Below are 72,089 nucleotides of genomic sequence, written 5' to 3'. Positions count from 1 at the left end.
CCTGCAATTAAAAACAAATTTAAATGAGTAAACCTGTAACAATTCATCAGGTAAATGACCATAACAGCTGCCTATTGATGCAAAGAACCAAACTATTCCACTTATCTCCACTGGGCAGGAAATGTACCAACCTCTGCCCAGACTTGCTAACTTTGTCTACATGACTGAACCAACTGACTCTGCATGGCCTCCGATGTGGGATAACAACACGCTGACCTGTTATTCCAGACCTGAATTATTCCCTGCAGTCTAATCTATCCTGGTCACTTGCTGTCAATATTCTGCACTGGCTGCATCTTCTGGTGTTCCAATGGCCACACCTTGAGGAGTGCACGACACTGCAGCCAGACATCCCACATGGTCCATGGTTTGACTCTCCTGACATCCACAACAATTGGTTATGGAGCTGTCCAACAATTTCACTGGAAACTCACCGAATCACCCAAGTTCCATCACTCAGTCCGGTTTACCTGTGTGTCCTCCAGTGATTTATCTGACCTGTATGTGTTCAGCTGACCTGTGCTGTGTTTCTGGTGGTTCTGAACTGTTGATGTTTGGCCATTACTGTCTGAACCTCCAGCAGGTTTCCCTGCACCCAGTTGTGGGGCTGAGGACTGCAGATGCTGGTGGTCCTGATAAAGCATCTGACAATGTACTGACTGAGATACTCAATGCATTCCAACCACCCTGCAGAGAACTGAGTTCATCACTTTCATACAAGTTTATTTGACCACATACCAAAAATCGTAATGCTGACGATCCAGGCAATGACGAAACAATTGATGAGGACAACATCACAGACGGTTTTCAACTTCCTCCAAGTTGTGATCATCTGAGAACCTTTTCAAAAATAAAAAGAAATTTACAACATTTGATAACCACACAATCTGAATGATGTAACACATGCATCAATGGACAAATGTCCCGGTAACAGAGCTTGACTCAGGGTTGTTTCGATTGGTGATGATATTGCATGTCCTAAACATCAAGCAACCCAAACAACTCTGAAATGGATCAGATGTCAGAGCTTTGGATTGAAGGAGGTTCAGGAGTTCACTCACCACTGCAGCAAATGGGGAGCTCAGAGAGACACAAAACACAGTTTGTGGCTGCTACCAGGATTTGTTTTACATTTGATAACTTAGGTAAACCCTCAGCCAGTGACTGTGCATGTGGAAACAGATAGACTGCAGCTTCCCTCTGGACATGTCCAGCAGATAAGGCAACAGCCCACTGTCGATATTCTCTGCTGTATTCCCTCATGATCTCAGGGGCTGAGACTGAAATCAAGTTGCCAGTGTTAACAAAAACCAACCCCAGCTGTAACACTGAGGTTCCACTGTTTGACTGTGAATCCTGTTCTGATGCCGAGGACTGGAACAGCTGCTCACAGCATCAGGCAGTGGCTTATTCCAACATTGAAACTAAACAGCTCAAGGGTACAGGCTGAACTGTCCAAATGCTGGGATATTTAATACAGATAAGGGGAGAGGTTGTCCAGGACATCCAGTGGTGAGCAGTGCACACGATCCAAGGACACCTCTCTTGTAGTGGTTTTTGTTCATTTCCAATTGCACTCAAGCAAGGGGGGGGGGGGGGGTGGAAGAGCTGGTTTCTTATTTTGCACCCACCACCTAAATTCCCACCCTCTTCAGACCCCACATTACTGAAAAAGAATTTCTCTCAGTTTCCTCACAAATGCTCTTTCACATTCCCAACCTTATCGTCCACATCTCAGGACCTACAGAGTCATAGAAAAGTACAGCACAGAAACAGGCCCTTTGTCCCATCTAGTCTATGCCGAACCATTTAAACTGCCTACTCCCATCGACCTGCACCTGGACCAGAGCCCTTGTACCCCTACCATCCATGTACCTATCCAAACTTCCCCTAAACATTGAAATCGACCTCTCATACACCACTTGTGCTGGCAACTTTGATGCAGAATCTCACAACCCTCTGAATGAACAAGTTTTCTCTTCAATTTTCACCTTTCCAGTTTAAGATAGCACTACTGAAGGCATGAGACAGCTCACTGCTAGTTTGAAAGCAAAGGAATTTGATTAAAAATATTATTAATGACATTTTAAATAAATTGTGATAAACCACCACCACAAGCAATGAAGAAGTGAGTGAAAGCAAAGCAAATTTGTCGGATGTGCTCTGCTGGTGCGCTGCAAGATCAACTCACTTGGAGTTGGAGCCGTGCTGGTTGGAGTGAATGGTTCAGAGGGAGAAGACAGGACAGAGGAGTTTGATGTCTGTCCAACTAACCGGGTATGAGGATGGATCGCTCTGTGCACTGACCCAAATTGGAGAGGTCGAGAACGGCTTCTTCAGCAGCAAAATCCGGATCTGAACCGAATCGCGGGTGGTGTTTTCAAGGCTCCTAATATGATGTACAATCCACTGATTGGACCATCTAAAGGCCGGCCCATATAGACTGGAAAGGCAGGATGTTGAGAGTCGGACAAGGTCGGAAAGCTATATCTCAGCCCGTAGTGATTCACTACTAGCAGGGCCTGGGTTCTAGTGTGAGGTTCCAACAACTTCAACCACTGAGGTTCGGAGGTTCAAAGGTCTTTTTTGTGGGTTGATTTATTTTTTTACTTTCCTCTGGACATGTTCCTTGTAACTATCTGCACATTGGGTGCTAGACAGACTTTTTCAGATATATGGAGTTAGTGTTTGTGTTTCGTTGTTTCATGGCTGCCTGTTAGGAGATGAATCTCAAGGTTGTATAATGTATACATACTTTGATAATAAAATGTACTTTGAATTTAAACACTGGCTCAGATAGTCTGGGGGGTTTCTCTCTCCGTGATGCTAAGGCTGTGAGACTGCCCCCGGATGCTGTGCTTTGTGTCTGTGAACTTTGCAGCTGTTTACCCCGTTAAAATGATGAAGTGAATACCGAGGCTTTGGGCCTACTCCAGGCTGCTCCAGGGATTTGGATCTAAAGACTCAGTTTGGTTCGGAATGCTGTTGTTGTTGCTCGCTTCTATTGTTTATATGATTTGTTTTGGTGTTATGAGAGGAGTAGATAGGGTAGACAGTCAGTCTTTTACCCAGGGTGGAAATGTCGAAAACTAGAGGCCAAAACTGGAAGGTCAATGGGAAAAAGTTTAAAGGAGATGTGCAGGGCAAATTATTTTACAGAGTGCCAAGTGTCTGGAGTGGGCTTCCAGGGGTGGGGGAGGCATTTAAAAGGCATTCAGACAGGCAGAAGAATCTGCAGGGGATGGAGGGATATGGATCGTGTTCAGGCAGAAGAATCTGCAGGGGATGGAGGGATATGGATCGTGTTCAGGCAGAAGAATCTGCAGGGGATGGAGGGATATGGATCGTGTTCAGGCAGAAGAATCTGCAGGGGATGGAGGGATATGGATCGTGTTCAGACAGAAGAATCTGCAGGGGATGGAGGGATATGGATCGTGTTCAGGCAGAAGAATCTGCAGGGGATGGAGGGATATGGATCGTGTTCAGACAGAAGAATCTGCAGGGGATGGAGGGATATGGATCGTGTTCAGGCAGAAGAATCTGCAGGGGATGGAGGGATATGGATCGTGTTCAGACAGAAGAATCTGCAGGGGATGGAGGGATATGGATCGTGTTCAGGCAGAAGAATCTGCAGGGGATGGAGGGATATGGATCGTGTTCAGACAGAAGAATCTGCAGGGGATGGAGGGATATGGATCGTGTTCAGGCAGAAGAATCTGCAGGGGATGGAGGGATATGGATCGTGTTCAGGCAGAAGGGATGAGTTTGGTTTGGTATCATGTTCAGCACAGACACTCTGCCTCAGGGCCGGTTCCTGTGCTGTACTGTTCTATGTGAAAATCCTGAGGGTCTTGACAGAGTGTCAGTTGTTCAAAGTTCAAAGTCAATTTTATTATCAAAGTACATAAATATCACCATATACAACCCTGAGATTCACTTTCTTGTGTGCTGCCCTGTAAATCTCTAGAATAGTAATGATAACAGGATCAATGAAAGATCAACCAGAGTGCAGAAGACAACAACTGCACAAATGCAAATAAATAACAAGTACATGAGATAATGAGACAGAGTCCTTGAAAGTGAGATCATTGGTTGTTGGAACATTTCAAGGATAGGACAAGTGGAGTTGAGTGTAGTTATCCTCTTGTGTTCAAGAGCCTGATAGTTGAGGGGTAGTAACTGTTCTTGAACCTGGTGGTGCGAGTCCTGAGGCTCTTGTACCTTCTACCAGACGGCCACAGTGAGAAGAGAGCATGACCTGGTTGGTGGGAATCCCTGATGATGGGTGCTGCTTTCCTACGACAGCGTTTCATGTAGATGTGCTCAATGGTTCAGAGGGCTTTACCCGTGATGTACTGGGATGAATCTGTTATTTTGTGTCAAGTTTTCCATTCAAAGTCATTAGTATTTCCATACCAGGCTATGATGCAGCCAGTCAATATAGTCTCCACTACAAATCGATAGAAGTGTAGATGTTAGAAAGTTTGTCAAAGTTTTAGATGTCATGCCGAATCTCTGCCAACTGCTAAGGAAATGGTGCAGGCACTGTCATGCTTTCTTCAGAATTGCATTTACAGCTAGTTCCCGAGTTACGAACGTCCGACTTACGGACAACTCGTACTTACGAACCGAGGAAGGAGAACACCGTCCGCCATTGTAAGTCGTTGTCACTGTGTTGAGTGTTTAACTTGGTATTTGGGTTAAATTTTTCTTGGTAAGATTCACCCTGACCCCGCCCCAACCCCTCCCCTGCCTCCCGGTTTCGGTCAACTGGTCACGCAGTGAGATCAATGCCGGGCTCAAGAACCGAGGTTCAATCCAGTGACAGATCTCTCCCGTGCCGGGTTGATGTCGATCCAGTGACTCCCGTACCATCCGTGCCGGGTTGATGTTGAGCTCACAACTCAACCTTTAAAAGAAAACACTGCCACCTCCAGTTTAAATTCCCACGTGGAATATTGTGGAGGATCAAATACCCAAGCCCAGCACAGCCCCCACTTGTCCCATTTAGCCTGTCTCAGTGCGGTGGTCCTTAGGACCCAGCGGACCTCAGAAGCCGGCAGAGCTCGGGACCCGCCGCCCGCAGTGTTTCTGTTCCATTGACGGGAAGCGATCGCGATAGAAAATAAAGTGGAAATAATAAAGCGTTTGGAAAGAGGTGAAACGTCATTAGTCATTGGAAAAGCATTAGGCTACAGTCGGTCAATGATCGGAACAATTTTAAAGGATAACGGATAAAGTGAGAATAATGGAGCATGTGAAATGCCCTGCCCCGATGAAAGCTACAATTATTACTAAGCAACGCAGTGGTTTAATTATTGGAATACATATGTTTCTTAAGTGTTTTATATGCACAGAAAGGTAAAATATATACTATATACTAAGATAAACATTTGACTAACTGATGCCAAATAATACTGGTTGTACTTGTTCCGACTTACATACAAATCCAACTTAAAGACGGACTCAGGAACGGAACTCGTATGTAACCCGGGGACTGCCTGTACATGCTGGACCCGGGACAGGTCCTCTGAAATAGTAGCACCCAGGAATTTAAAACTGCTGACCCTCTCCACCTCTGATCCTCTGATGAGGACTGGCTCATGGACCTCTGGTTTCCTTCTCCTGAAGTCTGTAATCAACTCCTTGGTCTTTCTGACATTGAGTGAGAGGTTGTTGTTGTGACACCACTCAGACAGATTTTCAATCTCCCTCCTGTATGCTGATTCATCAACACTTTGATTTGGCCTGTGACAGTGGTGTTGTCAGCAAACCTGAATGTGGCATTGGAACTGTGCTCAGCCACACAGTCATAAGTGTAAAGCAAGTAGAGCAGGGTCTAAGCTCACAGCCCTGTGGTCACCTGTGCTGATGGAGATCGTGGAGGAGATGTTGTTGCCAATCCAAACTGACTGAGGTTTACAAGTGAGGAAATTCAGGATCCAATTGCACAGGGAGATATTGAGGCCAAGGTCTTGTAGCTTATTGATTAGATTTGAGGGGGATGATGGTATTGAATTCTGAGCTGTAGATAATAACGAGCATCCTGATGTTTGCATCTTTGCTGTCCAGATGTTCCAGGATTAAGTGAGGAGCCAATGAGATGGCATCTGCTGTAGACCTGTTGCTCCGGATGTAAATTGGAGTGGATCCAAGTCACCTCTTAGGCAGGAGCTGATATGTTTCATCATCAACCTGTCAAAACACGTCATCACTGTCGATGTACCTCAGTGCAACTGGGCGATAGTCATTGAAGCAGGTCACCACGCTCTTCCTGAACACCAATATGAATGAAGCCTGCTTGATGCAGGTGGTACCACACTCTGCCGAAGCAAGAGGTTGAAGATCTCAGTGAACACACCAGACAGTTGATCAGCATTTTAGTCCGTGGCCAGTTACCCAGTCCGGTCCAGATGTTTTCCTGGGATTCACCCTCCTGAAGACAACCCACACTTCAGATCATCGGATCATCGGGGGATGTGGGAGTTTGCGATGGTTCTTCCATGTTCTGATAGTCAATGTGAGCAGAGAAAACATTGAGCTCATCTGGAAGTGAAGCTCTGCTGTCTCCCATGTCACTTGATTTAACTTTATAAGAGGTGATAGCATTCAAACCCTGCCTCAGCTGTCGAGGATCCCATCGTTGATTCAAGTTTGGTTTGGAACTTCACGTCAGTGTCTTCAGATCTTCTACCTCCTCCTTGATCTTAGCAATGAGAAGAGGGCATATCCTGGGTGATGGGGGGCCTGAAGGGTCAATGCCGTCTTTTTGAGGCATCGCCTTTAAAAGATGTCCTGGATGCTGGGGAGGCTGGTGCCCATGATGGAGCTGACTGAGTTTACAACTTTCTGCAGCTTATTCCGATCCTGTACAGTGACCCTCACACCAGACGGTGATGCAACCAGTTAGAAAGCTCTTCACAGTGCATCTGTAGAAAGTTGTGAGTGTCTGTGGTGACATCCCAGTTGTCCTCAAGTTCCTCAGGAAATATAGCCGCTGTCGTGCCGCTGCCACTGTAATTGTATCAAGATGTTGGGCCAGGATAGATCCTCAGAGATGTTGACACCCAGCAACTTGAAACTGCTCCCCGTCAGGACGCTGTTTACTGTTTACCTGTGCTGCACACTACATGCACTCTGAATTATGTTTTATTAATGTATTTGTGGTAATATTTTGTTTTCTGTGCTGTGAGTGATCTGTGTTTTGTGGGTGCACCGTGGTCTGGAGGAATATTTGTTTCATTTGGTTGTATTATGTACAGTCAGATGACAATAAGCTTGAACGTGTCCAGTTTAACTGAGATAATTTTAACTCTTGTATAGTCAGTTCACTCTACAATAAATGTGACATTCTGATACCTTCTCTGATTACTTGCTGAAGCTGAAATTGTCCCAGTTGCTAATGATACCCAGTGAACCCAGCTCCCTCTGCATCTGCAGCCTCTCCCCATTTCAATAATACACTCCTTCGTTTTCCCCGACAAAATGAACAATTCCACATTCTGCCACCTTACACTCCATTTGTCAGATGATTTGCCCATTCTGATCGCTTTGGACCCTCCATATGTCCTCATCACAATTTACTTTCCTCCTTATGCTGGTGTCAAATTTAACCACCATATCATTGGTACCTTCATCTCCCTCAGCAAGAACATTACAGAAAATTATGAAAATCTCTGTTCCCAGAACCAAACACAGCGGCATCCACTTTTACATCCTGACAACCAGAAAAGACCCATTTATGCCGACTGTCTTCTTCCTGTTTCACATTCTCCACAATAACCTTTGATATGACACCATAGTAAATGTTCACTGGAAATCTACACACAGCAGATCCACCTTTACCCACAGCACATTATCACTGTAAAAAGAGACCAATAAATAGATCAAACATGATATCCCTCTCACAAAACCATGTTGATGTTTACTGATTCAGGGATGTTTGTTTGCCTAATGATTAAAATCTCATCTGTGCTCTCAGAACCTGCTGAATCTGTATACCTCACATTCCCTGACCCAGTTCTACAACAGTTTAGTCCAGATGCTTTTGAAATTTCCTCACTTCTCTAACTCTCTCCTCCTGTGAACTCCTGATCTTCATCTCTCCAGCACTGGTGTGTGTGCTTTGATTTACCACAAAGACCAAACTCTGAATTTCCCTGTCTGAAACTCTGCACTTGTGCTCCTCCTTTCAAACCGAACTCTATGTTCAGTCCAGGGTCACCGGCATCATTATTGTTCCCCCTGGCTTGCTGACATATTATTGTGCAATTTGCCTCTGAAGCTTCACAGAACTTTTCATAGAAACATAGAAAACCTACAGCACAATACAGGCCCTTCAGCCCACAAAGTTGTGTCGAACATGTCCCTACCTTAGAAATTACTAGGCTTACCTATAGCCCTTTATTTTACTAAGCTCCATGTACCTATCCAAAAGTCTCTTAAAATACCCTATCATATCCGCCTCCACCACCATTGCCAGCAGCCCATTCCACGCACTTACCACTCTCTGAGTAAAAAACTTACCCCTGACATCTCCTCTGTACCTACTCCCCAGCACCTTAAACCTGTGCCCTCTTGTGGCAACCATTTCAGCCCTGGGAAAAAGCCTCTGACTATCCACACAATCAATGCCTCTCATCATCTTATACACCTCGATCAGGTCACCTCTCATCCTCTGTTGCTCCAAGTAGAAAAGGCCGAGTTCACTCAAACTATTCTCATAAGGCATGCTCCCCAATCCAGGCAACATCCTTGTAAATCTCCTCTGCACCCTTTCTATGGCTTCTACATCCTTCCTGTAGTGAGGAGACTAGAACTGAGCACAGTACTCCAAGTGGGGTCTGACCAGGTTCCTATATAGCTACAACATTACTTCTCAGCTCCTAAATTCAATTCTACGATTGATGAAGGCCAATACACCGTATGGCTTCTTAACCACAGAGTTAGCCTGTGCAGCTGCTTTGAGCGTCCTATGGACTTGGACCCCAGGATCCCTCTGATCCTCCATACTGCCAAGAGTCTTACCATTAATACTATATTCTGACATCATATTTGACCTACCAAAATGAACCACTTCACACTTACCTGGGTTGAACTTCATCTGCCACTTCTCAGCCCAGTTTTGCATCCTATCAATGTCCTGCTATAACCTCTGACAGCCCTCCACACTATCCACAACACCTCCAACCTTTGTGTCATCAGCAAACTTACTAATCCCTACACTTCCTCATCCAGGTCATTTATAAAAAAATCACAAAGAGTAAGGGTCCCAGAACAGATCCCTGAGGCACTCCACTGGTCACCAGCCTCCATGCAGACTCTGACTCATCTACAACCACTCTTTGCCTTCTGTGGGCAAGCCAGTTCTGGATCTACAAAGCAATTTCCCCTTGGATCCCATGCTTCCTTACTTTCTCAATAAGCCTTGCATGGGGTACCCTATCAAATGCCTTGCTGAAGTCCATATACACTACATCTACTGCTCTTCCTTCATCAATGTGTTTAGTCACATCTTCAAAAAATTCCAATCAGGCTCGTAAGGTACAACCTTACGAATTAATACAATTCATTATATTAATGCCAGGAACTGGAGGTTTTGCTACTATTCTTGAACTATAATCTGTGTTGAAAGTTTATTTGTGAAGTGGACTTGGCCAGGAAGTTCCTGAATGAGGACATGAGGAAGGAATAACAATATTTTGAACTTTGATGTTTTATAAGCTGGAAAGGAACTTGGGGGTAAAAGCCACAGAGCTGAAAGCTGCTGTTGAATGAAAATGTTGTTGTAAGTATCCAAGTGACAGTCCTACCTCTTCCCAACCTTATCACTGTCAGGATCATGGGGGGAACCTTTCCCTCGATCATCAGCTCCAAACTGATTTTGTGTTATATTGAAGTTCAACACAATGTGAAACACAAATGAATTGAGTCAGCCCCTCTCAGGGCCCCTTCTGTTAAAGACCCCTCTGGAGTCAGTTTTCGGAGACAATTCCCAAATATTTCCAGGCATTCTGTGTCACTGCAAAACTTCAGATTATAACTGGAATGAACAGGACAACTTCACCTAAATGAATTCAGATAAGGTGTTGTTAATTCAGACGAGATTTAATTTGTTACCCTTTTCTTTTTGAAGATATGTCACATTTCACTTGCTTGCAAATTTATATCCAAGTGTGTATTAAACAATTACAGATACCTTGCAGGAACTCCCAGATCTCGATCACATACCGAAGTACATTGATATAAAATGAAGAAAGCTGCAATCCTACGATCAACACACAAATCACAACAAAGTCCAACGGTGAAAGGCCTGCAATTAAAAATAAATCAAATAAGCAAACATGTAACAAAGCTGCAGAGAAATGTCAATGAAAACTTCCAGTGGTTGCAACAACCAAACTCTTACACTGATGTCCCAGTGAGGGAAGATGCCAATTCCCACCCAGTGTGTCAACCTGTGACCCAGACCTGCACCAGCAGACCCTGTATAGATTAACAAGACACTGAACTGCAATGCCAGGCAAGAATGAATAATTCACTGTGCCCACTCTATTTTCCAAGTGGGTCTCCAGCCCAGTCTTTACATGTCACCTGCTGCCAATTTCTGCACTGGCTGCTCCTTCTGGTTCCAATGGCCAGACCTTAAGGAGTTCATTAAGGTCCGTAGTTTCTTCCTCCCAACATCCACAACAACTGATTATGGAGAAAACATAAATTTCACAGAAAGTTGCTGAAATTTCCATTCTAATTCTGACCAGTTTCCATAGTGTCTGCTGTTCATAACTGGAGCTCGATACCAATTCTTCACTGGCTACATTCAGTGTGATTGCAACTTAATTTCCCTCATTTCCTGATGTGGTCAACAGTCCATCGGGGAAGAAAACATCGAACACTCAGACCTGTCAGTCACTGTCACCAGCTCCATCACTCCAGATGTTTGTGTTGGAATGTCAGATGGTGAACAGAGGAAGGAAACAGGAGTGTTTCTGACAGCTGCTTTGACTCTGCATATCTATTCACTGATGTACGTAGATAGAAAAATTCAGACAAATTCTGTGAATGGGAGCCACAGTGAAAATCTACTTTAACTCTGCCCACAAACTTGGTGAATCTTTTCTGCACTCTTTCTAGACTAATCACATTCTGACAGGCTGCATCACTGTCTGGTGTGGGGGTGGGGGTCAGATACTGCACAGGACCAAAAGAAACCTCAGAGGGTTGTAAGTTTAGTCGGCTCCATCCTGGGTACAAACCTACAAAGTACCCAGGACATCTTTAAGAAGCAGTGTCTCAGAAAGGCAGCGTCCATTATTAAGGAACCCCAGCACCCAGGCCATGCCCTTTTCTCACTGTTACCATCAGGTAGGAGATACAGAAGCCTGAAGGCACACACTTAGTGATTCAGGAATTATTTTCTTGGACACTGGTGAGAACTTTGTTTCTCTTTAGGAAATAGCACCAGGTGATCCGTTACATTCTCCCAGGGAACATAAATGGTTCCTTGGTTTCATGTCTCATCCAAAGGCAGAGGTGTACTGGAGTGTTAAATTATCAGAGATTACGCAGACCAGGACTGCATTCCCTGCAGTTTACTCAGGTGTAATTGGAGTTTTCAAGATATTAATGGTAGGTGGAAGCTATTTCCACACGTTGGGACTGAGAAACGTTACCACAGAAATTCCCTTACAAAGCACCGTTTTGATTCAGTGTTTTACGGTTGGGATTTACTTTTTCCAGAGTGGAAATGCCCTCCACAGAAATTCAATAGTGTGCTGTGTACAATGGTCATCCTCACACCCTAATGGGGTTTCCACATCCGGAACACTGGTGATGTCATTTCCTGTGCAACATCCTCCTGTCGGGAAACTGCAGTGTCATTAGACTGGAACTTGGAGATGCTCCTGACTACCTGCCATGGTCTCCTCTCAGTGAGTAAATGTAGCCTCAGTAACACCGTCTGAAGTCCCCATCACTTGTTTAAATGGCCAAGACCAGACTTCTGAAAATGCAACACTTCCCTCGCACTGGTTTGGGGGATGTGGGTCCTGTAGTTACTCCCCTCAGCTTGTCCTGAGAGGGTGATATTGAGCATCCCACTGGAATCTCTCATGATGGGAACTGGGTAGAGACTCCAGGAAACTAACCCAGAGACAATAAACTACTGGTCTCTGTGTGCTGACACTGTGATATCATTGTATGAACACAATTAAACCTCAATCAAATCTGGCACATCAGCAGCCCCTCAGGATTAGGGTTGATCTGTTTCCACCTCAATACCATGGGTTCTGAAGTGAATATTATTATTATTATTTAAATATTATGTTTTAGCTGCATCATTCCAGAATAATAATTATTTTGCTCTCCTTAACATTTGTGTACAAGGAAACGACATTAAACAATTCTGAATTAAACAATTGTGAATGATAAGAGTATTGGTCACGTACCTCCAACCACAGACCAATACACTAACACAATGTACATGGCGATAAGTGACAAAGTATTACAGATCCACAGGATTAAAAAATAAAATCTGTATCCCAGACGTCCTGTGGAGAAATAAAAAAAAGCATGTGAAAGCCTTTAACAATCAATGCAGACGGATTATGACACTGGAGGCCATTCTGGACATCAATCAATGCTAGTTCCTCAGGAAGCAATCACAATCCCACCCTTGACCCCACTTTAAATGTTACTCTCTCACCCCAGTTGTTACCAATGGCAAACCCTCCATCTCATCTCCCCCAAATGTAAAATACATAACAGTAAATGTCCTTGGTGAAAAATGTTTTAAACTATCAGATCCAGCTGCACCTGATTCAGCATCATCTTTCTTCCTCCCCATCACTAAATTATCTGTTCAAAGATTAACCTGAAGTGCAAGAATAATCCCTGATTTGCTGGTCTCTGTAATTTTGCTCCAACAACATGTTCGATGCCCATCGATGGGTGTGACTGAGACTGTCCACCTGTCTCTGTGGTTCCTTCCCATCCCTTTGCCCCCTGGATCAATGTTCCCAAATGTTCCTGTTGCCCTGGTGTTGAAATTGCATCTCTCTCTCACTGGATTCTATCCCATCTCAGTTCTAATTTCAGTTTCTCTACAAAGCCACCGTGTGTCTGTGTCAGGCTTCGTGTCTGTGGACTCACTTTCATCAACTTCAGTTCTGAATGTTATCTGTTTAATTTTATTGTTTGCATTTTTTTCTACACATCGGGTGTTTGACAGTCTTCTTTTTAATGGGTTCTATTGTGTGTCTTTGTTTTGTGTCTGCCTGTAAGGAGACGGATCTCAATGTTGTATATCGTACACATACTTTGATAATAAATGTACTTTGAACTTTGATGTACCATCCCCATTCTAATCCTGCCCCTTCTTGTTCAATTGATCCTCTTCACTGCCAACTTCTCTTCCAGGGCAAATGTCAACTGATTTTGTTAATGGTTCCTTCTCCTCAGATACTGATCCTCCTGCTTTGAAATCTCCCATCGTCACCTCTCTGCATTTAAATAAAAGCAAAATCCTGCAGCTCAGCCATGGCAACATCACTGTCTGGTCATTCAAATCCATCCGGTTGCCTGGTGACTGGAGCTGAACACAATGTGTCCAAAACAATATAGTGACTGGAAAACCCCACGTGTTGAGAATCTGAAATACACTCAGTGGCCACTTTATTAGGTACACCTGTACACCTGCTCGTTAATGTGATTATCCAATCGGCCAATCATGTGGCAGCAACTCAATGCATAATAACATTCAAACATTGTCATGAGGTTCAATTGTTGTTCAGACCAAACACTAGAATGGGGCAGAAATGTGATCTAAGAGACTTTGACTGTGGAATGATTGTTGCTGACAGATGTGGTGGTTTGAGGATCTCAGAAACTGCTGATCTACTGAGATTGTCATGCACAACAGTCTCTAGAGTTCACAGAGAATGGTCCAAAAAGCAAAATAAAACATCCAGTGAGTGACAGTTCTGTGGCTGAAAATGTTTTGTCAGAGAATGGCCAGACTGTATCAAGCTGACAGGAAGGTGACAGTAATTCAAATACCCACGTGTTACAACAGTGGTGTGCAGCAGAACATCTTTGACAGACAACATATCGAACCTTGAAGTGGATGGGTTACAGCAGCAGAAGACTATGAACACCCACTCAGTGGCCACTTTATTAGGTACAGGAGGCAGCTGATAAAGTGGACACTGAGTGTATCAGAGAAAATGCTGGAGGTACACTGCAGTAGAAGCAGCATTTGTGCAGAGATTTGATGTTTTTAGTCACAGAGAAGAGTGAGAGAAATCCTGAGAAATACAAGAGAAAGAAAAACAACGGTGTATGATACACTGCAGTTGCTGGAAATTTGGAATAAAAATGAATTCCGGATTTCCATTTCTGCATCTGTGGAGAGTGGAAAAGAGAGTTTTGGTCACACACTCTGATCTTGTATCAGAAGTGGTCAGTTCTAACATAAACTGGAATGGCTGGTTATCTGAAATTGGTGAATTCATTATTGCAGCTCCTGGGACTCAATGTGGAATAAGGGATGCTGCTCCTCAATGGGCTTTGCTGGAACTGGGGAAGAGGTTAAAGATGGGAAATCAGAGAGAAAACTAAAGTGATCGGCAACTGGAAGCTCACTGTTACCCTCGGTGTTCTGCAAAGTGGTCACACAACCTGTAATGGTTTCTCCAATGTGCAGGAAACTGCTGTGAGGACACAGAATTGGAAGTACAAGTCACTCACTGCTTTACCTGGAGGGTTATATGTGTGCCAGAAATGGGGAAACGGAAGAGGTAATAAAGCAGGTGTTGCATCTTCTTTGGTTCTGGGAGACAGAGGTGTACCATGTGGAAAACTGCATTGGAAAGAGAGGTTCTTTCAAAATAAACTTTTGCAAACACCCAAGAGAAATTGCCACCAAGTCTGAAAGAAAGAGCCACATGTACTGTACGCTCACCAGCAGGTCTGAGAGACAACTGCTCAATCCCCTGACACTAGATGGGGAGTAGAACTCCTTTCACAACTCTGCACTCTGTGTGAATGAGGCCCCCATTTCCAAAGGCACGGCCACCATCAGGATGAAAGGGCATCTTTCCCTCAGTCCCACCTCTAAACAGACTTGGTGACACAGTGAGATGAGACAATACAATGCAGCAAACACGAGTGAATGAAGATGGCTCCTCTCATGCCCCCTTCTCCCAAATATCTTCTGCAGTTTGATCAGAGGTGACTCCAGGACTGTTTCAGGTATTCTGTGTCACAGCAAAGCACCTCAAAACTGGGAAAAAATGGGCAATTGCATCCCACAGGTCACAGGTCAGAGGGGAAGTGGGGGGATGGGTCAAAGGTGTAATCGACTACCCACATTTTCCCTTGATTATGTTAAAGTTCATTCAGGTTTACTGGGTGGTGTCTGAAAGTTCATGCAGGAGCAAATTAATCAATGACAGATACCTCCGAGGGTTTTCCACCTCCACTGGTCCGGTAACATGGCTGAACGAAGAGATGGTCCAGAAATCACATGTCCTGCAGTCAATACAGTGATCAGTATAACATCATTGAGGGAAAGCCCTGAAATTAAAATTAAATTCAAATCATTAAACATCTCACGGGCAGTGGATGACAAATGATGCAACGACCATAATGTTCCATCATTTCCTGCCAAGAAGGGAATGTTCCAGCCCCGGTTTAATCTCACCAATCTGTGACCCAGGCCGACACCAACTGACTCTACTCTGAGAATCATTAATCACAATGCATCGTTATACCCGTCAAGAATGGATTATTCAGATTCATTTATTTATCAGATGTACATCACAACATACAATGAAATGTAAAGGCAACACGAGTGAATCTGCGGATGCTGGAAATAAATAAAAAAACACGAAATGCTGGCAGAACTCAGCAGGCCAGACAGCATCTATGGGAGGAGGTAATAACAATGTTTCGGGCCAAAACCCTTCATCAGGAGTGAAGTAACATGGGATGGTCGAGGGGGGATAAGAAGTGGGGGGAGGGATGAAGTAGAGAGCTGGGAAGTGATAGGCTGGAGGGAAATGGGCTAGGGGGAAGGTGGAGAATTATGGGAAATAAAAGAAAAAGAAAGGTAGGGCTGGGGGGAGAGATTATAGTGAGGGGGGAAAAAGAGAGAGAAAGAGAACCAGACTAAAATAATAGATAGGGATGGGGGTAAGGGTGGGGGGCAGGGGTATCAACGGAGGTCAGTGAGGTGGATGTTCATGCTGGCAGGAAGGAGGCTAACTAAGCGGGAGATAAGGTATTGCTCCATCGACCTGCGTGTGGCCTCATCTTGACGGTAGAGGAGGCCATGGACAGACATGTCGGAGTGGGAGTGGTCTGTGGAATTGAAGTGTGTGGCCACAGGGAGATCCCGCCACTGCTGGAGGACTGAGCGCCGGTGTTCGGCGAAACGATCTCCCAGTCTGCGGCGGGTCTCCCCAATGTATAAATGGCCACATCGGGAGCACCGGACACAGTATATCACCCCAGTTGACTCGCAGGTGAAGTGGTGCCTCACCTGAAAGGACTGTCTGGGGCCTGGGATGGTGGTGAGGGAAGAAGTGTGGGGGCAGGTGTAGCACTTCTTCCGTTTGCAGGGATGAGTGCCCGGAGGGAGGTCGGTGGGGAGAGATGGGGGGGGGATGAATGGACAAGGGAGTCGCGTAGGGAGCGATCCCTGCAGAAAGCCGAGAGTGGGGGGGGGGGGGGGGGGGAGGGGAAGATGTGTCTGGTGGTGGGATCACATAGGAGGTGGCGGAAGTTACGGAGGATTATACATTGGATCTGTAGGGTGGTAGGTGAGGACCAGGGGGACTCGGTCCCTGGTGGGCTGGCAGGGGAATGGGGTGAGGGCAGAGGTGTGTGAATTACGGGAGATGCGATGGAGGGCAGAGTTGATAGTGGATGAAGGAAAGCCCCTTTCTTTAAAAAAGGAAGACATCTCCTTTGTCCTAGAATGAAAGGCCTCATCCTGAGAGCAGATGCGGTGGAGGCGGAGGAATTGAGAGAAGGGATAGCATTTTTGCAGGAGACAGGGTGGGAGGAGGAATAATCTAGGATCGCTCCCTACGCGACTCCCTTGTCCATTCATCACCCCCATCCCTCCCCATGGACCTCTGATGTCAGGGGCCGCTACACAAATGCACATGTGGGCAGTTTGTTCTCATTGATCGGTGAAGTGCATTATCTGCCGATTGATCCATCCCAAGAGTAGGAAGAATGAGAAGAGCATACAAACTCAAGGAGCCAATTCTAAAAGGGTTACACCAACAAGACATTTGTAGAAAGGGTTAAGAAAGTAGCTTAACAAAGATAGGATCTTTGCCTTCATGAATAGAGGCATAAAGTGGAAGAAGATCATTGTGAAACCTTCTAAAACCAGTCGTGATTGGGAATGAAGGTGATTGGGAGAAGAACAGAAAATATCTTGGGGATTCTCTTTACGCACAATAGTGGACAGGGTCTAGAATTCATCATCAGGAATAGTGAAGGGATATTCAACTGTAATTTCATATGAGGGCTGGATAATTATCTGAAAGAAAGAATTAACAGAGCTGTGGGGAGAGGACAGAACAATAGGATTCAGTTGTTCGCTCGGTGATAGAACCAATCCATTCTTAAAGGGGTGAATGGCTTCCTTCTCTCCGATAACTGTTCTGGGATTCTGTGAACCCAATTAATTCAGCTTTTGCCTCTCTCTGCTGCAACACTGATTTGCATCGACTGCATTCAATAGCCCACCAATATGGTCTAAATGTTAACTGCAAAATGTCATTCATAAATGAAGCTCACCTCGCAACATTAAGGTGTAGTTTGTCTGGATGGAGCTGACAGGATTGGTTGTGATGCAGGTGTACACTCCACAGTCTTCAGATGAAGCACTTGGGATAACAAGTGTTCTGTTTTCATCTGTTAGTTGGTGATGCTGGGAGATTTCCCCTCCATTCTTTTGCCACTGATACACATTCGAATCTCCAAAGACTTCACAGGTGAGCTCGACTGTGAAACCCAGTGATTCGATGTTGGTAAATATGGAAGCTTCTGACAGCTCATCTGAAGGAGAGAATATGAAACCATGATATTCCTATCTTGATGTAGAATGTAATCTTACCGTGTGACATTGCACCAGATATGTACAAAGGAATGAAAGCACAGTTGGTTCTACACAACAAATATATACACAACAATGGAAATAAAAGCCATTTAACCCTGCAACCCTGCTCTGTCATTGCACAAGGTCACAGCTAACCTGATGGTAGATATTCCCATCTCCCACGATAACAGTTCACCTCTCTGCTTATCCAGGATCTATCTACCTCTGTCTCAAAAATATTCAGAGTCCAAACAATCTTCTTCAGAGCTGTGGAAGCAAAAACTCAAAACTGTTTCATCTCTGCTTTAGATGTTCATTTGCAAGTTCATAGACGTGCCAGTCAGAGCAGGAATAGGATGATGGTACAGATGAATGAGTGGCTCAGGAAGTGATGTTTGAACCTTTTCCCTGTTCAGATAACAGTCCGCACTATTGTTCCTTTTACCAAAATGCATTATCTTATATTTCCCAACACTATATTCCATTTGCCACTTTTTTGCCCATTCTTCCAATTTGTCAAAGTCCTGGTGCAATCACATTGCTTCTTCAGCACTACCAACCCCTCCAACTATCTTCATATCATCTGCAAACTTTGTCACAAAGCCATCAATCCCATTATCTAAATCACTGACAAACAATGTGAAAAGTAGCAGTCCCAATACTGACACCCCCCCCCCCCCCAGGAACACCACTCATCACCGGCAGCCAACCAGAAAAGGCCCCTTTTTCCCTCACTCACTGCCTCCTGCCTGCCAGCCGTTCTGCTATCCATTGCTGAATCTTTCCTGTAGCACCATAGGATTTTATCGTGTTAAACAGCCTCATTTCTGGTACCTTATCAAATATCTTCTGAAAATCCAAGCAAATGACATCCACTGCCTCTCATTTGCCCACATTGCTTGTTACTTCCTCAAAGAACTCTAACAAAATTGTCAGGGAAAATTTCCCTTCACAGAAACCATGCTGACTTTGACTTATTTTAGTATTAGTCTCCAAAAACCTTGAAACCTCATCCTTAATAATAGACTCCAACACGTCCCCAACCACTGGGGTTAGGCAAACTGGACTACAATATCCTTTCTTTTGCCTCCTTCCTCCCTTCTTAAGGGGAACTGGCCAAAATTGACTGGAAAGGGACACTAGCACGAAGGACAGCAGAGCAGCAATGGCTGGAGTTTCTGTGAAAAATGAGGGAAGTGCAAGGCAGATACATTCCAAATCAGAATGGATGAAGGACACTACCGTAGCTGACAAGTGAAGTCAGAGGCAAAGTAAAAGCAAAAGAGAGGGCATACAAGGAAGCCAAAGCTAGTGGGAAGATAGAGGATTGGGAAGCTCTTAAAAACTTGCAGAAGGAAACTAAGAAGGTCATTAGGAAGGAAAAGATGAATTATGAAAGGAAGCTGGGGACTAATATCAATGAAGATACTAAAAGCTATTTTAAGTATATAGAAGGGTAAAGAGGAGTCGAGGCGAGATATAGGACCAATAGAAAATGACCCTGGAGGTATTGTAAGGAGAGACGCTGAGATGGCAGAGGAACTGAATGCATATTTTGCATCAGTCTTCACAGTGGAAGACATCTGCAGTATACCGGACATTCAACAGTGTCAGGGAAGTGAAGTATGTGCAGTGAAAATTACAACTGAGAAGCTGGTCAGGAAGCTTAATGGTCTGAGGGTGGATAGAACTCCTGCACTTGATGGAATTGATAAATTCTGGCATCGTGCTGGATGACTAGAAAATTGCAAATTTTACTCTGCTATTTAAGAAGGGTGGCAGGCAGCAGAATGGAAACTACAGACCTGTTAGTCTGACACCAGTGGTTGGGAAGTTGTTGGAATCGATCGTGAGGGATGAGATTACAGAGTATCTGGAGGCACATGACAAGATAGACAAAAGCCAGCATGGTTATCTGAAAGGAAAATTCTGCCTGAGAAACCTACTGCAATTTTTTGAGGAAATTACAAGCAGGGTAGACAAAGCAGATGAAGTGGAGGTGGTGTACTTGCATTTTCGGAAAGCCTTTGACAAGGTGCTGCACATGAAGCTGCTTAGCAAGATAAGAGCCGATGGAATTACTGGGAAGTTACTAGCATGGGTGGAGCATTGGCTGATCTGCAGAAAACAGAGACTGGGAATAAAGGGATCCTATTCTGACTGGCTACCGGTTACCAGTGGACTTCCACGGGGATCGGTGTTGGGATCGCTGCTTTTTACGATGGATGTCAATGATTTGGACAATGGGATAATGGATTTGTGGTTAAATTTGCCGACGATACAAAGATAGGTGGAGGAGCGGGTAGTGTTGAGGAAACAGAGAGCCTGCAGAGAAACTTAGATAGTTTAGGGGAATGGGCAAATGAAATACGATGTTGGAAAGAGTATGATCATCAATTTTGGTGGAAGAAATAAACAGGCAGACTATTATTTAGATGGGGAGAGAATTCAAAATGCAGAGATACAAAGAGACTTGGGAGTTCTTGTGCAGGATACCCTAAAGGTTAACCTCCAGGTTGAGTTGGTGGTGAAGAAAACAAATGCAATATTGGCATTGATTTCTAGAGGTAGAGAATATAAGAGCAGGGATTTGATGTTGAGGCTCTATAAGGCATTCGTGATTTGACACTTGGGAGTATCATGTGCAGTTTCGGGCTCCTTATTTTAGAAAGGATATATTGACATTGGAGAGGGTTCAGAGAAAGAATGATTCCAGGAATGAAAGGGTTACCGTATGAGAAACGTCTGGCAGCTCTTGAGCTGTATTCCCTGGAGTTCAGGAGAGTGAAGGGGGATCTCATAGAAACATTCCAAATGTTAAAAGGCCTGAACAGATTAGATATGGCAAAGTTATTTCCCATGGTAGGGGAGTCTAGGACAAAGGGCAGGACTTCAGGTTTGAAGGACATCCATTTATAAGAGAGATGCGGAGAAATTACTTGAGTCAGAGGGTGGTAAATCTATGGAATTTTGTGCCACGAGCAACTGTGGAGGCCAAGTCACTGGGTGTATTTAAGGCAGAGATAGATAGGTTCTCTATTAGTCAGGGCATCAAAGGGATGGGGAGAAGATGGGGAATGGGGATGACTGGACAAATTGCATCAGCACATAATTGAATGTTAGAGCAGACTCAAGGGGCCAAATGGCCTACTTCTGCTCCTATATCTTATGGTCTTAGAGAGTGGAGTGACATTTGAAATCTCCTGGTCCTCTGGGACCATGCCAGAATCAAGTGATTCTTGAAAGATCATGACCAATGCATCCGTTATCTCTTCAGCAACCTTTCTCAGGGCTCTGGGATGTAGTCCATCTGTTCCAGGTGACTTATCCACCTTAAGACCTTTCACTTTGCCGCACACTTTTTCTTTTGAAATAGCAGTGACACTCACGGACCTCTGGCACACTGCTAGTGTCTTCCACAGTGCAGACAGATACAAAGTACCGATTAAGTTCATCTGCCATTTCCTTGTCTCCATTACTACTTCATCGGCATCACTTTCCAGTGGACCAATATCAACACTCACCTCCCTTTTACTCCTTATATAACAGAAAAAGCTTTTGGTATCTTGCTTTATATTATTGGCTAGTCTGCCCTCATATTTCATCTTTTCCCTTCATATAGCTTTTCAGTTGCCTTTTGCTGGATTTTAAAAGCTTCCCAATCATTCATCTTCCCACTCACTCTGTTTTGATTCAAGTGTCTGATGGTTGAGGGTCAAAACTTGTTTCTGAATGAGTGGTGGGGGTCCCTGATGATGGAGGCTGCAACAACTCTCCATGTAGATGTGCTCAATGGTGGGGAGGGCTTTACCCATGATGGACTGGGCCGTATCCACTACTCCTTGTAGGATTTTCTGCTGAAGGGCATTGGTGGTTCCAATGATGCAGCCAGTCAATATACTCTCCATGACACATCTACAGAAGTCTGTCAGATTTTCAGGTGTCAAGCTAAATCTCCGCAAATTTCGAAGGGAGTAGAGGCACTGCTGCACCTTCTTCATTTTGTTCTTAACTGCTGCGCCCAGCACAAGTCCTCTGTAATGAGACACCAAGGAATTTAAAGTTGCCGGCCCTCTCCGACTCTGTTCCTCCGATGGGAATGGCTCATGGACCTCTGGTTTCCTCCTGAAGTCAGTAATCAGGTCCTTGGTCTTGCTGACATTGAGGAAGAGGTTATTGCTGTGGCACCACTCGGACAGATATTCAGTCTCCCTCCTAAATGTTGATTCATCACCACCTTTCATCCCAGAATTACCACCAGCTCCAAGAACTCTTGCTGTTTTCCCAGTGGGACAGAGCAGCCTCACACATGGAAATGCTTTCCTGACTTTTGTCATGAGGAACAGACATTGAAATCAATGAAATGGGCACTGCCGTGGAAACCATCAGACACGGCACCTCAGGAGGAAGGGGAAGGTGTACATTTAATAGGCTGTGGAATTACCCCTTCCTCACACTCCATTAGTGCATTTTGACCCACCGGTGACCCATCTGCACAGGGAACATCGATACCCTGACACCTCAGCATTTTCAATAAGATTCTGGTCTTGTTATTTCAGAGAACATCCTCAGGTTTGTTGCCTTTTTGTCAGCCAGGCTCGAAATATTTCTCACAGATCACCAGGGGCTGAATGTTTATGTCAGAAGCAGGGTTTAAACAACAAGATTAATGTGATCATTGTGAGCATTGTATGGATTTCAAAAACATAAACAGAGACACCAATCTTAATTCTTTTTATATCCTCCATCTTCCTCCCTGGTCAGTTTCCCAAAATTCTAGTCCTTATCTCAGTACCTGGAATTACCAAACAGAATGGAAAAGTTTATTACAATACATTGCTGACTTCACAGTGCAGAGAATGGCTTTATCCCACATAAACACGCCAATAAAAATTTGGTGGGATGAAATTTGGCAGCTCCAGGAGCTTTCTGTATCTTTTAAAATTAATATTAAACTTGACTTCCCTGTTTTTAAAACTCTTACTGGTTTGTGACCAGAGTACATCACAGAATCACTTTCCTTTCATAATCCTGCTCAGACTCTCAGGTTTTCTGCCACCGGTCTCTTAAATTAAAAAAAATCTCCCTCAGAAGAAAATAGGCAGGTCAGCTTTTCTGAACTGCGCTCCTCAATTGTTGAATTCAATACTAAAACCATAGGGGATGCAGACTCAGTTGACACCTTTAAATGAGAACTTAAAATCTATTTATTTAATCTTGCTTTCAATGAGCATCGTTTTGTCTTTTATTTACATTTATTTTTATTTTATTTTATTTTACATATTTGTACTTTTATCCCATTGCAAACAACTTTGAACTACATCATCTGTTTGAAAAGTGCTCAATAAATAAATCTCATCTTTTATTTATTATCATTGCTATTGATGTTTCGTTCACCATCAAGTCACACCCCTTTCCCCATTTCCCACACTAATCTAATGCATTTTGTACCTCCCTCCCCTCCCATCCCTTCTCTTGCTACTTTTTCCATTTTTCCACCTTTTCCATCCATCCACACTTTCAATTCACATCCATTTCCTTCTGTTCTCTCCAACAGAAAACCCAAGCCTCAGGTTTGACAAATAGTTCTTCTTCTCTCATCCCACCAGTGCAGCAATGAATGTTGGATCAAATCCCGAACGGGCTCCTCCTTGGGATGGCAGGTACTCACAGAGATGGTGTTTGAATGATGGCTGCATTCAATATCTGACACCTCAGTGTTTATTCTATCAGGTGAGTCACCCAACTTAGCCTCTGCTGGAAAATACAACCACAAAAACTATGGCGAGTTCTGTACCCAATCACATCCTGTATAAACACAGGGATGAAAGAAAAATGGTTGTCAATGAGGGATGGAAGGATTAGATTTATCTTGGAATAGGTTAAAAAGTCAGCATAACATTGTGGGCCAAATGGCCTGAACTATGTTGTACTGTTCTACGTTCTATGAAACATAAAGCTACTTACCGACAAGGCGTAGTTGTATTATTCTCAGCTCTTGTCCATCCACAATGAAGGTGTAATCTCCTTGGTCGCCATGTTCTGTTCCATTCACAGTCAGAGCACCATTAGAAGTATTAAACTGCAGACGAAACTCGAACTGCTCACTCAGTTCCACTAAGCTGTGACCTGGGACATGATGCAAAATGCTCCTGTCGATGAACATCCAAACTATTTCACTCTTGCTGGGATCAACTTTGAGTTCAGGATCCAGTAAAACTGATGAGCCAAGGAGACCAACCTCTTCTTTAACTGTATCTGTTAATAAAAATATTTGGACTCATTTAAAATGTGGTGGCTGTGAAACACTTAAACAGAGAACTTTGTGAAACTACAGCAAATGAGAAAATACTACTGAATAGATCTTGTGCCACTCTTTACTGGGGTTACAGGAACTTGTCTTTCAGACAAGAATGTTGTGGAAGTTCTTTCTGGCCCAGCCTCCCACCTCAAACCCCTCATCAACTTTGGCTGATCCGACACTCTCACACTATACCTGTTCAAGCCAGATCCCAGTGCTTCTGATCTACACTGGCTCCAAAACTGGCAATTCACTGGCTTCAGATTTCTCTATTCTCCATCTCTCAGAAAGTTGAATTGCCTCACCTTCAGATTTCTCTGGGGTTCATTCATCCCCTTTTCAGAAACATCCCTCAGTTTCAACACCTTGGCAACACAGGGGGCAGGCAGAGCCTCAGCACGTAGTGGTACCTGGTGCCCATGTACTTAGGTTCCACACACAGCCTGATGCAGCCACACATGAAGTTGGTCATCAGGGTGAGGGACACATTGGGTAAATTGTTGCGCCCGTTATACAGGGATTTGTGCGTTGTGTTCTGCACCTCACCCACTCCATCTTGGACCCCCAGATGAACCTGAAAACAGCTCGGGTGATTCTCAAGCTGGAGGAGCGGGGCATGGGCAACACTTGCACCAAGTACAGCAGCCTGAGAGAACCTCACACTTGTTGACCAGGTTCTTCCCAGATATCGATAGGGAGCGTCCTCCCCACAGTCCCAATTTCAGTTTTATCCTCTCAGTCCAGTCCAGGCAATTATTCAAAGTTCAAAATACAAAGTAAATTTATTATCAAAGTACATATATGTAACCATATACAACAATAAGATTTATTCTCTTGCGGGCATTCACAGTAACTACAAGAAACACAAATGACCCCCCCATCCAATGTGCAAAAGACAACAAACTGTGCAAATACAAATAAAATAATAGTAGTAATAACTAAACAATAAATATCAAGAACATGAGATGAACAGTCTTTGAAAGCCAGTCCATTGGTTGTGGGAGCATTACAGTGATGGGGCAAGTTGAGTGAAGTTATCCCCTTTGGTTCCAGAGCTTGACGATGGTTGAGGGGTAATAACTGTTCCTGAACCTGGTGGTGTGAGTCCTGAGGCTCCTGTAATTCTTCCTGATGACAGCAGTGAGAAGAGGGCACAACCTGGGTGGTGGGAGTCCCTGATGATGAATGCTACTTTGCTGCTACATTACTCTGTGTAGATGTGCTCAGTGGTTGGGAGGGCTTTCCTTGATGATGGACTGGACCATATCCGATACTTTATGGAGGATTTACCATTCAAAGGCATTGGTGTTTCCATACCAGGCTGTGACACAACCAGTCAATACACCCTCCACCACACATCTATAGAGGTTTGTCAGTTTTAGATGTCATACTGAATCTTTGCAAACTCCACACTTCCAGTCCCACGTAGCCGAGTACAACTCAGTCAGTGAACCATCACCGTCCTTCTGAAGGGGTGCTGAAGGCATTGTGCAGCTTGTCTATTTTAACTGTTTCCATCAGGAATCTGGAGGTGCTGTCCAGCCTGTTGTCGGCACTACCGGCTGCATCGATGATGTCACCAACCAGAATGACCAGCTGTGATGTCACCCGGCAGTGGTGGGAGCGGCTCGAGGATGGCCAGCCGCTCGCTCCGCACGGGTGAGGTGTACGTGTTCATTAACCAGAGCAGAGTGTTTCAGTACATTATGTATGCCACAAGGAGCCACACCCCAACCACCTCTCTGACTTGGGTGATTGAGAAGTTGTCACCCTGTAACAGAATTCCCAGGCCAGAAGGATGACAATCGTTGCCCCCAACCACACAGACAGACCATGGGGTCACCATCACAACCAACTCTGGTAGGTGTAGAGTGTGTTAGCCCACACTCCTGTAAAAAACTCACATCAGCCTTGACCTTGGCCAGTTATTGTAAGGTGTTGACACATCACACTGTTCTCTTTACACTGATCACATTCAAAGATGCCAATTTTGCATCTATGATTAGATATTGAGTTACATTTCTTGTCCAGGTCACTCAGCCTCAGCCAACACGGACATCCCTCTCTTTTGAGGCTGTGCCCTCTGGTCCTCGATTCGCCCACGAAAGCAAACATCCTCATCACATCCACTCCATCTTGGCCTTTCAATTTTCAAAAGGTTTCAATGAGATCGCCTTCATTCTTCTAAATTCCTCTGAGTTCAGGCCCAGAAACTTCAATCACTACTCATATGATAACTCTTTCATTCCAGCAATCATCCTTGTGAACCTCCTCTGAACCCTCTCCAATGTCAGCACATCCTTTCTTAAATAAGGGGCCCAAAACTAATCACAATACTCCAAGTGAGGCCTCACCAGTAATTTATACAGCATCAGCATCACATCCTTGTGTTTATGTTCTAGTCCTCTTGAAATGAATGTGAACATCTCATTCACTTTCCTCACCACCAATTCAACCTACAAATTAACCTTTCAGGAATCCTCGAGTTCTCCCAAATCCCTCTGCACTTCAGATTTTTCATTTTTTCCCCCGTTTAGAACATAATCTATGTTTTTAATCCTTCTACCAAAGCGCATGACCATACAATTCCTGACACTGTATTCCATCTGACACCTCTCCAAATCTGTCAAAGTCCTTCCTCTCTGCTTCCTCAACACGACCGGCCCCTCCACCTTCAACTGACAGTTTAAGGTGACTGAAACTAATCATTGAATCAGAATCAGAATCAGGTTTAATATCACCGACAAAGGTCATGAAATTTGTTCTTTTACAGCAGCAGTACATTGTAACACATAATGATAAAAAACAATAAATTACAATAAGTGTATATTAAAAATAAATTAAATAAATAGTGCAAAAAGAGAGCAAAAAAAGTGAGATATATTTCATGGGTTCATTGTCCATTGAGAAATGCAATGGCAGAGGGGAAGAAACTGTTCCTGAAATGCTGAGTGTGTGTTCAGCCTCCTGTACCTCCTCCTTGATGGTAACATTGAGAAGAGGGTACATCCTAGATGACAGGGCTCCATAATGATTGATACCATCTTTTTGAAGCATCACCTTTTGAGGGTATTTTTGATACTAGGTTAGTGCCCATGATGGTGCTGGCTGAGTTTCCAACGTTCTGCTGCTTTTTCTGATCCTGAGCAGTGGCCCCTCCATACCAGTTACTGATGCAACCAGTTAGAATGCTCTCTACGTACATTTGTAGAAGCTTGCACATTTTTACATTTGTCTTTGATGACATGCCAAGACTCCATAAACTCGTAATGAAACATAGCTGATGTTGTGCCTTCTTTGTAACTGCATCAATATGTTCAGCCCAGGACAGATCTTCAGTGGTGTTGACATCGAGGAACTGGAAACTGCTCACCCTTTCCATGGCTGATCCATTGATGAGGACTGGGGAGTATTCTCTATTGACTTTGCCTTCTTGAAGTCCACAATCAATTTCTTGGCCTTACTTACGTTGAGTTCAAGGTTGTCGTTGTCACACCACTCAACCAGCTGATCTACCTCACTCTTGTACACCTCCTTGTCGCCAACAGTGGGCTAAGACGTGTTCCAGTGTTGATTGTCAGCAAGATGGAGATGTTATTTCTGATCCGCTCTGACTAGTGAGGAAGTCAAGAGGGGAGGTACAGAGGCCGAGGCGTTGAAGCTTTTTGGACGTTCTGATTCGGTCCCAGGGGAAGACAATACATTAATGTTCATGTTGATTGGTTGTCATTTAAATCCTCAGGGTGTGATCAGGAAATCGTTAAGTGGTCATTGTGTGCATTAGTACAATGTCAAAGTGTATCCCTGTCACAATGGGATGGGTCTGTTTCGTCAGAATCAGAATCAGGTTTATTATCACTGGCATGTGATGCGAAATTTGTTAACTTAGCAGCAGCAGTTTAATGCAATACATAGTTAATATTCTGGCCAGTTCTGTATTCAGAGAGCCATCCTTCAGCACTTTCACAAAAGAGATGTATTTTGGGTGTTTGGAGTTTGTGCTCTGAAGCTTTCAAAAGGATTCTACCAGCTGGGATGTATGACTATTGTAAATATGTAATTCTACAAATATTCAAAATGTTAGAGGTTGGTAGGTAATTATACCGATTGAAATTGTGTTTATTCATTTATCACTTTATTTGTGTTTAAAAAATGTAAGACTGTGTGTGATGAGAGGAGAATCAGATTCTCTGCAGAAATTCTGCTATTTTTTATCACCAGCTTCAATGTCTCTCCAATGACTCAGTTGATGAGTCACAGCAGAGGTTATCCTGCTTAGACTTTGATGGAAATAAAAATCACAGATTATAGTTTCCATGGCAGATTCTGCCATTAATAAATCACACACTACATCACAAATATCTGAAACTTCTTACCAATGACAAGCAACTCCATTATTTTCAACTCTTTCCCATCAACAGTGAAGGTGTAATCTCCTTGGTCACGGGCACTTAATCTGCTTATCATCAGTGCACCACTCAAAGCGTTGAATTGTAAACGGTCCTTGAACTGTTCACTCGGTTCCAATGTGGCGACACCTGGGACGTGATTCAAAATAACATCATGGTTTTCGTTGCTGGCTTTGAAAGTCCAAAGGATTTCATTCTTGCTGGAATCAACAGTGATTTCAGGATCCAGTAAAACTGATGAACCGGGGACACCAACCACTTCTTCCCTTTCAGCTGGTTAGAATAAAAGGAAAATATAATCATTTAAACTGTAGAGCAGGTGGAAAGTGAGACAACTACAGCACAGGAGTAATATTACATGAACAGATGTTATTGGACATTTTACTGCAGTTTCAGGACCAAGCTGTGTGGGGCGACTTGATCTGTAGCCTTGGTCACCTGGACAATACTAATACTTACGTCAGGATGTTGTTTATTGGCCTCAGCTCAGCGTTTAATACAATCATTCCCACGGTTCTGACTGGAAACATTACAACCTTGCTTTTATATTCTAGTCCTCTCAAAACGAATGCTCACATCACATTTGCCTTCCTCACCACAGACTCAACTTGCAAATTAAACTTCAGGGAATCCTGCACAAGGTCTCTCAAATCCCTGTGTGTCTCAGAATTTTGTATTTTCTCTCCATTTAGAAAATCGTCAACACTTTCATTTCTTCCACAGAAGTGCATGACCATACACTTCCTGACCCCACATTCCATCTGTCATTTCTTTCCCCATTTTCCTAGCCTGTCTAAGTCCTTCTGTAGCCTCCCTATTTCCTCAAAACTACGTGCCCTCCACATCTACAGATGTGCCGGGCTGTCTGCACCACTCACTCTGGCGATTGAGGGAAGTACAGTTCCCATACTAGGCAGTGATGCAGCCAATTAGTATGCTCTGAATTGTGCCCCTGTATAAAGTCCTTAGGTTTTGGGATCCAGGATAACAAACTTTAACCATGGATTGAAGGAAAATGAGGAGGAACTTCTTCAGCCAGAGAGTGGTGAACCCAAGGAATTCTTTGCCCCAAGTTGCAGAAAAAAACCCCAAAGATGGTAGTTTGCCTCCCAGGTTCCAGGATGGGTCTGATCACATCCATGATATCCTGAAGTGGGATGGTGAACAGCCAGAGGTCGTGGTACATATTGGTACCAATGACATAGGTAGGAAAAGGGAGGAGGTCCTGAAAACAGACTACAGGGAGTTAGGAAGGAAGCTGAGAAGCAGGACCTCAAAGGTAGTAATCTCGTGATTACTGCCTGTGCACGCGACAGTGAGTACAGGAATAGAATGAGGTGGAGGATAAATGCATGGCTGAGGGATTTGAATAGGTTACAGGGATTCAGATTTCTGGATCATTGGGACTTTTTTTGGGGCAGGTGTGACCTCTACGAAAAGGACGGGTTGCATTTGAATCCCGGGGAACCAATATCCTGGCAGGGAGGTCTGTTAAGGCTATTCGGGAGAGTTTAAACTAGAATTACTGGGGGGTGGGAACTGAACTAAAGAGACAGAGGAAGCAGCAGTGGCTCAGAAATAGAGAAAGCTTGTAGGCAGTGTGAGAGGGAGGATAGGCAGGTGATAGAGAAGGGATGCACTCAGACTGATGGTTTGAGATGTGTCTGTTTTAATGCAAGGAGTATCATGAACAAAGTGGATGAGCTCAGAGCCTGGATCAGTACAGGTCCACAATCCCTTATCCAAAATCCTTGGGGCCAGTTGCATTCGGAATTCAGAATTTTTCGGATTTTAGAATTCCTCCTCATTGGTTCCGTGACTCCCCATGGATACCAAAAAACATGTATGCTCAAGCCCCTTATTTAACCTGTCTCAGTGCGGGTGGACTTTAGGACCCAGCGGAACTCCAGACCTACACAGATCATCCCGTATACTTTAAATCATCTCTAGATTACTTATAATACCTAATACAATGTAAATGTTATGTAAATAGTTGTTATACTGCATTATTTAAGGAATAATGACAAGAAAAAAAATTATTTCCAACAAAAACATTCAATAAAATATAAAAATGTACAGCTTCAAACAAACCAAATCAAACACATAGTAAATGACTAATTGGAATAAATGTGGAACTTCACTGTCACTATAAAACTTCAATAACTTGTCTTTCTGTTTATTTAAATCATATACAGTGGTAGTTCCGACACCATATTCTTCAGTCAGACGCCGCACAGACACACCACGATCAAGCTTCTGCAATAACTCCACTTTCTGCATTACTGATAATGATAGATGCTTCCTTCTCTTTTTCTCATTGTTACCCATTGGGGTATCTGCAGCTCTTTTTGACATTTTCACAGTGAAAGTCAACAGCAAACAGCAAATGCACGTGTAACCTGTACGAGCACTGAGCCACAACTGACGTCTGGCGGCCTCTGCTAGTGCTGCCACGTCACACCTGAGTGACGTCAGCTGTTGGTGCAAAAAACTTCGGTTTTCGGAGCTTTTTGGATTTCAGAATTTCGGATAAGGGATTGTGGACATGTACTATGATGTTGTGGCCATTACAGACACATAGATGGCTCAGGGGCAGGAATGGCTACTTAAGAGTGCCAGCTTTAGATAGAAACATAAAAAACCTACAGCACAATACAGGCCCTTCGGCCCACAAAGTTGTGCCGAACATGTCCCTACCTTAGAAATTACTAGGCTTCCCATAGCCCTCTATTTTTCTAAGCTCCATGTACCAGGTGTTTCAGAAAGAACAGAGAGGCTAAAGAGGTGGGGGTGTTGCACTGCTGATCAGAGATAGTGTTACGGCTGCAGAAAAGGAGGAAGTCATGGGTGAAATTTAGAAACAGGAAGGGGTCAATAATCTACTGGGTGCTATTTATCGACCACCCAATAGTAACAGTGACATCGAAGAGCTGATAGGGAGACAGATTCTGGAATGATCCAGTAATAGCAGTTTCAAATGTTAAAAGGCCTGATATGGCAAAGTAATTTCCCATGGTAGGGGAATCCAGGACACAACTTCAAGATTGAAGGATATCCATTTAGAACAAAGATGCAGAGAAATTACTTTAGTCAGAGGATGGTAAATCTGTGGAATTTGTTGCCACAAATGGCCGTGGAGGCCAAGTCATTGGGTGCATTTAAGGCGGAGAAAGATAGGTTCTTGATTAGCCAGGGCATCAAGGGGTGTGTAGAGAAGGTGGGGGAGTGCGGATTACTAGAAGAATTAGATCAGCCCATGAATGAATGGCGGAGCAGACTTGATGGGATGAATGGCCTACTTTATCTTATGGTCTAACAGAGTTATCGTGATGGGAGATCTTAATTTCCCAAATACTGATTGGCACCTTCCTAGAGCAAGGAGTTTAGATGAGGTGGAGTTTGTTAGGTGTGTTCAGGAAGATTTCCTGACACAGTATGTACATAAGCCTACAGCAGGAGTGGCTGTACTTGATGTGGTATTGGGAAATGAACCTGGTCTCTCAGTGGGAGAGCACTTTAGAGATAGTAATCACAAATTTATCTCCTTTACCATAGCATTGGAGAGGGACAGGAACAGACAATTTAGGAAAGCATTTAATTGGAGTAAGGGAAAATATGAAGCTATCAGGCAGGAACTTGGAAGCATATATTGGAAACATGTTCTCGGGGAAATATGCGGCAAAAATGTGGCATATGTTCAGGGATATTTGTGTGGTGTTTTGCATAGCTACATTTCAATGAGACAGGGAAAGGTTGGTAGGGTACAGGAACAAAGGCAGTTGAAAATCTTGTCAAGAAGAAAAGCTTACAAAAAGTTCAAAAAAAGGGTAATGATAGAGATCTAGAAGATTATAAGGCTAGCAGGAAGGAGCTAAAGAATTAAATTATGAGAGCCAGAAGGGGCCAAGAGAAGGCCTTGGTGATTAAGGAAAATACCAAGGCATTCTACAGGTATGTGAAGTGCAAGAGGAGAAGACGTGAGAGAACAAGTGCAACAGTGAAAAAGTGTGCATGGAACCGGAGGAGGTAGTGGAGGTACTTAATGAATTCTTAGCTTCAGTATTCACTACGGAAAAGGACTTTGGCAATTGTAGGGATGACTTACAGTGGACTGAAAAACTTGAGCATATAGACAGTAAGAAAGAGGATGTGCTGAGCTTTTGGAAAGCATCAAGATAGGTAAGTCACCGGGATCAGACAAGATATACCGCAGGCTACTGTGGGAGGAGGTTGCTGAGCCTCTGGCAATGATCTTTGCATCATCAATGGAGAGGGGAGAAGTTCCAGAGGATTCCAGAGAGAGCCCAGGAAATTATAGACCAGTGAGACTTGCTTCATTGGTTGGTAAGTTGATGGAAACAATCCTGAGAGGCAGGGTTTATGAACATTTGGAGAGGCATAATAATGTTAGGAATAGTCAGCATTGCTTTGTCAAAGGCAGGTCATGCCTTACGAGCCTGACTGAATTTTCTGAGGGTGTGACTAAACATGTTGATGAAGGTAGAGCAGTAGATGTAGTGTATATTGTTTTCAGCAAGGCATTTGATAAGTTACCCCATGCAAGGCTTATTGAGAAAGTAAGGAGGCATGGGATCCAAGGGGACCTCACTTTGTGGATCCAGAATTGGCCTGCACACAGAAGGCAAAGAGTGGTTGTAGACGGGTCACATTTTGCATGGGGGTCGGTGACCAGTGGCTTGCCTCAGGGATCTGTTCTGGGACACCTTGACTTTGTGATTTTTGTAAATGACCTGCATGAGGAAGTGGAGGGATGGGTTAGTAAATTTCCTGATGACAAAAGGTTGGGGGTGTTGTAGATAGTGTGGAGGGCTATCAGAGGTTACAGCAGGGCATCGATAGAATGGAAAACTGGGCTGAGAAGTGGCAGATGGAGTCAATCCAGATAAGTGTGAGGTGGTTCATTTTGGTAGGTCAAATATGATGGCAGAATATAGTATTAATGGTGAGACTGTTGGCAGTGTGGAGGATCAGAGGGATATTCGGGTCCAAGTCCATAGGACACACAAAGCTGCTGCGCAGGTTGACTGTGTGGTTAAGAAATCATACGGTACTTTGGCCTTCATCAACCGTGGGAATGAGTTCAAGAGCCAAGAGGTAATGTTACAGCTACACAGGACCCTGGTCAGACCCCACCTTGAGTACTGTGCTCAGTTCTGCTCAGCTCACTACAGGAAGGATGTGGAAACTATAGAAAGGGTGCAGAGGAGATTTACAAGGTTGTTGTCTGGATTGTAGAGCATACCTTATGAGAATAGGTTTAGTGAACTCGTTTGAAAGTAGGTATAGACAGGTACATTTTTTTATGCAGAGAGTGGTGAGTGCATGGAATGGGCTTCCTGCGATGGTAGTGGAGGTGGATACAATAGGGTCTTTTAAGAGACCCCTGTATAAGTGCATGGGGCTGAGAGAAATAGAGGGCTATGGGTAACTCTAGGTAATTTCTAAAGTAAGGACATGTTCGGCACAGCATTGTGGGCCAAAGGGCCTGTATGGTGCTGTAGGTTTCCAATGTTTCTATGTTTCTAGGAAGCTGTGAAGGCCAAGTATTTACGTACGGTATACTTAAGGAAGAGGTTGATAGATTCTTGATTGGTCAGAGCATGAAGGGAGAAATCAGAGATTGGGGCTGAGAGAAAAATTGGATCAGCCATAATGAAATGGCGAAGCAGACTTAATGGGCCAAATTCTGCTCCTATATCTTCTGGTCAAATAGTCTTCTGGGAAACGACCACAATTCTGAGCAAGAAGGCTGTTAGTGAACGGCTGATTTTTGGAGAAAAGGCAGTTTTGGGCTACTCGGGGTAAAGGAGAGGTGAGACTGTGCAGGCGTGTGACATCAGCCAGTAGAGCGCGAGAGGTTTAAAAAGGTGACCGTCATATCCAGCGGACAGCATAACGACAGGCAGCAGAGTGATAGGGATTTGACTCAACGGGCTTTGGCGGTAAGGGACGAAGCAAGGTAGGTTTACTGGTGTTATTTGCGGAAAGGAGGCAGTGTGTGTGTGAGGCCAGTTTTCTGTGCTCGGTGTCAGATGTGGGAGGTCCCGGCATCTCCCAGCCTCCCGGACGGCAAAATCAGCACCAGGGGTGTCGAGCTGCAGTTACTAAAAGACTGAGTTAGGGAACTGGAGATGCTTGTCGATGACCTTCGCCTGGTCAGGGAGAATGAGGAGGTGATAGAAAGGAGTTATAGGCAGGTGGTCACTCTGGGACCAAGGGGGAATGAGAAATGGGTCACAGTCAGGAGAGGGAAGGGGAAGAGTCAGATAATAGAGAGTACACCTGTGGCTGTACACCTTGACAATAAGTACTCCTGTTTGAGTACTGTTGGGGGGGACAGCCTACCTGGGGGAAGTAACAGTGGCCATGCCTCTGGCACAGAGTCTGGCCCTGTGGCTCAGAAGGGTAGGGAAAGGAAGAGGAAGGCAGTAGTGATAGGGGACTCTATAGTTAGGGGGTCAGACAGGCGATTCTGTGGACACAGGAAAGAAACTCGGATAGTAGCTTGCCTCCCAGGTGCCAGGGTGCGGGATGTTTCTGATCACGTCCAAGATATCCTGCGGTGGGAGGGAGAACAGCCAGAGGTCATGGTACATATTGGTACCAATGACAGAGGTAGGAAAAGGGAAGAGGTCCTGAAAAAAGACAACAGGGAGTTGGGAAGGAAGTTGAGAAGCAGGACCGCAAAGGTAGTAATCTCGGGATTACTGCCTGTGCCACGCGTCAGTGAGTATAGGAATAGAATGAGGTGGAGGATAAATGCGTGGCTGAGGGATTGGAGCGGGGGCAGGGATTCAGATTTTTGGATCACTGGGACGTCTTTTGGGGCAGCTGTGACCTGTACAAAAAAGACAAGTTGTACTTGAATCCTAGAGGGACCAATATCCCTGCGGGGAGGTTTGCTAAGGCTACTGGGGAGAGTTTAAACTAGAATTGTTGTGGGGGGGTGGGAACCAAACTGAAGAGACTGGGGAAGAGGAGGTTAGCTCACAAATAGAGAAAGCTTGTAGACAGTGTGAGAGGGAGGATAGGCAGATGATAGAGAAGGGACGTGCTCAGACTGAAGGTTTGAGATGTGTCTATTTTAATGCAAGGAGTGTTATGAACAAAGCAGATGAGCCTAGGGTGTGGATCAGTACTTGGAGCTATGATGTGGTGGCCATTACAGAGGCTTGGATGGCTCAGGGACAGGAATGGTTACTTCATGTGCCGGGTTTTAGATGTTTCAGAAAGGACAGGGAGGCAAAAGAGGTGGGGGTGTGCATTATTGATCAGAGATAGTGTCATGGCTGCAGAAAAGGTGGACATCATGGAGGGATTGTCTACAGAGTCTCTGTGTGTGGAGGTTAGAAACAGTAAGGAGTCAATAGCTTTACTGGGTGTTTTTTATAGACCGCACAATAGTAACAGGGATATCGAGGAGCAGATAGGGAAACAGATCCTGGAAAGGTGTAATAATAACAGAGTTGTCGTGATGGGAGATTTTAATTTCCCAAATATTGATTGGCATCTCCCTAGAGTATGGAGCTTAGATGGGGTGGAGTTTGTTAGGTGTGTTCAGGAAGATTTCTTGTGACAATATGTAGATAAATCTACAAGAGGAGCGACTGTACTTGATTTGGTATTGGGAAATAAACCTGGTCAGGTGTCAGGTCTCTCAGTGAGAGAGCAATTTGGAGATAGTGATCATAATTCTATCTCCTTTACAATAGTATAGGAGAGAGATAGGAACAGACAAGTTAGAAAGACGTTTAATTGGAGTAAGGGGTATAAAGAGGCTATCAGGCGGTAAATTGGAAGCTTAACTTGGAAACAGATATTCTCAGGGAAAAGTACGGAAGAAATATGGCAAATGTTCAGGGGTTATTTGTGTGGACTTCTGCATAGGTATGTTCCAATGAGACAGGGAAGTTATGGTAGAGTACAGGAACTGTGGTGTACAAAGGCTGTAGTAAATCTAGTCAAGAAGAAAAGAAAAGCTTACAAAAGTTTCAGAGAGCTAGGAAATGTTAGAGATCTAGAAGATTATAAGGCTAATAGGAAGGAGCTCAAGTAGGAAATTAGGAGAGCCTGAAGGGGTCATGAGAAGGCCTTAGCGGGCAGGATTAAAGAAAACCCCAAGGCATTCTACAAGTATGTGAAGAGCAACAGGATAAAATGTGAACAAATAGGACGTATCAAGTGTGGCAGTGGGAAAGTGTGTATAGAACCAGAGGAAACAGCAGAGGTACTTAATAGATAGATAGATAGATACTTTATTCATCCCCATGGGGAAATTCAACCTTTTTTCCAATGTCCCATACACTTGTTGTAGCAAAAACTAATTACATACAATACTTAACTCAGTAAGAATATGATATGCATCTAAATCACTAACTCAAAAAGCATTAATAATAGCTTTAAAAAGTTCTTAAGTCCTGGCAGTTGAATTGTAAAGCCTAATGGCATTGGGGAGTATTGACCTCTTCATCCTGTCTGAGGAGCATTGCATCGATAGTAACCTGTCGCTGAAACTGCTTCTCTGTCTCTGGATGGTGCTATGTAGAGGATGTTCAGGGTTTTCCATAATTGACTGTAGCCTACTCAGCGCCCTTCGCTCAGCCACCGATGTTAAACTCTCCAGTATTTTGCCCACGACAGAGCCCGCCTTCCTTACCAGCTTATTAAGACGTGAGGCGTCCCTCTTCTTAATGCTTCCTCCCCAACACGCCACCACAAAGAAGAGGGCGCTCTCCACAACTGACCTATAGAACATCTTCAGCATCTCACTGCAGACATTGAATGACGCCAACCTTCTAAGGAAGTACAGTCGACTCTGTGCCTTCCTGCACAAGTTGGACTTTAGGAGATCTAGGCCTCATATGGAGCCAGTGATCATTAATGGAGAATGTATGGAGCAGGTTAAGACCTACAAGTATCTGGGAGTACAGTTAGACGAGAAGCTAGACTGGACTGCCAACACAGATGCCTTGTGCAGGAAGGCACAGAGTCGACTGTACTTAATACTTTACTTCAGTATTCACTATGGAAAAGGATCTTGGTGATTGTAGTGAAGACTTGCAGCAGACTGAAAAGCTTGAGCTTGTAGATATTAAGAAAATGGATGTGCTGGAGCTTTTGGAAAGCATCAAGTTGGATAAGTTGCCGGGATAGGATGAGATGTACCCCAGGCTACTGTGCGAGGCAAGGGAGGAGATTGCTGAGCCTCTGGTAATGATCTTTGCATCATCAATGGGCACAGGAGAGGTTCCGGAGGATTGGAGGGTTGTGGAGGTTGTTCTTTTATTCAACAGAGGGAGTAGAGATAGCCCGGGCAATTATAGACCAGTGAGTCTTAACTCAATGGTTGGTAAGTTGATGGAGAAGATCCTGAGAGGCAGGAGTTATGAACATTTGGAGAGGTATAACATGATTAGGAATAGTCAGCATGGCTTTGTCAAGGGTAGGTCATGCCTTATGAGCCTGATTGAATTTTTTGAGGATGTGACTAAACACATTGATGAAGGTAGAGCAGTAGATGTAGTGCATATGGATTTCAGCAAGGCATTTGATAAGGTACCCCATGCAAGTCTTATTGAGAAAGTAAGGAGGCATGGGATCTCTCTCCTCAGGAGCTCCTCCCTTTTCTTACCTATGTCATTGTACCAATATATACTACATCTTACAGCTGTTCACTCTCCCCTTTAGAAAGCCGTGGAATCGATCCAAGACAACTCTAACCCTGGGATCTGGGAGGCAACAGACCATTCAGGTTTCTCTTTCATGTCCACAGAATCTGCTTCCTGCTCCTCTAATCCCCATGTTAATGAAGTCTAGCAACCCATATCCTATCAACCCGTGCAGCAACCTTGAGGGATGTATGGATTTGAACCCCAAGGTCCCTTTGTTCATCCACACTCTTAGGTAACTGACCATTAATCCTGTACTCAGTCTTCTGGTTAGTCCTTCCAAAATGCATCACCTCACACAACATGGAATCCCCTGTCATTACGGACTCCTCTTCTCCTCATTCCCTTCGAAGCTGCAGAGCCAGACTCAGTGCCAGAGACCCAGCCGCTGCTCAACAGTATCCAAAGTGTTATACTTATTATTGTGGGAAACGGCCACGGGGTACTCTGCACTGGCTGCCTATTCCCTTCCCCTCTCCTGACAGTCACCCAGGTACCTGCATCCTGTACCTGAGGGGTGACTATCTCCCTGGATCTCCTGTCTGTCACCTCCTCATTCTCCCGTATGAGCTGAAGGTCATCCAGCTGCAGCTCCAGTTCTTTAACACAGTCTCTGAGGAGATGTAACTCAGTGCACAGTGAGACTGCAGGTCTCCCAGAGTTCCCACATCTCTACAAGTAACACACACTAACTCCGGACCCATTCTCAACACACTAGCTATGTACTAACCGAAAAAATATTACCAGAAACTTGCTTACTTACTTAGAACCTCCAAATATGTTTGCCCAAGACTGTTGAGCCAAATCTGGACCACTAACACTGGTCCACTCCGACAATGGCCACTGTGCTTGCACCTCCTTTCTTTTTATTGATTCAGAGCTGATTTCAGCCAGCAGAATGAAAACTGACTCTCCTGATCTCTTTAGAAACTTTGTGCTGCATCACAAACAGATGCAACGGAGGCGAAGAAACAGAGAGAAGGGAATAACATTTTTACAATAGATGGGGAAGAGGTTAATCATCATAATCATAGAAATCAGAGTTTTATAGAAGATGTTGGTTGACAGTTTACCTCCAGAGATGGAGACAGGGAGATCGAGAAAGGGGAAGGAGGTGGCAGAGATGGAACAACTGAATTTAAGGGAAGGGTGGAAGTTTGAGACAAAGTTGATAAAATTGATGAGCACAGCATGGGAGCATGAAGTAGCGCCAATGTAGTTGCCATTGTAACAGAGGAAGAGTTGGGGAGTATAACCAGGGAAGGCCGAACATGGACTGTTCTACATTACCAACGAAGAGGCAGGCATAGGTAGGGCCCATGCGAGTTCTTATGGCTACACCTCGAGTTTGGAGAAAGAGGAAGGGGCCAAATTTTGAAAAATTATTGAGGGTGAGGACCAGTTCTACCAGATGGAGGAGGATGGTGATGGAGGGGAAATGGTTGGTTCTTTGTCAGGAAAGAAGCAGAGAGCTGTGAGGCCTCATTGATGAGAGATAGGAGACGGGAGAAGGGGTCATCAGCACAGGATGTGCAACCCTTGCCAAAGAAGTGGGCTTGGAGATAGGGATGATGGAAGAAGATCTCAATGCTGTGGTGGGCATGGAACTCATGGAGATGTGTGCAAAAGGGTACAAAGGTGAGGCCCTCTTTGAGGAAAAAACATTCTGCCTCAAAGAGGGGAAGGTCAGAGGAAATTGAGAAGATACGGCAAGGATCAGAGCTGGGATCAGAGGGGGGAAGAGAGCAGATGGTGTCACAGGAGGGACAAAGTTTGGAGTGTTCAGGGAAGGTGGAGAGGTAAGAGACATGGGGTTGCAGAGTGTTCTGGAGACGGGCAATCTTTCAACATTTGCTGGACATGCAGAAGGTGAAGATCTGGTGGGTGAAGGCATGGATCCAGAGGAGGATAAAATATCGAAGAGGCCCATGACAGGCTGAAGAGAGAAAGGCCCAGAGCTGTGGCAGATACTGAGACCGAGTCACCAGGTAACTCTGAATGACAGAAAGAGTGACGTGAGGAATGTGAAGGGAGAATCAGTCAATTAAACGCGAGTACCTGGAATCCTCAGTGGGTCCAGACCTAGAGACCTGAAAACGGAGCTGGAAGCCATGTGGCACAAGATGGTGGCATAGACAAGCTCCCAGGAAGGTTACGTGGTTGTGATAGAGGGTCTTGGTGAGCACATGGTGGAAGAGTCGGAAGGGCAGCAGACATCACAGAGGAGAAGCAGTGAGAGAGGGTTTCACTGAACTCTCATTGAAGAGCAGATTTAACACCAGAGCAATTCCTCACATCAGTACGTCGAGGTAGTACAAGGGAAAACAATAACAATGCAGAATAAAGTGTTACCGTGACAAACAAAGTGAAGAGCAGAATCAGAGTCAGGTTTAATATCACTGGCATTTGTCATGAAATTTTTGTTATGCGGCAGCAGTACATTGCAATATATAATAATAAAATAACTACATGACAGTAACTATATACAGTAATTACAGTATATATAGTTAAATTAAATAAATAGTGCTAAAAGAGCAAAAAGTGTAGTGAGGTTGTGTTCATGGGATCAATGTCCATTCAGAAATCTGATGACAGAGGGGAAGAAGCTGTTCCTGAATCGTTGAGTGTGAGCCTTCAGTTTCCTGTACCTTCTCCCTGATGGTAGCAATGAGAAGAGGACATGTCCTGGGTGATGCAGACAGTAAGGAGCAAGGCCATAGGTTAAGGGTGAAAGGTGAAATATTGAAGTGGAACCTGAAAGGGAACTTCTTCACTCAGTGGGTGGTGTGAGCATGGGACGAGCTGCCAGCAGAAGTGGTGGATGAGGGTTTGACTGGAACGTTTAAGACAGGTTTGGATACGTACATGGATTGGAGGGGTATGGAGGGCTGTGTTCTAGGTGCAGGTCAATGGGACTGGACAGAATACCAGTTCAGCACAGACTAGATGTGCTGGAGATCCTGTTTCTGTGGTGTAATGCTCAATGATTCTATGACTCCCCAATTATTCTGAATCACTAACTGTCCATGTCACAGTCACTAATTCAGTGTGTTGGGCACGCGTCGTTTTTGATGGTTTAAAAGCTGCTGTCATAATCTCTTGTCTGCTGTCACCCTCAACAGAAACACTGAACCCCATTTTCCTCTCAACTTCCACCATGGATGATACATAGAACATGAACATACAGTACAGGAACAGGCCCTTCAGCCCACAATGCTGTACTGAACCAATTCAATTGTAATCAAATGGCTAACTAAATGAATCTCTTCTGTGAACACAAGGCCCCTGTCCTTCAATTTTTGTCACATTCATGTGCCTATTGCAATGGCTCTTAATAGTCTCTGATGTTTCTGCCTCTCCCACCACCCTAGGCAGCCACCACTCTCTGTGTAAAAAGTTGCCCTTTCATCTCCTTTTAAATTACCCCCTTGCACCTAAAATGCATGCCCTGGGAAAAAAATACTGTCTGTATACTGTATCCATGCCTCTAATAATCTTATAAACTTCCGTCAGATCTCCTCTCAGACTCCGCCATTACAAAAAAAACAACCCAAGTTAATCCAACCACAAATGCCCTCTTCTCCAGACACCATCCTGTTAAACCTCTTCTGTACCCTCTCCAATGCCTAGACGTTCTTCCTACAACAGGGTAGCCAGAACTCTATGCAACAGTCCAGTTGCAGCCTATCTAGATTTTTATCAAGCTGCATAAAACTTCTTGAGTTTTGAAATCAATCCCTCGACTAATATAGGCAAGCATGCCATATACTTTCTTAACCACCCCATCAATTTGTTTAGCCATTTTCAATGAGCTATGATCTTGGACTCCGAGATCCCTCTGCTCATCAACGTTGTTAGGGATCTTACCCTGAAAGGTATACTGTCTCTTTACATTTTACTTACCAAAGTACAACACCTCACATTTGGTTGGGTTAAACTCCATCTGCCATATCTGAAATTGATCTATTGTATATCCCAGCATCTCCTATGCTATCCACAACACTACTAGTCTTAATATCATCAGCAAACTTATGAACCCACGCATCCACACATCCACACAGATCATCCATTTTTGAAATTTTTAAAAGGCGTCTGTTTTCCTGACTCTGAACACTCTTCCCCCCCCCCCCCCCATATAGTTTTGGTACAAATGATACCTTTGAAACATTTGTTATTCATACAATGGCATTAGTGTATTTCTACACCTGTTTTCCAACCAGTGCATCCTGCTTTAAACTCAGGGGCACCTTCCCCAACTTCGCCCCAGGTCGGAATGTAATTATTCTGGAGAATGTGAAATCATATAAGGGAAATGATTTCCATGCTGGTAAAAGCCGTGGATCAACAGGCTTTCTTTTTCTTGAGGTGGGGTTGGTTAGATAAACTCCTGATTTTTGCAAACATTTATTTAGCATGCATCTAGTTTCACAAAGTTTTGGTCAAGTGTATTTTAGTTGCTATTTTTCTAATTCTGCTATCCCGTCCTGAAGGGTTTTCTGCTCTCTTCTGTTCATGCATATTTCTTCAAAACCTCAGCTTGTGGTACTGAATTTTTAAAGTTTCATTTCTACCTTTCAAACAGCCCCGTTAGCAATCTCGTTTGAGGTCACTTGGACCAGTATGGCAGTGCGCAGTAGGACCATGTTTCTTTGCTTGTGTCCATTCTCAGTTTTTGGCACAAGACAGGAGAGAATGGTAGGCAGATAATTGGAGAGCACAGTATTGCACGGAGGGGAGGACAGTAGGCTGATAGTCAGCTCTATATTGCACAGAGGGGAGGACAGCCGATTATTTTAAGCAGCTCTTGGAATCTCAACACAAACAGATTAAAGCTTTTATTCATAAAATGACAGTCAGTAAACCGACCCAGGAAGCAAGTGATGTAGTAGCAGAACTTATTACCCAGAAAAGGAAAAGTCAGACAGATGGGGAGAACCTAGTGATGCCAGCATGTAAAATTATAATGGGAAAAGTTCTTGGGCAAGGTGCAGTACGAGAAGTTGAAAAGGTTTCACTCTCAAACAGACCAATAAGTCGACGTGTTAATGACATGTCACATGACGCTGAAGAGGTTTTCTGTGATAAACTGAAAGGCAACAGATTCCCTGTCCAAGGTGATGAGTCAACAGATTTGACCAATAAATGTCATGTTGTAGCACTTGTAAATGATGGTGAAATTCAAAAAAACCTTTTTCTGTTGCAAACTGCTGCCTAAAACAAGCAAAGGTCAAGATGTATTTAATGTTTTGTCTTCATATTTGGAAACAAAAGGCCTGTCTTGGAGGATGTGTGTTAGCATCTGTACTGATGCTGCCCCATCAATGGTTGGCTCCATGAGAGGTTTCATTTCTCTTGTAAAACAAAATTCTGACGTCATCACAATACACTGCTTCACCAACCATTGTCAATAAAATTTGATGTAAATAACATCAATAAAAATCAATTTACATCCTTTACTTAAATTAAATCTACCGAGCATACCCCTGAAGTACAATAGAGTAAGCATTTACAATGTTTGGTGAAAAATGGGCTGTGCCAGTGGCAGAAAAACCCCTGTTTGTTTTCATGATATGAATGACAGATATACTGGAGCGTGGCGTGGTTTGACAGATTTGTGTTCTGTTTCCCCACCTTAAATTAAGATGTTGATTTCTGAACGTGGTCATTGAACGCATGACACAATTTTTAAAAAATACAGAATTAGTCTCATTTCTGGTTAACATGTCGGAGGATCTACCATCACAATATGCCTTTGCAGTTGGTCTGCTTTCACCTGCGATGATGGATGGCTTAAGTTTGGACTCTTTTATTGTGTATCTTATATTTAGTATCTTATACGTGCTATGTGTGCTTTGTGTGACTGTTGGTACTGTGTTTTGCACCTCGGCCCTGGAGTAATACTGTCTCATTTAGCTGCATTAGTAAATATTCATGTATGGTTAAATGACAATTAAACTTGAATTGAATTGAATTCACATCTCCTCTGTCTATATTTATCAATCCTTTTCTAGAGTGATTTCTTCTCAAAGCGTCCCCTCATGCCAGCCAAGTCAGCTCAGTCAATCGTTTTCAAAGTGATCACATTGTACAAGATGGAGGTTCAGTATGAGCAAAAGCATCATCAAAAAAGATGGGGCAATGGAGAGCCAACCATAGCCCACCTGGTCTTCATGCATTTCACTGAGAACTTCTCAGCTCATCATCAAAAAGACAACCGAGCACCTAAAAACGGTGTACCCATCCATGAAAGCTACTGTAAATGCCACCCACAATGCCAATCAAGGGTCCCTGCTCAGATCATCAGTTACTCAAATTCTTCAACTCTACCATTAAGGGCAGGTGAAGATCACACAGAACATTCACACATTTCAAGAAACAGTTTCCTGAACACAACAGATAAAGGTCAGTAATTTTCAGTTGATAGCCTGCAGATCACATGGAATGCAGTATTGCCACATGCCTGTGCCAGAGTGGGTACCGAATCTGGAGAAACCACAGAACTAGACAACTGCTGGTTCTCTATTAATAACAGTGTGAGTGATCACCATCATGTACATTCACAAACCCAAGCAAAGGACACAACCAAGTTTGTCCTACAGATACAAACCATCCACCCATTTCCACTGGCAATTTCACCAGCCACACTTTGGGTGCTACCAAGAACACAGAGGTCATCATAGAGGAGAACTGGCCAATGGCTTCATGCCCACTGTGTTCTCAATCCTTAATGGTCATCTTCTTCTCTGCCTTCTAATATCTCTCTCTCACCTAGATGGGGTCAGTTGTGCTGTGAGGATCACATTCCTTGACTTCTCTAGTGCCTTTAACACCATCCAGCCCAAGATCTTAAGGCACAAACTAACGGAGATGGGAGTAGACTCTCACATGGTGGATTGGATAGTGGACTACTTGACAGATAGACCTCAGTATGTGCGGTTGGGAGACTGTAGGTCTGACACGGTGGTCAGCAGCACAGGAGCGCCGCAGGGAACCGTACTCTCTCCGGTCCTGTTCACCCTGTACACATCAGACTTCCAATATAACTCGGAGTCCTGCCATGTGCAGAAGTTCGCTGATGACACGGCCATAGTGGGGTGTGTCAGGAATGGACAGGAGGAGGAGTATAGGAAACTGATACAGGACTTTGTGATATGGTGCAACTCAAACTACCTGCGTCTCAATATCACCAAGACCAAGGAGATGGTGGTGGACTTTAGGAGATCTAGGCCTCATATGGAGCCAGTGATCATTAATGGAGAATGTGTGGAGCAGGTTAAGACCTACAAGTATCTGGGAGTACAGTTAGACGAGAAGCTAGACTGGACTGCCAACACAGATGCCTTGTGCAGGAAGGCACAGAGTCGACTGTACTTCCTTAGAAGGTTGGCGTCATTCAATGTCTGCAGTGAGATGCTGAAGATGTTCTATAGGTCAGTTGTGGAGAGCGCTCTCTTCTTTGTGGTGGTGTGTTGGGGAGGAAGCATTAAGAAGAGGGACGTCTCACGTCTTAATAAGCTGGTAAGGAAGGCGGGCTCTGTCGTGGGCAAAGTACTGGAGAGTTTAACATCGGTGGCTGAGCGAAGGGCGCTGAGTAGGCTACGGTCAATTATGGAAAACCCTGAACATCCTCTACATAGCACCATCCAGAGACAGAGAAGCAGTTTCAGCGACAGGTTACTATCGATGCAATGCTCCTCAGACAGGATGAAGAGGTCAATACTCCCCAATGCCATTAGGCTTTACAATTCAACTGCCAGGACTTAAGAACTTTTTTAAGCTATTATTAATGCTTTTTGAGTTAGTTCTTACTGAGTTAAGTATTGTATGTAATTAGTTTTTGCTACAACAAGTGTATGGGACATTGGAAAAAAGGTTGAATTTCCCCATGGGGATGAATAAAGTATCTATCTATCTATCTATCTAGGTATCTATGAACATAATTTTTTTTTCAGTACTTACTGTTGTACTTGGTATCACAGGGACACTTGGAGACAATTGCTTGTGCAGATTAAGTGCCAGTTTTAAAAAGCCTGTCAGGATTTTCTGCGGTGCTTGAGATTGTGCAGACAGTATGGGAGATAGTTATTTGTGGAGTTTAACTGCCAGTTTTAAAAAGTAAGTGCTTGTAGGGTCTTTCTGCTATGCTACAGATCATTTGTGTCATTAGGCACTTAGCAATAAATTAGGTTTAAGAGGAGCAGATATTGTGTGAGTGGGACAGGGTTAGAATGGGGAGCTGGGACTTTGTCTCAAGGGGCTTTGTTGAGGAGAAGAGGTTAATGTAAATTTCTAATAAGTTTCTTTCTTTCTTATTGCACAGTTAGTGAAACTGAATCAGGACAGTGGAGTGCTCCTCTCTCATAATGTGGGAAAACAGGGAGACCTCCGGAATCTGCTAACCACACCTGCAAGAAGTGCATCCAGCTACAACTTCTCACAGACCACATTAGGGAACTGGAGCTGGATGAACTCCGGATCATTCATATAACAATTACAGCATGGAAACAGGCCCTTACATCTCGGCCCTTCTAGTCCATGCCGAACACTTACTCTCACCTAGTCCCACTGACCCGCACTCAGCCCATAACCCTCCATTCCTTTCCCGTCCATAAAACTATCCAATTTTGCTTTAAATGACAATACCGAACCTGCCTCTACCACTTCTACTGGAAGCTCATTCCACACAGCTACCACTCTCTGAGTAAAGAAATTCCCCCTCATGTTACCTTTAAGCTTTTCCTGCTAAGTCTCAACTCATGTCCTCTTGTTTGAATCTCCCCTACTCTCAATGGAAAAAGCCTATCTACGTCAACTCTATCTATCCCCCTCATAATTTTAAATACCACTATTAAGTCACCCCGCAACGTTCTATGCTCCAAAGAATAAAGACCTAACTTGTTCAATCTTTCCCTGTAACTTAGGTGCTGAAACCCAGGTAACATTCTAGTAAATCTTCTCTATACTCTCTCTATTTTGTTGACATCTTTCCTATAATTTGGTGACCAGTACTGTACACAATACTCCAAATTCGGCCTTACCAATGCCTTGTACAATTTTAACATTACATCCCAACTCCTATACTCAATGCTCTGATTTATAAAGGCCAACACACCAAAAGCTTTCTTCAACACCCTGTCCACATGAGATTCCACCTTCAGGGAACTATGCACCATTATTCCTAAATCACTCTGTTCTACTGCATTCTTCAATGCCCTACCATTTACCATGTATGTCCTATTTGGATTATTCCTACCAAAATGTAGCACCTCACACTTATCAGCATTAAACTCCATCTGCCATCGCTCAGCCACTCTTCTAACTGGCCTAAATCTCTCTGCAAACTTTGAAAATCTACTTCATTATCCACAAAACCACCTAACTTAGAGACATCTGCGTACTTACTAATCCAATTTACCACCCCATCATCTAGATCATTAATGTATATGACAAACAACATTGGACCCAGTACAGATCCCTGAGGCACACCACTAGTCACTGGCCTCCAACTTGATAAACAGTTATCCACCACTACTCTCTGGCATCTCCCACCCAGCCACTGTTGAATCCATTTTACTACTTCAATATTAATACCTAACAATTGAACATTCCTAACTAACCTTCCGTGTGGAACCTTGTCAATGGACTTACTGAAGTCCATATAGACAACATCTACTGCCTTACCCTCTTCAACTTTCCTAGTAACCTCTTCAAAAAATTCAATAAGATTTGTCAAACATGACGTTCCACGCACAAATCCAGTTTGACTGTTCCTAATCAGACCCTGTCTCTCCAGATAATTATATAAACCATCTCTAAGAATATTTTCCATTAATTTACCCACCACTGACAGGCCTATAATTGCTAGGTTTACTCTTAGAACCCTTTTTAAACAATGGAACCACATGAGCAATACGCCAATCCACCGGCACCATCCCTGTTTCCAATGATATTTGAAATATCTCTGTCAGAGCCCCTGCTATTTCTACACCTCCCTTAAGGTCCAAGGGAATATCCTGTCAGGACTTGTAGATTTATCCACTTTTATATTCTTTAAAAGCGCCAATACTTCCTCCTCTTTAATCGCCATAGTTTCCATAACTTCCCTACTTGTTTCCCTTACCTTACACAATTCAATATCTTTCTCCTTAGTGAATACCAAAGAAAAGAAATTGTTCAATATCTCCCCCATCTCTTTCGGCTCCACACATAGCTGTCCACTCTGATTCTCTAAGGGACCAATTTTATTCCTCACTATCCTTTTGCTATTAACATAACTGTAGAAACCCTTTGGATTTATTTTCACCTTACTTGCTAAAGCAACCTTGTATCTTCTTTTAGCTTTTCTAATTTCTTTCTTAAGATTCTTCTTACATTATTTATATTCCTCGAGCACCTCTTTTACTCCATGCTGCCTATATTTATTGTAGATCTCCCTCTTTTTCCTAACCAAGTTTCCAAAATCCCTTGAAAACCATGGCTCTCTCAAACTTTTAACATTTCCTTTCAACCTAACAGGAACATAAAGTTTCTGTACCCTCAAAATTTCACCTTTAAATGACCTCCATTTCTCTATTACATCCTTTAATTACATTCAATTAATTACCCTCAATTACATTCAGGAGGCTGAAGGTTTATTGACAGGAGATACAAGAGCAAGCTACACTTAAGGTTCATAACACAGGTAACTGGGTGACCATCAGGAGAGGGATAGGGATAGGCCGCCAGTCCAGGGTACCCCTATAGACAGTTGTCCTCAATAACTAGTACAGCACTTTGGATACTGTTGGCGGGGGTGGAGCTACAGCAACCAGGTCTCTGGCTCTGTGGATTAGAAGGAAAGGGCTCAGACAGGAAGTTTTGTGGACAATAATGAAGTTCCCAGATGGTGCGTTCCTCCAAGGTGCCAGGGTCAGGGACATCTTGGATCAAATCCATAGTATTCTAAAGGGGGAGGGTGAGCAACCCAAGTCAGCTCAGTACCAATGACACGAGCAGGAAGCGTGACAAGGTCCTACAAAGTGAGTTCAGGTAGTTAGGTGCTACGGTGAAGGACAAGACCTCCAGGGTGGTTATCCCAGGATTGCTACCTGTGCCACGTGCTGGTAAGAGAAGAAATAGGCAGATAATACAGTTTAACACATGGCTGATGAGATGGTGTAGGAGGGAGTGTTGTCTTTGGATCATTGGGCTCTCTTCAAGGTAAGGTGTGACCTGCTTTACAGTTGGACTGCAGGGAGATCGAACATTACTGTGGTAAAGTCTGCTAGTGCTGCTCTGGGGTGTTAAAGCAACATTTCTGGGAATGGACACTAGAGCACCAGGGCAGCTACTGGAATAGTTGTGAGGAAAGTATATTCCCACAGGAATCCCACTTATTTTTAAATACAAATCCAGGAACCGAAATGTTGAGCTTGATGGGACTAATGTCCTGAGTGGCACCTATTTCTTTGCAAAGAATATTATAGATACGGCAGATGAGCTCAGAGCACGGATCAGCAACGTGGAATTATGATACTGCAGATATTACTGAGGCCTGGTCACAGGAGGGGCGGAACTGACTGTTCAATATTCGGGGTTCTCTTGTTTTAGATGTGATAGAGGGGGAGGGGTAGCATTACTCAACAGGAAAAATGTCACGGCAGTACTCAGACAGGATAGACTGAAGGACTTGACTACTGACGCTATATAGGAGCAACTGAGGAATGCAAAAGGGGTCACCACATAAACCTCCCAAAGGTCAACGAGTCCTAGAGCAAATTTGTAGAGAGATAGAAGAGAGTTGTAAAAAAATAAGGTTGTGATAGTAGGTGATGTTAACATTCCACATATTGATTGGGACTCCCATTTTGTGAAAGGAAAGGATACACTTGCATTGGAGGCAGTACACAAGAAATTCACTCAGCTAACTTCTGGAATGCGAGGGCTGTCTTATTGTCAGCATGTAAAGCATTTAATCTAAGAGAGATGATACTTAGGGGACAGTTAGAGTGGATGTTAAAATGCTGCCAATAGTGGAAGACTCATTACAAGGGGACATTGTTAAAAGATTAAAGTAAAGTAAAATATGATGGTAATTTAAACAGAAGTGTGCAGGAATTTATATTCACAGAGGCCAGTGAATCTCTGGAATGTTCTGGAAGCTGAAGGATTGAGTGAAATGGTAAACTGGCATAGGACAGATCAGCCATCATACTGAATGACATACACATGAGAGAAGACAAAAGGATCCTACCACTAAACACATCTTCCTCTCTCCCATCCCACTCTCCACGGGGACTGCTCTCTATGTTGTTCCCTTGTTCACTCATCCCTGCCCACAGATCTCTCTTCTGGCACTTTTCAATACACTTGCCTATTCATCTCTTCCCTCACCACCATTCAAGGCCGTTCTTCTATATACGAGCCTGTCAGATTCCTCCACTGTAATACTGTGCTCTCAGTGTAGCCTCCTCTAAATCAATGAGACCCGATGTATGATTGGGAACTGCTTCATTAAGGACCTTCGCTCCGTACACTGCTAAAGGCAGGTTATCCCAGAGGGCACACATTTTAATTCTATTTCTGCCTTGGTAAGACCATGTTCAGGTTGTAGGAGCAGCCCCTCGCATTCTATCTGGGTAGCCTCCAACCCGACAGCATGAACATCAATTTCTCCAATTTACAGTCATTTCTCCTGCTTCCCCCCTTTTTCCTTCCCCATTCTGGCTGCCCCCTTACCCACTTCTCATCTCCATCACCTCCATCTAGTGCTCTTCCTTGTTCCCTTTCTCCAATGGTCCACTGGTTTCTTGTATTCCTCCTTTAGTCCTCTAACCTCTTCCAACTATCACCTCCCAGCTTCTCACTTCACCCACTCACCTACCTACTCACCTGCCTTCACCAATCACCTCCCAGCTTCTCACTTCACCCACTCACCTTCCTACTCACCTGCATTCACCAATCACCTCCCAGCTTCTCACTTCACCCACTCACCTACCTACTCACCTGCATTCACCAATCACCTCCCAGCTTCTCACTTCACCCACTCACCTACCTACTCACCTGCCTTCACCAATCACCTCCCAGCTTCTCACTTCACCCACTCACCTACCTACTCACCCGCCTTCACCAATCACCTCCCAGCTTCTCACTTCACCCACTCACCTACCTACTCACCTGCCTTCACCAATCACCTCCCAGCTTCTCACTTCACCCACTCACCTACCTACTCACCTGCCTTCACCAATCACCTCCCAGCTTCTCACTTCACCCACTCACCTACCTACTCACCTGCCTTCACCAATCACCTCCCAGCTTCTCACTTCACCCACTCACCTACCTACTCACCTGCCTTCACCAATCACCTCCCAGCTTCTCACTTCACCCACTCACCTCCCCGCTCACCTGCCTTCACCAATCACCTCCCAGCTTCTCACTTCACCCACTCACCTCCCCGCTCACCTGCCTTCACCAATCACCTCCCAGCTTCTCACTTCACCCACTCACCTACCTACTCACCTGCCTTCACCAAACACCTCCCAGCTTCTCACTTCACCCACTCACCTACCTACTCACCTGCTTTCACCAATCACATACCAGTTTGTAATCTTTCCCTTCCCCCCACCTTCTTTCCCCTTCCTTTCCAGTCCTGATTAGGGTCTTGGCCTGAAATATCACCTGACTATTCCTGCCATGGATGGCTGAGATGCTGAGTTCCTCCAGCATTTTCTGTGTTGGGTCTGATTCATTTTACATTACATGTCAATGATTTGGATAATGGAATTCACGGCTTTGTTGCAAAGTTTGCAGATGGTATGAAGACAGTTGGAGGTGCCGGTCATTCTGAGGATGTAAAGAGGCTACAGAAGGACTTAGACAGATTAGGAGAATGGGCAAAGAAATGGCAAATGGAATACAGTATCACGATTTCGGAAGAATAAAGGGTGATCGCATTGAAACCCATTGAGTAGTGAAAGGCCTTGATAGAGTGGATATTTCCTATGGTGGGAGAATCTAAGATCAAGGGATACAGTTTCAGAATAGAGGGGCATGCTTTTAGAATGGAGATGAGGAGGCATGTCTTTAGCCAGATGGTGGTGAATCTGTGGAGGTCAAGTCTTCATGTATATTTATGCCAGAGATTCTTAATTGGTCCGGGCATGAAGAAATACAGGGAGAAGGCAGAAGACTGGGGTTGAGAGGAAAATTGGATCATCCAGGATGAAATGGCAGAGCAGACTCGATGGGCCAAATGGTCCAATTCTGTTCCTGTATCTTACAGTCTTAAACTTAGCAAATCTATAGAACAGTAACTAAACAGAATCGGTAAACTGTCATCATCAGTAAATGCAGATAATAAATAAATAGCAATAAATAACGAGCATAAAATAATAAGATAAAAGAATCCTTCAATGTGTGTATCCATCTCCTTTAGTTCAAGAGCCTGATGGATGAGGGGTAGTGGCACTTGTACCTTCTACCTGATGGCAGCAGTGAGAAAAGTGCATTGCCTGGGTGGTGAGGATCTTTGATGATGGATGCAGTTTTTCTACGGCACTGTTTTATGTGGATGTGCTTAACGGTTAATGCTGGAAATCCAGAGCAACAGATACAAAATGCTGGAGGAACGCAGCAGATCAGGCAGCATCTATGGAAATGAATAAACAGCTGCCATTTCAGGCTGAGACTCTTCGTCAGGGCTGGAAGGAAGGGGGAAAACGGCAGAATCTTAAGTAGGGGGGAAGGGAAGGCCCAGACAGAGAGTGGCAAGTGAAGCCAGGTGTGTGGAAAAGGTAAAGGGCTGGAGAAGAAGGAAACTGATAGGAAAGGAGTGTAGATCACAGGGGAAAGGGAAGAAGCAGGACGCTATCCAGTTCGATTATGAGGTGCCCCTCCTCATCGTGGCAAAAGAGAAGGCCATAGACCAACATGTCTGAACAGGAATGGGGATCAGAATTAAAATGGCTGGCCACTGGGAAATTTGGCTTTTGGCAGATGAAACGGAGGTGCTCTCAACTTGCAGTCAGGCAACCTCCACAAAACTGCTCCACAGATCCCCTGGCCTCAGTGAAACATCAGTTTTCCAGCTGTGACTCCAGCTCTGAGATTTGGACTTCAAGCTGCTTCAGATGGAGACACTTCCCACAGATTTCCTTCTCTGCAGACGCACAATGTACGCACACAAGAGATTCTGCAGATGCTGCAAATCCAAAGCCACACACACAAAATGATAGAGAACCTCAACAGGCCAGTCATCGTCTATAGAAAAGAGTAAACAGTGGGCGTTTTGAGCCGAGACCCTCTTCTTCATCTGATTTTAAATGGGGGCTGGCTGTCCAATTTAAAGGTGCCACCACCAGCTAAACTGGAGTGTGGTGTAGAGAGTTAGGAAATAAAACCCCCACCTGTTCTTTATCAACTAAAGACTAGACTACCCCCAAGAAACCCTATAGATTGTAAATCATGAAAGACAACACTGAGAATTAAAATAAAGTCACTTCCATAACCTAGTGAAGCTTTAAATGAAAACTGTCATCCCAAAGCTAATAGTGCAACCTGCAGTTGCTTTCTTTCAACCTCAAATGTTTCATATCGTAAAAGAATGTGTTCAACTGCTTCATAATGATGACAACACCCACACACCCCAGACTGATGTTTTCCAACAAGATGTAAGGAATAATTAAGCATAGTATGCCGAATTCTAAATTGAGTTGATATAATTCCTTCCCTTCTTGTCTTACCCCCTCTCTCATCAATCCAATAGTTTTATGTATTCTGTAAAGGTGTCTCCCCTTACACCCATTATCCCACAAGTTTTGCCATAACCCCCTGATTCTTATCCCACCAACCCCTTAGCATCTGCTTTGATAAGTGGAAGGACTATATCCACAGATGAACTTTTAACAGTTTTACTGGCCTTCCAATCAACCTACTCATTCCCCTCAACACCTCCATATGCAGGGACTCATAGAAGAAGACTTATGGACCAATACTTTGAATATGAAATAACCTTTGAAGAACTTCCAGCTGTAAATCTGACCTACGACTAGAATGACCTGTTTTAAGACTAGTCAAAAGTGAATAAGCATCTGAACAAATTACAACTTTGCAAGGACAGAATTCCTCCACCCAGTCTAAGCCCAGAATGATGGCAACCAGTTCTGCCGTATATACTGATAAATGGTTAGTTAGACATTTCTTTATTGTTAACTGTAACTCAGCACAAAAATAGCCACAAGGACATTCCCTGTTAAATTATCTTTTGATCCATCAGTACAAATGGTTAATATATCACAATAATTTTCCTTCCCATACTGAAAATACTCCGTACAGCCTGACTACTATCTTATGTACTCAGCATCATCTCCTTTTTATATTCTATTCCCCTGCAAAGAAATACCAACATTATATATGCCTTCTTTACCACAGATTCGACTTGTAAATTAACCTTCTGGGAGTCTTGCATGAGGATTTCTAAGTCCCTCTGCACATCTAATGTTTGAATCTTCTCCCCATTTAGACAATAGCCCACACTATTTTTCCTTTTACCATTGCTTCCTCAGCACTACCTACCCCTCCATCCATCCTCGTATCATCCGCAAACTTTGCCACAAAGCCATCAATTCTCAGCTAATATACGTTGTGCTGCCTTCTGGTCTTTCTTCCATGGTCAACCTGAGTGCCCTAACTGGGTGGCAATGGAGTTGAGCTCCACTAAAGAATTATCTATATCTGCACTTCTTGGCTCTGCACTCCCTAGCAGTCTGCCCAGATCAATAGCTAATCCTCTGGTTAGACACACTTTGCGTATATGGGCTCAGTTCAGGAAATGCTATGGTTTCCAGGGGTTTTCCGTTTCTAGCCCTGTTGCACATAATCACCTTTTTTTACCTACCACGTTCGATTCAGCATTCCATGTTTGGTACAGGAAGGGCATTAGACATTTTGAAGATCTCTTCATTGATAATCGCTTTGCTTCTTTTCAACAGCTCTCTGTTAAGTTCAACCTGCCTAACGCTCACTTTTTCAGATATCTCCAAATCCGACATTTTACTGCTCCTTTAATTCCTAACTTTCTTGAAATGCCTGCAAAAAATGCTATGGACCTATTTCTTTCCATTAATCCACTAGGTAAAGGTTTAATTTCAATTATCCAAGATAAACTAGCAGCCTTACGACGGGCCCCTGTGGATAAAATTAAAATGGCCTGGGAGCAGGATTTAAATATCTCCTTATCCGAGGAGAGCTGGGACTCAGTTCTCAAATCGGTTAACTCAACCTCTCTTTGTGCTCGCCATTGTCTCTTACAGTTTAAGATTGTTCATAGAGCCCATATGTCTAAATCTAAACTATCTCGATTCTACCCTGGCATTAGTCCGCTCTGTGATAAATGCAAGAGGGGCGTGGCCTCTCTCATCCATATGTACTGGTTCTGTCCTAGCTTGGAGAAATTCTGGAAAGATGTCTTCACTACATTATCGGGTATTCTGAATCAACACCTAGAACCTAACCCCTTAATTGCTCTGTTCGGTTTTTGGGGCGAGACAGATTTATGTCTGGGTCCGACCAAATGCCGAATACTATCCTTTGCCTCTCTCCTGGCGAGACGCTTGATCCTCCTTAGATGGAGAGATGTTGCCCCGCCCACTCATGCGCAATGGCTTACCGACATTATGGCCTGCTTGGACCTCGAAAAAATTCATTATTCAGTTCTCAATTAGGATTTAAAGTTCCATAAGGTCTGGGAGCCTTTTATCGAGTACTTTCATAACCTTCCTCTTGACTAGGGTTTTTTTTTCTTTTCGGTCCCTTGCTTTCAGCTCCTTTTTTTTCTGGTAGTAGGCATTATTATCCTCTGTTGCTAAGTGTATTCACAGTCTGGAAGTTTGACTGTTCGGACTTATACTCTCTATATTGTGTGGTGGTTGGTCTGGAATTGTTGTTTTTTCTTGTGTTGTGGGATTTGGGGAGGACACTAAGCTCACTTGTCTTTAATTTAGGTGCTTTTTTGTTAAATTCTCTTCCTTTGTAGCATATTGGTATTGTAAGCTTAACCTTGCTCTGTATTAATGCTCCTCATTGGGATTTGGGGTTTTTAATTTTGTAAAATGTTTTGAAAAACTAATAAATTTTTTTTTTAAAAAAAGCCATCAATTCTATTATCTAAAACATTGACAAACAATGTGAAAAGCAGCAGTCCCACACTGACTGCTGAGGAACACCTCTAGTCACCAGCAGCCAACCAGAAAAGGCCCCTTTTATTCCCACTCACTGCCTCCTGCCTGTCAGCCATTCCATTATCCATGCCAGTATCCTTCCTGTAATGCCATAGAAATTTATCTTGTTAAGCAGCCTCATGTGTGGCACCTTATCAAATGCCATTTGAAAGTCCAAGTAATTGATATCCACTGTCCCTTCTTTGTCTACCCGGTTACTTCCTCAAAGAACTCCAACAGATTTGTCAGACAAGATTTCCCTTCACAGAAACCATGCTGACTTGTACCATTAGTCTCCAAGATCCTTGAAACTTCATCCTTAATAATAGACTTCAAAATTTTCCCAACCACTGAGGCTAGGCTAACTGGCCTATAATTTTCTTTCTGTTGCCTTCCTCCCTTCTTAAAGGGTAGAGTGACATTTGCAATCTTCTACTCCACCAGGACCATGGCAAAATAAAGCGATTCTTGAAATATCATGATCAATGCATCCATTATCTCTCAACAACCTTTCCCAGGCCCAGGTGACTTATCCACCTTAAGATCTTCAGTTTGTCTAGCACTTTTTCCTTTGTAATAGCAATGGCACTCATTCCTGCTCCTTGACACTCAGAGATCTCTTGCACAGTGCTAGCATCTTCCATGGTAAAGACAAATGCAGAGTACCCGTTAAGTTCATCTGCCATTTCTTTGTCCCCCATTGCTACCTCACCAGCATGATTTACCAATGGTCCAATATCAACTCTTATCTCTCTTTTACACTTTATATAACTGAAAAATACTTTTAGTATCCTGCTTTACATTATTGGCTAGTCTGCCCTGACATTTCATCGTTTTCCTTCTTTTCGCTTTTTTGGTTGCCTTTTGTTGGATTTTAAAAGCTTCCAAATCATCCAACTTCCCACTCACTTTTGCTACATTATATGCCCCTTCCTTGGCTATTATGTACTCCTTAACTTCCTTTGTCAGCAATGGTTGCCTACCCCTGCCATCTGAGAACTTCTTTCTCTGTGGGACATATCTATCCTGTGCCTTGTGAACTATTCCCAGAAACTTCACCCATCTATTTTCTGCCATAATCCCCACCAGTATCCTCATCCAATCCACCTGGGCAAGCTCCTCTCTCATGTCTCTGAAATTCCCTTTATTTCATTGTGATACTGATACATGTGAGTTATGCTTCTCCCTCTCAAATTGCAGTATGAATTAATCCTATTATGATCACTACCTCCTAAAGGTTCCTTTACATTAAGCTCCCTCTGGGTTATTACACAACACCCAATCTAAGATGGCCTTTTCCTGAATAGGCTCAAGCGCGAGCTGCTCTGAAAAGCCATCTTGTAGGCATTCAACAAATTCCCCCTCGACATCCGTCACCAATCTGATTTTCCCAATCCCCTTGCATATAGAAGTCTGCCATGACAATTGTGGCATTATCCTCATCACATATGTTTTCCAACTCCCTTTGCAATCTCAACCCCACATCTTGGCTACTATTTGGAGGTCTCTATATGATTCCCGTAATGTTTTTTTTTACCCTTACAGTTTCTTAACTCAACCCACAAAGATTTGACAATCTCTGACCATCTCACATATTTCTAAAGATGTAATTCCATCTCTTACCAACAGAACCACACCACCAGCTATGCCTTCTTGCCTGTTTTTTGATGTTAAGCTCCTAACTATGGCCTTCTTTCAGCTGTGACCCAGTGATGTTCACAACGTCATACCGACCAATCTCTAATTGTGCCACGAGTTTGTCCACCTTATTCCGAATGCTACGTGCATTTAAATACAACACCTTCAGTCCTGCATTCTTCACCCTTTTGAATTTTGCCTCTGTGCTACAATTGAACTCTTTGTTCTGTTTGCATTTGTACCCAATCACTGGCTTGTCTTTCCTTACATTCATGTTACACCCTGTCATCTAGTTGTAATCCTGCTGGCTCATCCTCAGCTCTATCATCCTGGTTTCCATCACCCGCCTTATACGTTTAAACTACTCCCAGCAGCTCTAGTAAATCTGTCTGCAAAAGTATTGGTTCCCCTCGGACTGAAGTGCAACCTGTCACTTTTGTTCAGGTCCCACCTGCCTCAGAAGAGGTCCCAGTTATCCAGAAATCTGAATCCCTGTCCCCTAGTGCAAATCTTCAGCCATGCTTTTATCTGCCAGCTCATTCTACTCCTATCCTCACTGTTGCATTGATCAGGCAGCAATCCCGAGATTATTACCCTTGTGGTCCTGCTTCTCAGCTTCCTTCCCAACTCCCTATATTCTTTTTTCACAACCTCCTCCCTTTTTCTTCCTCTGTTGTTGGTATCAATAAGTACCATGAAATCTGACTGATCACCTTCCCTTCTCAGATATTGTGGACACGTGCAGAAACATCCTGGACCCTGGCACCTGGGAGGCAAAATACCATCCGTGCTTTCTTTTGCGTCCACAGAGTCACCTGTCTGTCCAGCTGACTATAGTCCCCTATTACTGCTGCCATCCTCTTCAGTTCCCTACCCTGCTGAGCCTCAGGCTAGACTCAGTGCCAGAGTCTGCTGTTGCTTCCCCCAGGTAGGTCATTCCCCACCCCCAAAGTACTCAAAATGGAGTACATACATCCACTGGGGTGCTCTCCACTATCTGATCTTCCCCCTCCCCTCTCCTGACAATCAACCATTTATCTGATCCAGAAGCCACACAGCCATAATCAGTGCTGATCTAATTAAACAAATATGAATGGTCAGCAGAGATTTTGATGTAGCATCCCAAGAATACCCACACAGATGCCCAGAGATATTTAATGCCCCTTTACATTTGTAAATTATTTTACTGATGTGGTGTTTCCATGTCAGTTTATTATCCAGCCACATGACAAGAAACCTCACCACTGACACTTCTTCCAGAGTTTGACCGTATGATTTCAAATTAAGTGCAGGTATATTGATCCTCTCCGTAAAACATAACTTGTGTTTTAGCTACGGAAAGCTTCAACCCCCATCTTTCTGCCCAGGCTTTGCCCTTATTAATCGTTAAATGCATCCGATATACAGTTAAATTGAAATTTATGCCTCTGATCCATAAAACACCATCATCTGCAAAAAGTGATTTACCCCCCCCCCCCCAGTGCCTATCTCAGACAAAATATCATCAATCATAATATCAAACAATAATCGGCTTCAAATACTGCTTGACGGGTCCCATTCTCTATCTCATAGATGCCAGCATACACCTTTCTGTCCTGTGGGTGCGTGCCTGATTCTGACTGTCGAAAGTCGCTTCCATTGTGATTGGTTAGTTTCGAAACTGCTTTTTCCATTGGATGCCTGGTATCCAGTTTCAAATATCCTAGTTTTCTAAAACTGAACGGGAAAAGGACTTTCTCCCTTCTTCCTTTGTTTAAGGCAAAGATAGACATGATGATTCAGAAGGTATATTCTACGTGAACTTTTATTTATGTTTGTTATTCAGCTTTGTAGTGTCTGTAACTTGGGAAGATGAATGTTTGGTGGAATGTTTACTGTTGGTAGTAACTGATTAATACATACACCTATTCAAAGTCAGTGCAATTCCTGTCTCACTTGCCGGACCCGCGAACCTGAGTCAACATTACAACTGGCGCTGCTTTGAGCAGGGTCTGTTTTTTTTTAGCGGAAATGCATCTCTTAAGGTTATTTGAAAGAGAGGACCATCAGTTTGAGAGATGCAGAATCCCAGGGTGGACAATTAAAGTGAAGGCATTGGAGTCTCGCTCACTAACGATGGGTTATGGGGAGCCGGTAGGTTGGTCAGACCAGTTAGATGTCGCCGGGGTTGAAATGGGACATCACATTGTTTCGATAGTTACATCACTGGGTTTTCCCAAAAGAAAAGAAAAGATAGCTGGCGGGATGCTTTCTGGGGTTTTTTTGCAGCAATTATAAAATGATAGCGAGTCTTAAGAATGAATTGGAAGATCTCAATCAGCGCTGTATTATTCTGAGCGGATCATTATTGATGGCTTAGAGTAGTGCTATGAAGTTAGAAGATACGAATATACAGATAGCCAGTCGGGTAATTTGATGCAGTACAGAATTTAGAGGCGGCTCGACGGGCCTTTTGGGAACAGATCTCGATAAAAGTTCGAGCAACGTTGAGACGGGACGATGATAATACAGTAGGGCTGGGAGACAAGGTTATCTGGCTGGGTGGTGAATATGAGGGAGAGAGAGTAGCATGGACCCCTTGGTTTAATCCTCGAGATGATCACCCTTGTGTGTCTGGAACAGTACATGCCGGGCCAGGCCAGTGATAACGCGTTCCAACACTCGCTGTGGAGGGCATCATCCACAGCTTCTTCCTCAGAGCGGGAGGAGGCTCAGGAATGTGTGGAGGAGGAAGTGATGTTCACCTTTCAGACAGCAGAGCTTAGAAAATTCTGCGCTAAACAACTGGCGAGTTTAAGGGACAGGTACATATAAAAGGATGGGGAGTCTTTGGCCGTGTGGTTATTGAGGTTATAGGATGAGGGGGAGGGGATTACCGGAGTGGTCCTATCTAACAGAGAGATCTAACAGGGTGCCTTCAGGAGCCTCTTGTCCCAACACGCGATCAATAACGCCGAGAACTCTGCTTGCTTCGCTTGAGCATAGTGGATCACTGTGGATTTGCATAACGACAGCAGTTAAACTTGGGTAACCCACTCTTACCAGATGGAATTTAAAACCACAAATGGAGTGGAACTCTCAAAATAGGTGCCCCTCAGGGCTGCGTACTGAGTCCCCTCCGATGTCCTTCCTCAAATTTGGAGACCAAAACTGAACACAATACTCCAGGTGTGGTCTCACCAGGGCCCTGTACAACTGCAGAAGGACCTCTTTGCTCCTATACTCAACTCCCCTTGTTATGAAGGCCAACATGCCATTAGCTTTCTTCACTACCTGCTGTACCTGCATGCTTACTTTCAATGACTGATGAACAAGGATACCTAGATCTCCTTGTACTTCCCCTTTTCCTAACTTGACAACATTCAGATAGTAATCTGCCTTCCTGTTCTTGCCACCAAAGTGGATAACATCACATTTATCCTCATTAAACTGCATCTGCAATGCATCTGCCCACTCACCCAACCTGTCCAAGTCACCCTGCGTTCTCCTAACATCCTCCTCATATTTCACACTGCCACCCAGCTTTGTGTTGTCTGCAAATCTGCTAATGTTACTTTTAATTCATTCATCTAAATCAATGTATATTGTAAATAGCTGCGGTCCCAGCACCAAGCTGGGTCTCACTAGTCACTGCCTGCCATTCTGAAAAGGATCTGTTAATCCCTACTCTTTGTGTCCTGTCTGCCAACCAGTTTCTATCTATGTTAGTACCCGACCCCCAATACCATGTGCTCTAATTTTGCTGGGAGATTGTCTGTGTCTTCCCTAGTGAAGACAGATTCAATGTACCTGTTCAACTCGTCTACCATTTCCTTGTTCCCCATAATAAATTCACCCGTTTCTGCCTTCAAGAGCCCAACTTTGGTCTTAACTAATTTTTTCCTCTTAACATACCTAAAGAAGCTTTTACTATCCCCCTTTATATTCTTGGCTAGCTTAACTTTGTACCTCATCTTTTCTCCCCGTATTGCCTTTTTGGTTATCTTCTGTTGCTCTTTAAAAGTTTCCCAATCCTCTGGCTTCCCGCTCATCTTTGCTATGTTATACTTCATCTCTTTTATATTTATACTGTCCTTGACTTCCCTTGTCAGCCGCAGTCACCCCCCACTCCCCTTAGGATCTTTCTTCCTCTTTGGAATGAACTGATCCTGCACCTTCTGTGTTATTCCCAGAAATACCTGCCATTGTTGTTCCACTGTCATCCCTGCTAGGGTATCCTTCCAGTCAACTTTGGCTAGTTCCTCCCTCGTGGCTCCATAGTCCACTTTGTTCAACTGTAATACTGACGATTTTCCCTTCTCCCTCTCAAATTGTAGATTAAAATTTATCATATTATGGTCACTACCTCCTAATGGCTCCTTTACCTCGAGTTCCCTGATCAAATCCAGTTCATTACACAACACTAGATCCAGAATTGCTTTCTCCCTGGTAAGCTCCAGTACAAGCTGCTCTAAGAATCCATCTCAGAGGCACTCCACAAACTCCCTTTCTTGGGGTCCAGTACCAACCTGATTTTCCCAGTCTACCTGCATGTTGAAATCTCCCATTACAACCGTAGCATTACCTTTGCGACATGCTGATTTTAGCTCTTGATTCAACTTGCACCCTATATCCAGGCTACTATTTGGGGGCCTGTAGATAATTCCCATTAGGGTCTTTTTGTCCTTACAACTTCTCCGTTCTATCCATACTGACTCTACATCTCCTGATTCTATGTCACCCCTCGCAAGGGACTGAACTTCTTTCCTCACCAGCAGAGCCACCCCACCCCCTCTGCCCACCTGTCTGTCCTTTCGATAGGATGTATACCCTTGAATATTCATTTCCCAGCCCTGGTCCTCTTGCAACCATGTCTCTGTTATTCCTACAACATCATACTTGCCAATTTCCAACTGAGACTCAAGCTCAACCACTTTATTTCTTATACTTCGTGCATTCATATATAATACTTTTAATCCATTACTCCCCTCGCTTCTCACATCGATCCCTATTGCACTTGGCCATACTCCCCGATCCCTTCCTGATCTTTCTGCCCCTTTAACTCTGTTGTCTTTCTTAACTTTTCTTATTCTCTCTTTCCCTTTAACTCCATCCTTATATTTCCAGTTCGTCTCCTCCCCCCCCCCCCACTTATTAGTTTAAACACACCCGTGTAGCAGTGACAAGCCAGAATGCTGGTCCCCCGCCTGTTAAGGTGCAACCCGTCTCCTTTGTACAATTCATCCTTACCCCAAAACAGATCCCAGTTATCAGGAGTGATTGCATTTGGATCTCCCTGCATTACAGAATGATAAAGTGTGGATGCTGATTTGTGGTGGGAGATCCTGTTATACATTCCTGGGGAGGGGTTTGAATTTGCTCACTGGACCAATGGGTCAGATTGCTGAATTTGTTTGAAGACTCTTTACTACCTTACAGAAGAAACGTCACTAATATCGATCGCTTTGACACCAAAGACAGACTGTTGGGGGAAATTATCTGGCCTCTTGGGTTTTTGCATTGTTTTGGGGGAGCTGGGAGGGGGTAGTCAATTCCAGCCAACCTCAACCTAGAGTATGGTAACATTCTTCAGGGACTTGAGCCTTAATAGCCCTGGTGGGGTAAGTGCTTTAAGGGCTGGTATTTCTTTATGTACTATTTCTATAATTGGAATTTCCTGACTCTGAAAGGGATTTTCCCAGCAGACAGGGAGTGTTGGTGCAGGTGGAGTGTTGCGTACAGCTACCATGTGCAAGGTGGATAGCAGGTGTGAGCAGGAGCAGCATCCTGGGACGGCTGTGTCCATGCCAACTGGTGTTGTGAAGCTGCACACTTGTTGGATGTTGAATGGCACTCACTGGACATACAGTTCCTAGGCCTAGCCATTGTTCCCACAGGGTGGTGCTGTATGTATGACCTGGATGAGCCTTGCCCATGCTAGTTTGTAAGAGGGCTATTACAAAGGAAGGATGTTCTGGATGAGAGCCTTTCTCAGCATGGTACATCTGGACTGTCCAGGGAACTGATGACTTGGATTACGTGCTCACAAAGGAAGGTGCCACTTGTACCATTACTGGTGAAGAATGCTGCACCTACATTCCTGATGGGTTGAACATCGCTCACCTGGGTGATCATATCTCAGAGTCAGTGTGTTAAATTAAGTGGGGGAGCAGCTCATTGGCTATTACACCCCAGGGTGGGGCTGGTGGCCTTTTGCAGCACAGGGAGCTGGTGGATGATGATGGTCACTGGGAGGTGATTACTTGGTTTACAGTGCTGGGTCTTGTGTTTTATGTATAACTTAGTTGTGAGTTTGAGAGAGTATTACTAGTCTGAGGGTTGGATCATCACGTTTGCAACTTTCGAGGGTGGAGTGTCCTGTGGGGGTGCGCCTCAGTCTGACTGTCGAAAGTCGCTTCCATTGTGATTGGTTAGTTCAGAAGCTGCTTTTCCCATTGGATGCCTGGTGTCCAGTTTCAAATATCCTGGGCACGTGAAAAGGACTTTCCCTCTTCTTCCTTTGTTTTCGGCAAAGTTGCACACGATGATTGAGAAGGTATATTCTACGTGAACTTTTAATTAAATATGCTTGTTGAGTATTGTGGTTGGCAGTGTCTGTAACTTGGGGAACATGAATGTTTGGTTGAATTGTTACAGTTTGTAAATAAATGATTAATATACCTATTCAGTGCATTTCCTGTCTCACTTGCTGGACCCACAAACCTAATTCAACATTACACTTCCCTACCCTTTCCTGCATAGACTGTCCAAATATAAAACTCAAAAAATTATAGCCTTCCTCTAACTCCTGACTTCCATAATTTAATCAAAATGTCTTTGTCTCCATAACATATCATATGCTTTTACTATATCAAAAATACTATTACAACTTCTTTATTCACCTGTGCTATCCTAATATCATCCTCCAAACATAAAACTGAATCCAATATCATTCTACCCTTCTGAAATCTGCACTGACAAAATGCTGTACCACCTTTTTTCCAAAATATATTACCATACATTCCATAAGTTTGTACAAATGGGATATAAGTGGTGTTGGTTTATAACTAAAGGATCCAGCAGGTGTTTTCCAGGCTTTAGGATAGGTATTACCGCCATTTTCCATGAGGAGGAAAAATGGCCTAAATTCCAAATGTGATTCATTATTTTTAATATTATCTTGAGAGTTGTCAGGCATATGTTTAAACATACAATAATATATATCATCCTTTCCAGGAGCTGTCAGACCTGTACTATTAATAGCTTTCTTAAATTCACACAAAGAAAACAACATCACTAATACTATCATTGTTACAGCTCGCTTCCAACACATCAGGGTGTTCACTTAGAACCTCCCTACATTATTTGGTCTCTTCCTTAAATTATCTTGATTATGAATTGCAGCAAATGACTGAGCCATAATTCTATTCTCTGTTTCAGTAACAATCATATTACTTTCTTTAATCAATACTGGAATGTTATTAGCCCTATGAATCAGGCCCATTTTTTAATCATTCCCCAGACATCTCCAAGTTTAATATCCCTTCCAATACTATCACAATAACACCTCAAGTAAACCTTTTTCACAACCTTCACTACTTTCCTCACCACAGCCTGTGTCCATTTATACTTAATAAGGTCACTTGGAGAGTGATACTACTTATCTTTCTTAAATATATTATATCTCTCCCTAATTGCCTCTGCACACCCCTAGTCCACCATGGTACAGCCTTACTCCTATTAATGCCCTTTTTAATAGGAATCACTTCCACTGCAGTCTGATGACATAACCTATCTTTGCAGAAATCCACATCATCCTCAATATTCAGCCCTGACAGACCTTCATCACATAAAACCTTAAACTTCTCCCAATTTACTTTACCAAAACTCCACCTCCTAAAACTGACTTTCTGTCCCCTATATAGATCCAAACACAAGCTTATAAATATAGGAAAATGATCACTTCCCTATGTTACAATATAACCTTGCAAGGAAAAACTTAAATATGGTACCATTCCCAGATGGATTTTCTACAGAGTCTCTGTGGGTGGAAGATAGGAACAGGAAGGGGTCAATAACTTCACTGGGTGTTTTTTATAGGCCGCACAATAGTAACAGGGATATCAAGGAGCAGATAGGGAAACAGATCCTGGAAAGGTGTAATAATAACAGGGTTGTCGTGGTGGGAGATGTTAATTTCTCAAATATCAATTGGCATCTCCCTAGAGCAAGGTGTTTAGATGGGGTGGAGTTTGTTTGGAGTTCTCAGGAAGGTTTCTTGACACAATATGTCGATAAGCCTACAAGAGAAGAAACTGTACTTGATTTGGTCAGGTGTCAGATCTCTCAGTGGGAGAGCATTTTGGAGATAGTGATCATGATTCTATCTCCTTTACCATTGGAGAGAGATAGGAACAGACAAGTTAGAAATGCTCTTAACTGGAGTAAGGGGAATTATGAGGCTATCAGGCAGGAAACTGGAAGCTTAAATTGGGAGCAGATGTTCTCAGGGAAAAGTACAGAAGAAATGTGGCAAATGTTCAGGGGATATTTGTGTAGAGTTCTGCATAGGTACGTTCCAATGAGACAGGGAAGTTGTACCAGGGTACAGGAACCGTAGTGTACAAAGTCTATAATAAATCTAGTCAAGAAGAAAAGCATACAAAAGGTTCAGAGAGTTAGGTAATGTTAGAGATCTAGAAGATTATAAGGCTAACAGGAAGGAGCTTAAGAAGGAAATTAGGAGAGCCAGAAGGGGCCATAAGAAGGCTTTGGCGGACAGGATTAAGGAAACCCCCAAGGCATTCTACAAGTATGTGAAGAGCAAGAGGATAAGATGCGAAAGAATAGGACCTATCAAGTGTGACAGTGGGAAAGTGTGTATGGAACTGGAGGAAATAGCAGAGGTACTTAATGGATACTTTACTTCAGTATTAACTATGGAAAAGGATCTGGGTGATTGTAGTGCTGACTTGAAGCAGACTGAAAAGTTTGAGCATGTAGATATTAAGAAAGAGGATGTGCTGGAGCTTTTGGAAAGCATCAAGTTGGATAAGTCACTGGGACCAGATGAGATGTACCCCAGGCTACTGTGGGAGGTGAAGGAGGAGATTGCTGAGCCTCTGGCAATGATCTTTGCATCATCAATGGAGACGGGAGAGGTTCCGGAGGATTGGAGGGTTGCAGATGTTGTTGCTTTATTCAAGAAAGCGAGTAGAGATAGCCCAGGAAACTATAGACCAGTGAGTCTTACTTCAGTGGTTGGTAAGTTGATGGAGAAGATCCTGAGAGGCAGGATTTATGAACATTTGGAGAGGTATAACATGATTAGGAATAGTCAGCATTGCTTTGTCAAGGGCAAGTTGTGCCTTAAGAGCCTGATTGAATATTTTCAGGATGTGACTAAACACATTGATGAAGGAAGAGCAGTAGATGTAGTGCATATGGATTTCAGCAAGGCATTTGATAAGGTACCCCATGCAAGTCTTATTGAGAAAGTAAGGAGGCATGGGATCCAAGGGGACATTGCTTTGTGGATCCACAAATGGCTTGCCCATAGAAGTCAAAGAGTGGTTTTATACAGGTCATACTCTGCATGGAGGTCGGTGACCAGTGGTGTGCCTCAGGGATCTGTTCTGGGACCTTTACTGTTCGTGATTTTTATAAATGACCTGGATGAGGAAGTGGAGGGATGGGTTAGTAAGTTTGCTGATGACACAAAGGTTAGAGGTGTTGTGGATATTGTGGAGAGCTGTCAGAGCTTACATAGCAGGGACATTGATAGGATGCAAAACTGGGCTGAGAAGTGGCAGATGGAGTTAAACACAGATAAGTGTGAGGTGGTTCATTTTGGTAGGTCAAATATGATGGCAGAATATAGCATTAATGGCAAGACTCTTGGTCGTATGGAGGATCAGAGGGATCTTGGGGTCTGAGTCCATAGGACACTCAAAGCAGCTGCACAGGCTGACTCTGTGGTTAAGAAGGCATACGATGTTTTGGCCTTCAAGAGCCAAGAGGTAATGTTGCAGCTATGTAGGACCCTGGTCAGACCCCACTTGGAGTACTGTGCTCAGTTCAGGTTGCCTCACTACAGGAAGGATGTGGAAACCATAGAAAGGATGCAGTGGAGATTTACAAGGATGTTGCCTGGATTGGGGAGTATGCCTTATGAAAACAGGTTGAGTGAACTCGGCCTTTTCTCCTTAGAGCGATGAAGGTGAGAGGTGACCTGATAGAGGTGTACAAGATGATGAGACGCATTGATCATGTGGCTAGTCAGAGGCTTTTTCCCAGGGCTGAAATGGTTGCCGCAAGAGGACACAGGTTTAAGGTGCTGTGGAGCAGGTACAGAGGAGATGTCAGGGGTAAGTTTTTAACATAGAGAGTGGTGAGAGTGTAGATTGGGCTGCCAGCAACGGTGGATAGGTACATGGAGCTTAGAAAAATAGAGGGCTATGGGTAACCCTAGTAATTGCTAAGGTAGGGACATGTTCGCACAACTTTGTGGCGGAAGGGCCTGTATTGTGCTGTAGGTTTTCTATGTTTATAATCACGTTTCCCGAATAAATATAATCAGGTGAATTTGATAAATCAAATAAATTTCTTAAAGTCTTAACCATTCGAAATCAGCTTTCTCGCATTCCAATGCAATATTATAAACCCATTTTGTAACTTCACAAGGAGGGAAATACAGATACCCCACCCATCAGAGCTTTATTTAGCTTCCCGCATAACACCCGTGATCAGATATTTTCAGAGGCTTCCACGGTAAGTTTAATTTCCTCAGTGGACGAGATGTCTGAGCAGTACAATTCACCACATTTGTTATGAACATCACAAACTTCATTTTATCAATTAAAGTATCTTTAGTAAGAGAAATATGATGCCGACGTATGGCTTCTGACTTCACATCCTGTTCTGACTGGTAATACTTTATCACAGTTTGGTTTAACTTTTTGCAAGGCATCGGCATCTATGGAAAAGTGCAGAGTACTGCTGAACGGCTTCAGACTGGCCTGTGTCCCCTTTGGCCGATTTAAACTTTTCAGTTAAATTTAATGGGATTGATAGAAGGCTATTCCGGGTCAAATTTAAACAATACCCTGAAGTCTTCTTTCCTTTATTTTCCAAAATATCCCGCCATTCCTCTCCACCACTTGAAATCATTCCAATCTTATGTAACTTATTTTCCGTTTTCCAGTTCTAAATTCAACTTCATTCCGACCTTCTGCCGCCATCCCTCTCACCCGAACCCTCCTTTCCGATCCCTTTTCCCTATCCTCCCCACTACCTGAACCGACTCTATTCCCCAACATCCCCACTACCTGAACCGACTCTATTCCCCATCATCCCCACTACCTGAACCGACTCTATTCCCCAACATCCCCACTACCTGAACCGACTCTATTCCCCAACATCCCCACTACCTGAACCGACTCTATTCCCCAACATCCCCACTACCTGAACCGACTCTATTCCCCAACACCCCCACTCCCTGAACCGACTCTATTCCCCAACATCCCCACTACCTGAACCGACTCTATTCCCCAACATCCCCACTACCTGAACCGACTCTATTCCCCAACACCCCCACTCCCTGAACGGACTCTATTCCCCAACATCCCCACTACCTGAACCGACTCTATTCCCCAACACCCCCACTCCCTGAACGGACTCTATTCCCCAACACCCCCACTCCCTGAACGGACTCTATTCCCCAACATCCCCACTCCCTGAACCGACTCTATTCCCCAACATCCCCACTCCATTCATAGCCAGTCCCACATGGCCGAGACCCTCCTTCAGATTCCCAACACTTTGTTTGTGTCCCGCAGACCCGGGACTGGCGCGGTCTGGAGCATGCGCACTGCGCCGGGTTCGCCGAAGCTAACGGTTCCGAGCGCTGGATCAAGGAATCGTCCCCGAATCCCGGTTTCCTATGTTTCTATGAACCGTCCCGAGTCCCGGCTTCCCACCTCTCTGTGAATCGTCCCTGAATCCCGGTTTCCCATGTTTCTATGAACCGTCCCGAGTCCCGGTTTCCCATGTTTCTATGAACCGTCCCGAGTCCCGGCTTCCCACCTCTTTGTGAATCGTCCCTGAATCCCGGTTTCCCATGTTTCTATGAACCGTCCCGAGTCCCGGTTTCCCACCTCTCTGTGAATCGTCCCTGAATCCCGGTTTCCCATGTTTCTATGAACCATCCCGAGTCCCGGTTTCCCACCTCTCTGTGAACCATCCCGAATCCCGGCCCCTCACCTTCCGCGTTCACCACAACAAGCACGAACTGGAGAACGAGTGACAACATGTCCGAGTGCCGAAACTCCCAGTGTATTGAGGGACGTTTCCAGAATCTCAGGTTACTCCGACCGGTACCTCGAACATGCCGGGATCCTCAACCCTCCAGGACCGCGACACCGACTGACGGAGATCGAGCTGACCGGAATCAACAGCAACAAGAAATGGTGAACGTCAAACTCAGGGTGTGGTTCACACTAAATCAGTCTTATAGGGCCAATATGCTGTATATTAGTGATATTTTAAAAAAATAAGATCGCGACCCTGCTCTGCCATTCAGTTACATCATGCCTGATGTACCCGTGGCCCACACATCGTTTAGTTCCCTTTAATTCGGGCTCTCACGACTAGACTATGTAACAGTTTCTTCCCCCAAGCTATCAGACTCCTCAATACCCAGATCCCGGACTGACACCTTGCCCTATTGTCCTGTTTATTATTTATCGTAATTGTCTGCACTGTTTTGTGCACGTTATGCAGTCCTGGGTAGGTCTGTAGTCTAGTGTTGTTTTTTAGGTAGTTCAGTCTAGTTTTTGTACTGTGTCATGTAACACGTAAAAACTGAAAAAACGTTGTCTCATTTTTACTGTGTACTGTACCAGCAGTTATGGTCGAAATGACAATAAAAGTGACTTGACTAATATCTAGAAAATTCACAATTTAATGCAGGAAACAGAATTCCAACATGTTAATATTGTGTACATGATATCTCCCATCATTTTCCAAAATTCTGATGTCAAGTTCACAATTCAGGACTTCCTTTCTTTCCGTCTCACTTAAATAACACCACCCTAAGACATAGGAGCAGACTTAGGACATTTGGCCTGTAGGGTCTGCTCCACCATTCAATCATGGCTGATACTTGTATCCCCTCCTCAGCCCCACGCCCCGGACTTCTCCCCCTTACTTTTGATGCTGTGTCCTGTTATGCACCAGCAGCAATGGAGATGAAATTGAGTCAGGTTTTTATAAATAAACAACGAAATATATTAACCTCTACTCAAAACATCGAAAAATAAATGAACAACTAACTTAAACGGAAGTTAACAGTTAGGCAGCTATATCGAACAAACAGTCAAACTTAGAAACTGTTCTTAACGAGTTCTCATCCAAGCACAGACTTAAAGTGATAAATTCAAAAGTCCAAGTGATTTATACAGTCAGTAAGGAGAGATTTCCCCAAAAGAACGATTCCTTCGAAGTACGGCTGGAGGGTGGTCACTGCACTAACCTTCCTGACCTTGCAGGGGCTTCACTCAAATGTGCATGCCACAATTCCCAAAGGAAAATTCAAAAAGGTCGATCATTCCCAAGACGCCAAACGACATTAACTTTACCCAATCCTCTGGGGTCGGATAATGCTGGTAATGTCTTCACTCTCTAATACCGGACTGTAAGGGGAAAATAAACGTGCAACTAACAAAACCGGTGGCGTCTCCAAAACATCTGACCGGCAACAACAAT

General features: G+C 43.9%; 1 protein-coding gene across 1 annotated transcript; it reads right to left on the bottom strand.

Annotated features, from left to right (window-relative positions):
- Positions 1-14,509: 14,509 nt before the first annotated feature.
- Positions 14,510-70,757, bottom strand: LOC140738410 (neural cell adhesion molecule L1-like). The gene is made up of 6 exons (XM_073065675.1): positions 70,587-70,757; positions 28,793-29,098; positions 24,083-24,373; positions 17,815-18,075; positions 15,457-15,573; positions 14,510-14,574 (listed from the first exon to the last, which is right to left on the bottom strand). The coding sequence occupies exons 1-6, from the start codon at positions 70,633-70,635 to the stop codon at positions 14,510-14,512; spliced, it is 1,089 nt and encodes a 362-aa protein (XP_072921776.1). The 5' UTR covers positions 70,636-70,757.
- Between the last annotated feature and the right edge of the window lie 1,332 nt (positions 70,758-72,089).

This window comes from Hemitrygon akajei, chromosome 2 (genome assembly GCF_048418815.1).
Source record: "Hemitrygon akajei chromosome 2, sHemAka1.3, whole genome shotgun sequence".
In the NCBI taxonomy this organism is placed as follows: Eukaryota; Metazoa; Chordata; class Chondrichthyes; order Myliobatiformes; family Dasyatidae; genus Hemitrygon; species Hemitrygon akajei.
The sequence above is the reverse complement of the archived record's forward strand: the minus strand, read 5'-3'. Positions and strand labels throughout refer to the sequence as shown.

Bases quoted from the DNA above. Each gene is read 5' to 3' on its own strand.
- LOC140738410 (XM_073065675.1), bottom strand. From the start codon at position 70,635: ATGTTGTCACTCGTTCTCCAGTTCGTGCTTGTTGTGGTGAACGCGGAA. The intron at 24,374-28,792 runs GTAAGAAGTTTC...TTTTATTAACAG, and splicing joins AATGGAGTTGCTTGTCATTG to ATACAGTTAAAGAAGAGGTT. The intron at 15,574-17,814 runs GTGAGCTTCATT...TTTTAATTTCAG, and splicing joins CTACACCTTAATGTTGCGAG to GGCTTTCCCTCAATGATGTT.